The 71596-nt window shown below is 48.8% G+C and overlaps 1 protein-coding gene across 1 annotated transcript; it reads right to left on the bottom strand.

Moving 5' to 3' along the window:
* Positions 1 to 23684: 23684 nt before the first annotated feature.
* Positions 23685 to 41878, bottom strand: C20H16orf78 (chromosome 20 C16orf78 homolog). Its single transcript, XM_089903000.1, is given in 6 exon segments — positions 23685 to 24051; positions 26435 to 26687; positions 36481 to 36570; positions 36573 to 36609; positions 37127 to 37237; positions 41026 to 41878. Coding segments are annotated over 6 exon segments (924 nt in total). The 5' UTR covers positions 41311 to 41878; the 3' UTR covers positions 23685 to 23903.
* Positions 41879 to 71596: the final 29718 nt, after the last annotated feature.

Raw genomic sequence — 71596 nt, 5'->3', positions numbered from 1 at the left:
ATGAATATTTTATCTTCTCTCCATCTCGTCAAAACCCACAATATTGCTTTCCATAAATCATTTTCACTCTAGCACTGTGTTTGGGGGTGCACATGCCTTTATGTATTTAGTCTTTGCTTTGGTCTCTGGGCTGCCTTTATGAACGGTCTTGTGCTCAGAGACACTTCAGAGCAGTGACATGCTGATGGTAAGCAGGCGGCTGCCTAACTTGGGCGACTTCTCATCAACTTCATTGCTTTTAACATTAAAATAATCATTTCAGCTGGGGCGGTGGGGGCTGAAATTTAGCCGCTTAATTGCACCCACACTTTAGCTGTCTCCTCAAAGGTTGATTCTGGGGCTTTCTTAGCATAATATATGTCAGGGTCTGTAAAGGCGGAAAGCGGCGGCCCTCTTAACCAGAGCAGCAAAGACAACTGATGCGTTTCTCCTGTTAAATTTACTGGTCTTTGGGGAGTTGCTTGCTCATTAAATACACCAAATACAAAATCTCTTAATACAGTATTATCTAGGTAATATAGAAGACTTCCCCAGTGTGAGCCCAGAGAGACGGAATTGTCAAAGCTTTTCAGAGGCCACCTCGCAAAGCTAGCATTCCTCCCCTTAAGCATCCACTGTGCGCCTTTGAGATTCAGGGTGTCCTACTCTGTGTACTCTTGTCCACTCCATCAACCTCATTGCCTTGTCCCATCCCCATCACGGTCCAGGCCAAAGTGTGGCAAGAGCTATGGCAGCTCCCAGAATCGTAGAAAAGGTAACGTCAGATCTCCTCAATGACTTTAAAACTGAGGAGTAGGAAATGATTCAGAAACAGCCACCCTTTAGCCAGGTGTCGGCTCAGGCTTCAGGTAGCGACGAGAGGATTAATTGGTGCTGGGAGTGGGCTGGCTAGTCCCACCCCAGATGCTCTGGGACCCCAACCATAGGGAGAATGTGGGGCATGCTATCCTGAGTTAGACCCTGGCCGCAGCCACCTGAATTCTCCTTCCAGTGGGACGTGGTGGAGGTGCGACCAGGACCACTCCCCCGGGTGGACCACTGGGTCCGGAGAGTCCTGACTTGATGTGAGATCTTTACCAAGTCAATTCCCAAGTTCTGACTGTCAGTTTCTCTCTGAGTAAAATCAGGTTAAAAATGCCTTTCCCTCTTCACAAGTTTGGTTCAAAAAAAAAAGATTCCATCACTTTCCTAAAAGGATATGGGTCAGCTAACAGCACAGGAAGTCTCAGATAATTGTAACAGAACAGAGATAGAAGGGAAAGCCCAGAGTGTAGGGGAGGAAGGGGAGCCTGCACATGCTTAGTCAGGGGAGGGCAGGGGCGCTAAAGGCTATGTGAGCAGAGGACCGGCCAGTGCCGGCGGAGGGGATGTTACCACGTCTTCTTGGTACACGGCACACACATTTGCCTGCCTAACACTAACATCCCTGCCCGCCTCCCCCTTCCTTTCAGACTCCAGTTTTGCATCAGGCACTGTACTCACCGACTGGGGATGGGGATCTTAACCTCCATTGTGCCAGGGACCCCTTGGCAGTCTCGGAATAACGCTTTTAAATGCATAAAATAGAAGATACAGCCTTGCAAGGGCAGCCAATTATGTTAAAATCCAGTTATTAAAATATCTTAAACATTGTTATTTAGTGCTGTGCTTTGTTGGCGTATTATGTAATACTCACGGCAGGTCTAATGATGACTGCCTTTTGAAGCAGTGATAAGCAGAAACGCTATTTCGATGTATTTGCAGTAACTGTGACATGATTAGAAAAATGCCTTGCTTTCTTTTGGTGACAAAGTCACAGGGACTGATCACACTATTGTAATTTGTTGCCTACATTTGTAATTTAAGGGCTCGTAGGCTTTAGAGGTTAGTAAAAATAAAAATGCCATTTTTTTTCTATCCACGCTCGCAAACTCCAAGGAATCGAGCCTCAGTCCCCTCATATTGAAGTGTGGGTCATAGTACCAACCTCAAGGGCCGTTAGGAGATTTGAGAACAAACTAATTCCAGGTAGGAGCCCTGATCTGGAGGAACCCAGATGAGTCTAGTTCCTCGCCTCCCCTCTGAATCTTGTTTCTGCAAGTTGACCATCACCCCTGGGGCCTTCTGAGTCCCCGCACTCACTGCTCAACCACAGTGGGCACTGCCATCAACACCCTTCTAAACTGCTCACCTCTCCAGGTGTGCCAGGACCTATCAGAATGTTCAGCCGTTCTCAGGATACAGGCTTCCTGCCTTTGGTAAATCCATCTGGAGGGAGGAGCAGCTTCCTGGAATTTAAGGATGGATAGGAATGAACCCAGATGCACGTCTTCTCCTGTGACCAGATTAGGCTTTCCGGAAAGTGGAAGGGGTGCCCTTCTCATTTCAAAATCTTTCTGTGATTCCCGTCTCACTCAGCAATACACAGCAGCCTCTCTCCTCACTTATACTTTCCCTGCCGGCTTTCACAGTCATTTCAGCCACAGGGCCTTTGCACCTGCCATCCCTCTGCCTGGCACAGCATCCATGTGTGTGTCTCACGCCTTGTTCCTTCTTTAGTTTTCTTCCTGGTCCATGTTGCTATTTGAAATTACTGTGTTGACTGTTCCCTAGTGTGTGATCCACCTCCCCAACAGTGACGTGTGCCTCACGAGGGCCGGGACCCTGTCTCTTGCTTGCTGGCCTCTCAATGCCTGCCACTGAGCCTCGAGTGTAGTTGGTGCCTGAAAATATTTGTTGACTGTGAAAAGGCATTTTGGAGGAGAATTGAATAAGAACTGGGTATAAGACAATAGTAAGAAATTATTGTTAATTTGATTGAGTGTGGTAGTGGTATTGAGGTTAGGGTGAAAAAAAAAAAGAGGCTGAAGTATTTATGGGTAAAGTGGCATCTTGGGATTTACTTTAAAATATTCCAGTTTAAGGAAAAAGTGGGAGTTGATGAAGCAAAATGGCCAAATGTTGATAACTGTTAAAATTAGAAAATGAGTACATTTGGGTTAATTACATCTTTCTTTCTTTTGGGTGGGTTTGAACATCTCCATAATGAAGAGCTAAACATTATTTGTTGACCTCATGGGTGAGTGAACAAATAGTGTATAAAATGTACTTAGTCCAGAGCCTAGCACATAACACATACTTACTAATATTAGCTTGTAAAATTATCCATAAAAATGATGAGGGAACAGATAAGAAAGTGCACTGGAGACTGGAACACAGTGAACTCGGAGCGGGGATTACAGATACTGTTGTTGCTGGTGTTTTTGAAAAGCAGCCCTCTGACGGCCGCACCCACACCATGGCCTGGGCGGGTGGTGCTAAGTGCATCTTGCGCCTGCAGCCATTTCACCCTCCACGGCCCCCGAGGGAATGTGTTGCTGCTGGGCTGAGCCCCGGGCCAGGCTGAGCAGACTTTGAGGGTCCCTGCCCACCCAGGGAGTCAGGCACCCTGGGGGGAATGGCATGTCGTGCTTGTGGTCAGATGGGCAGAGGGACCCCCAGTGGCTCTCAGTGGGGGCAGGGATGCCAGCAAGACAGGGCTGGATCTATCGCCTGGAGTTTCCTGCAGGTTGGAGCTGCAGGGGCAGGATTTGTGCTCCAGGAGGTGGGCAGAGGGCAGGGGGCTGGCTGCACAGCCCATCTGGCTCAGGGCCCCCTCCTCTTTGTGGATGTCCTGCCCAGCAGCAGAGCACCGATGGTTACGAGCCCAGGTTTTGAGACCAACAGCGCTGGGTGGGGATGTCAGCTCTGCCTCCTCTTAGCTCTGCAAACTTGGGCAAGCCACTTGCCTTCTCTGAGCCTGTTTCCTAGTCTAGAAAATGGGGCTGATGGTCCCCACTTGATCGGGCATTGTGCTTAAGTGAGGTAATGTGTGTGCCATGCCGGGTGTAGTACCTGGCCCATCCTAGGAGTCAATAGACAGTAGCTATTCATTATTGCTGGCTTGGGGTGGGGGGTGGACCTTCACAGCTATTCCTCAAATGATCAAATTTGGCCTGTAGTCCACTGTCTCCCTAGAGTGGCAGAGGGTTGGTTTTTACTGATAAAATTGGGGAGCAGTTACCAGGAGAAGGTTGAAGGATGCGAGGGCCCAGCTCCCCAGCTGGCTCATCCTCCAGCCCCTTCTGGCCAACTCTCCCTTGTCGTAATGGACAGCTTTGGCCCTGTGAGATGCACAGCAGAGACATCCTTCTGCATGAGTACTATTTTTTTTAAAAAATTAATTAATTAATCTTTTTGGCTGCGTTGGGTCTTCGTTGCTGCGCGCGGGCTTTCTCTAGTTGCAGCAAGCAGGGGGCTACTCTTTGTTGTGGTGTGCGGGCTCCTCATGGAGGTGGCTTCTCTTGTTGCAGAGCATGGGCTCTAGGCATGCGGGCTCTAGAGTGCAGGCTCAGTAGTTTTGGTGCACGGGCTTAGTTGCCCCGCGGCATGTGGGATCTTCCCGGACCAGGGCTCGAACCCGTGTCCCCTGCATTGGCGGGCGGATTCTTAACCACTGCGCCACCAGGGAAGCCCCACGAGTACTACTTTTTGAGTGCTTAATCCACACTGGCATTGGGCTAGGTGCTCCATATGTGTGATCTTATTGAATTCTCCTGACGACTTAGATATTTGTATTATCCCCATTTTAGAAAGGAAGAAACTGAGGCTGCTGGAGGTGAAATACCTTTTCCTGGTAGAACCAAGACTTGACCGTAGATAAATCAACTATATCTCAATATAAAATAAAAATTACATGAAAAGCTTTTTTAAAAAAGAGACTTGACCATAGAGCCTGAGCGATCAACCACTTGTTCTCTTTCCTCTGGGCTAACTTACAGGGGAGACTCTGTGCCTGGGGTCGGCGGGGGTCCACACTACAGGGTCTTGGATAGGTGAAAGCATGAACATAGCCTCACCTTGGAACCTTTTCCTTGGAGGGGAAAGAGGACTGGTCCAGACAAACAAAAGAACTCCTGCCTCACCCCATGGAAAATAATGTTATCCTAAGGTACAGTAGCCCTGGCTAAAAGCATAAACTGGTTTGTGAGTAAACATCAGACGATGGGGTTCAGGTAAGAGCAGGTAGGATGGTTAGGGCCGGGGATGTCCCAGGACAAGCATTAGCCTCGTAGTTCCAAGCTCAGCTTCCAGTTCTGACTATTAGAGCCTCCATTGCCCTGGCCGACATGATCAGTTCAGAGTGTCGTTGTCATCCAAGCCAAGGTCTCAGAGACAATCAAGGGGTGTCTGCTTGAGTTTGACCTGGAAGTGGCACTGGGTCTCCCTCCTGCTGGGCTCAAAGACAGGAGGGGTACATTTAAAGCAGCTACAGCTCCCTTGCCATCTGACAGGAGAACCTGCCAGAGAACAAAGCCCACAAAGGCAGGAGAGCTGAGAGGTGGGAAAAGATCACCCAGGTCCTGATAACACTGTTAAGCTCCTGGATCAAGCTGTATCTGAAGGCAAACCGGCCTTGGACTTGTCAGTTAATAAGAGTTGGTGCATTACTCATTTAGCTTAGCCACTTTGGGTTCTGGTTTTTGTCACTTGCAACCAAAGGATTCCTAACTTCTCCAACATATGCCATAGAAGTTTGAAAACCCATCTCTGGGGGCCATGGGGAGCCACTGCATGTTTTTGAGCTGAAGATGGCAAGCCCTGAGCCTCACTTTAGACAATGTCTAGAGGTGCTTCTAGGACGAGGAGAGAGCAAGCTGTCTGCACCCACCCTGGCCATGCTCTGCATCCGTCTCTGCCTGTTGCCTCCATCGGCCAAGGAGAGTGATGCTCTGAGCATTTATCTGCCGTGGTGCTGGCTTCACTCACAAGCATCTTCTCTTGAGAAAATGAGCTTCGCATCAAAGTGGCATGGCTGCTTTCCTTAAACAAAACAACCCTTCCCCTCCCCACTGCCTTGCAGAGGCAAGAAAACTCATTTAACCACCTGCAAGTTTCCATTCATGGTCCTGTGTCATTACGGGAACGCTTTGATGGGGCCGGGGTGGGGGAATGGGGGAGATGCCATCCACCTTTACAATTAACTCGTTAGGGACAATGACACCCAGCCAGGGCCCTGCCTCCTTGGGGTGTCGGGTGGATGTGATGAAAGCCTGGGCCCACAGTGGGAGTCTGCAGAATTGCCTGGCCCTGGCGTCTCAGGGGGAGACCATCGAGCAGGGGTCCAGCTCCTCACTGGCTCTGTGAACGCACCCATCGCTGCCTTAGTGCAAACGGCCGGCCCTGCTGTACCACGCGTGCCACCAGGCACAAAACGCTGTCCTTTGTGGCTTAACCAGGAGGCTAAAAGCCTAGCATTTGGCATCAGAGAGCTTCACCGCTGGGCTGCCGTTAACTCACACCACTTTCCTGAACCTGGTCCTTATCTGTAAACTGGGGTTGAGGATGCCTGTAAAGGGGGTAGCAAGCAGCATCTGTGGCCTCTGTGTTGGTCACTGCTCTCTTTATTAAAGGGGAGCTGCTTCTACCCAGGAGTCCTGGGAGAGCAACGTGGCAAATATCGCCACCAAAATCTTGATGAAAAAGCTCAGGGTCCTAGGGCCTGGGCTTGGGCTCCTTCCCTTAGCAGAGCTGTCCCCATTGCTGGGGAGGGGGGGTGATCATAGAGCATCCCGCAACCCCTTCCCGGCCCTTTGACTCACAGACTCAGGGACATCCTGGGACTTAAGGCATGGGAGGGTCCTTGGGGTCCTCGAGGTCTATCCTCATCACTCCCAGCCAATGCTGACTCCTGGAATCACTCAACCCTGCCTTGAAATACACAGGTTTGGGTCCCATAGAAAGTCCAGTCCCTGTGATTCCTAAACATCCAGAGTCCGGGGGGTTGGTTATCATCTTTGCATCACTCCGGGAGAGTCTTACCATGACTCTCTCCTCTTCACCATCAGTGCCTCCAGGCAGGCACCTGAAAGTAAAGTTAAGCCCACCCTCTCCATAGACTGGGCTCTCTGCCCTCTTTCTGCCAGCCCTAAGGCTCGGTGTCTGAGCAGACATGGGTTTTAGAGGAACGTGGGTCCTCCATCCTTGCACGTGTGGACAGTTCTCTTGGCACCTCGTAGAGAGCTGGGGGGATTGGCAGGGAGGGAGCTGAGTGTTCACGCATCTCTGGCCTTAGCAGCACCAGAGCAGCACGGGTCACTTGCTCTCTCCCTTTCCTCGGCCACCACCTGCGGCCACTCTCGCGAGAACCTCCTGCTCTACTCCCCGGTCCCTGCCCATCTCTCTCCACAAGGCTGGCTCCCGCCTGGGTCTCCCCCTCATGCCTGACAACATCGCCCCTCTAGCCCCATTTCTCTGGTCCCTCACCAGGGCCTTTGCACACACTGTTCCCTCCACCTGGAGCACGCTGCCCCTCACTCTCTCTCCGGAGGCCTTTCCTGGCTTCCTCGCCCCCAGTTTGAAGCAGGGGACTCTCCCACCCACCCTCAGCATGCCCTGAGCTACTCCTTCCCGTGTGTTATCTCTTGTTATTTCTCCCCTGCATCCTCCCAGCCCCCAAGAGGCCTCAGAAGGGCAGGGGCTCTGCTTTGCTCCTACTTGTATCCCCCGCTTCTAGGGAGGCCCCTGCCTGGCCTGCACTGCCAGGTAACCGGGGAGACCCCTAGTGAAGGCCCAGCATCTGGGTGAACCGTATTAGCTTCACTGTAGCGCACAGTGGCACCTAATAATTAACTCTCCAATTAGGCCCACAATAAAGGCTTAATCTGTGGCTCATTGGTGATGAGGCTATTCACAGCCGGCCTTTCATCCTGGGCCCAGGCCCCTGCTCTACAGCTCCCGCCTTGGCTGTGCGTCAGAGCCACCCTCTTGTTAACCGGGCCTCGGCCCTCTCCCCACCCTGTGCCTCGGAGCCCGGAGCCCGGGGCTGTGCATCTCGCAGGGAAGCCCCCGGCCTGGCTGCTTCTTGGCGAGGTGGGGACCAGCTGCTGGGAAAGCACGCCTGGTGAGCAGAAGGCCCCCCTCATTACGGAGGAGCACCAATTGGCTCAGCCCACGAAAGCCTTCAGGTTTGCGAATGTTAAGACTTAATTGGCTCATGGACACTGAAAGAATGGAGGGGCTCCTCCAGGGAGCGGTCCTCCCCTCGCTCCTCTTTCCCCTGCTGGATAATGACAGAACCTGGGAATGATTAGAGAGGGGGGATGAGCTCCCCTCTCGGGGGCCCGTGATGGGTTCCACCTCCATTTAGAGCCCGTGCCCTACCCGGTGCCTTGCTTCCTGCCTGACTTTTCAGAGGTGATTTTTAATTGCGTTTTCCCAGGTAGAGTCAGAGCATTGAGATGGGGATGCAAGTGGGCCAGTCCCAGCCACTTTCCCAGCATCCCTTTTTAGTGGGGCGCACTTACCTTGTGGGGCTTGAGTTCTTAGTAAATCTGTGGACGGGGTCAGCATGAAGAGGAAACAGTAGCACAAAGCTTCCCTGGCTTGGCCTTGGCCTCCAGGCTCAGCGAGTGTGTGCCTGCCTCTGTGGACCTCACCTCGGCCCACTCCCTGCCCACTCGCCCCAGCCTCGCCCCCCACGCTGACCTCGCTCCCCTCCAAGCTTGCCCAGATCATCCATGTCAGGTCTTCACTCTTGGCAGTTCCCCTCCCTGCAAAACACAACCCCTAGATCTTTGCACTGCTCATCCCTTCTTGTCATTTGGATGTAGCTACCAGTGACTCAGACCACCCACCCCGTACAATGTCAAGTACACCCTCCAGAGGCACGCCCCACCCCCCAGTTCACCCTCATGCTCTCAACATATCTTATTAACATGTGTATTCATCAAGCATCTATCTCTCCTCACTGAGATGTGATTGAGGACCCGTATGTCTGTTCACTGTTCACTGTCTAGCACCGTGCCTAGTACCTAAATATTTGTGGAAAGACAGAACAGAACTTCTCCTTATCGACCTGCGAATGTTCTCTTGGCCCTGCAGGTCCGGTGGAAAGCCTCGCCTTGCCTCGTCGGGAACAGACCCCTCCGAGGACTTTGCCGTTGACAGTGGTGGCTTCTTGAAGTCACCTCCATTTCCAAGCTGGCCCAGTGGGGCCAGGATAACGAAGCTGTTTTAACATAAATAATTTGCTTCCGAGGTGTAAGAAATGGGGAATATTTTTAGAAGGCCTGCCCTCCTAGGGGAAGTAAATGACTTATGAAAACGGGATTTTTCAAAGTGGCCTTCAAGAGAAAAGGGAGCCATGTGTGATGGCCAAAATGGAATTCTATGAATTAGTGCGACTCATTATTCTGGCCGTGCGCACACAGACACACACACACACGCACAGGCACACACGCTCGCTCGCTCGCTCACTCACTTTTCCCCTGCCTTCCATTTCATGGTCTTGGCTCGAATCTGAGATAAAACCCGCTGCAGCCCCCTCCCCTGGCCCTCAGCGGCGGCCTGTCTGATTGGATGCCTCCCACAGCCCTGAAGACCAGAGCTTCAAGGAGGAAGCTGTCGGGGACACGCTGAGCCCTCGCCTCTTAAAGTGCGCGCCGTAAGTTACCTTGAAATGTTATTTAAAAAAAAAAAAAAAGTATTTTAGGCTCAACAGACACTTGGGTTCCTGTTAACAACTCATTTAAGGAGAAAGTGGGGGGAAGGCATTCAGATCAAGGCTTCTTTGACAACATGAACCTCCTTACTTTGAATTCTTACAGTGTGGATGGGATGAAAGATTTCGTGGAGGCGCAGACGGGCAAGTGCACGGGTGAGAAAGGACAGATGACAGCTGTAACGGAGACGCGGGCATCTTGGGATGGGTTTTGTCTGTCCAATAATGGAGAGCAGATTTTGGAGGGAGGGGGGAGTGGGAGGCCCAGAAAACCAAGACACAAAAACCACTTTTGTGGCCATTGTGTTTCCACTGGAGTCTTGATCTACGGAAGACGTGCTGTTTGGGGAACTAATAAGGCAACCAGCTCCTCTGATGAGGCCCGTTCTGAAAACCAAGGTCTAGAGGAGTCATCCATTGCTAACTCCCTGGGGCGTTTCTCCCCTTGTGTACAAAGTCTGGCTTCCAAGGGGGCATGGATCTGTCTTCTGCCCATTGCCCCTGAAACCCCAGACAACCAGCTCTGGGCTCCTTGTCTAGAAGGTCATGGTGGCTTTCCATTGTCCATAGGCTCAACTTCCAAATCCCAGGCTAGCAACCAAGGTCCACCATAGGTTAACTCCACTTTGCCTTTCTTCCCAGTCCACACACCTACCTAAGACTCCTCCCACCATGCCCACGTCCTTCTTTATCCCACGTCATTCTTCCCTCTCCCATGGAAGACTCCCTTCTCTGAGTAGTCTCTTCCCCGCTTGTCCATCCAAGGTCTATGCATCCTAGCAGACCTGACTCCCAGGAGGCTTCTGAGGCTAGCCCAACCTCATGAAACTCCTTGGTGAGTTCCCACCCACTGATTCTATATGCATTCGACCCATTTCATTGATTGTCAGTCTAGTCTACTCTCCCCAATGGACTGTCAGCTTCCTAGGGGCAAGGATTCCACCTCGTAGGCAGCAGCACATAGCACAGGACCCACAGAGTGGGCACAAGAAGCTTTGGCCTCTTCTAAACTCTGACCCAAGAAGCTTTGGTTGCTTCTAAACTGTGCGAAGTGGCCAGGCTGTGGGCTGGAGAATGCAGAGGATATGGGCTCACCACCTCCTCCTGGGGATCTTCCATGCCTGAGGCTGGCAAGCAGGACTCAAGAGGAGCTGCCACCATATTGCTATCACCCTCTGCTAACCAGTCTCGAGGGCCAGTGGTCCCTGGGGCAAGGCCAAAACTTTCAGCTTCTCAACATTGTCTCAACTCTTTCTGTTCTGTAACAGTTCACTCACTCAATAAAGAATTGTTAAGTGGCCCGCTATGGGCCAGGCACTGGGGATTCAGTGGCGGATATGCCAAGATGTCGTCCCCATTCTCTTAGGACTTACAGGCCATGAGTCAAGAGCCACAGAAAGGCTTGATTACAATTGTGATAAATACAGTGAAGGGTAGGTGCAGGCTGCTCTAGGAGTGCTTAGATGGACCCAACAATTGCTTCTCAAGGACGTTGTTTTACATCTGGTGGGGTCTAAGCTGACCGACAGCTGTGGTAGCAGTGGAGAGCCCTGAGTTGTCTTGATGGACCACTTGATGGGATTCTGAGCGTACGGAGGCTGATGGAAGAAGGTCGGTTCTCACTGAGGGTCTGTGGTGAGACTCTGAGCACATGTGGAGAAGTATCTTCAAGCAGGGATTGTTATGAATGTGGAGGTGTAATCAGAGCAGGAATTAACTGTCCTTCCAGCCAAGGCCAGAGAAGTTCTGACACTCTTTGATGCTAAGTACCTTCTTCTCTTTAAAATGAGGGCCTTCTTTTCAACAAGCGCCCAAGTGCCATGTCCTTCAAAGCCTCGCTAACATCACCCTAGTGGCAATCGATCACTCCCTCACTGCTTCTATTTCACTTCCTTGATTTTTCTACTAATGAAACTAGTGAGCTGCCTTGTATCATGGCTTCTGCAAATGTTTATCCACTCTATCTCACAGTGAATTCCAGGAGAATTAGAATTACATCTAGTTCTACTTTGGGTAGCAAGGATCCTAGGTGAGGGCATAAAACAGGTGAAACAAGTATCTGGCATGCATGCCACCACCTGCTAATTCAGTGGCCATGGCAGACATTATTAATCGATCCTGACTAATTTCATTTAATCTCATTTCTGCTGTACTTAAGCAGGATTTAAAAGTACCTCCTCAGAAGCATCTTCCCTGGTCACCCTCTGAAGAAGGTCACCCCTTCCCCAATTGTTTTCTATGAATAAACCCATTCTTTTCTTTACCAAGCTTATCACACTTAGCAATTATGTATTTTTGAACTTATTTAAGGCCTGTTTCCCCAACTAAACTGCAAGCTCCATGTAGTGGAATTATGTCTGGTTTTGCTCACCACAGAATCTCACAGCTGAGCAGTCTTTGTCGTCACATAGGAAGAGCTCAGTAAATGTTTGCTGCAAGTTGACTGAATGCTTTAGGCCACGAATGATTTAAAGAGAGAACGAGGCTTCCTCGACAAAATACATGGGATGAGTCTTGACTCTGCAACTTCTTAACTGGGTGTGTTTGGCAAGCCCTGCCCTTCTCTGTGCCAGTGCCCAGAGTTGTTTAAGTGTTTAAGTTGTTTAAGGCCTTACCCTCCACCTCAGAGGTTTCTGCAGGTCTGGGACAAATCCTGTCCCTCCAAGCTTTGTGGCCACGAGAATTTTTCCTGAATCTGAGAGTTGGTTAATACTTTGGAGCTAGTGGGCTGGTGTTCAGTGTGGGCCCAGGAGACATGTGCCGGGAGTGGGCAGAGCTGCAGCCCGTACCCTCCTGCCTGGGTCCCTGGTGGCAGCCCCTGCAGCTCCCGGGACCCTGTGGGGAGGGGCCCTCAGCTCCCAGGTGCTGGGCTCTGCCGGCAGGAAGCATGGACTTGACTCTGGCCCTTGACTATTTAGGATGCGGTAGTGCCATCGCCGCCTGCATCTTAATTTCCTCTCCTCCTCTTCCTCCTCATTTACCTCCCTTCTGCCATGGAGGGGGGTGGCGAGAAGGCCACTGTGTACCCCCCTTTCGTTGCTTCTACAGCTGGGGCCAAATGGCCCCCTCCCCTCTGGAGATGTGAGGCCCCACTGAGCCTGTTTCTCTGCAGACTCGCCCTGCTCTGACCAGCGAAGCCTGCCTAATGTGTCCTGGGGGAGGCGGATGCCTTAGGAAAAGCGGCTCCCCTGGCCCTGCTGAAGCTATATCCCGCTGGCCTGGAGCCAGTGGGAATTTGTGTGTGTGTTTGGGGGATGCCGTGGGGGAATCAGGGATGGCCCAGTGGGTTGGTAGGGCCCTGACTGGCTGCCCACAGCCCCACCCACCCAGTTCTCAGTTGGGGCGGAGGGAAGTGCCCATTAAGAGTCCAGCCTTTCTTTTGGAATGGCAGGCTTGTGATCTCTCCCCGAGGGGCCAGTTAGCTGGGGAAAGTGAGTACTTCCAGCAGAGAATCCAAGCAGAAAGCCAAGGCAGGCCTGGGAGCAGGTCTCCCACAGGTAGGCAGCCCTTGGGTCGTTTCAAAGGCTTTCTCTTCAGCAGAATTGACTCCACTCACTTCCCACCTCCTGTCTGCCTGGACTGCCCTTCCTCCCATCTCTGCCTGGTGAGCTTCTATTTCTGCTCAAGGTCCAACTCAAATGTCATCTTGACTCCTCCAGCCAAGGCTACTTGCTGCCTCTTTGGGTTCCTACCCTCCTCTTTGTTCCTTTTTCCATTATGGGGGGGTGTCCTCAGCTGAGCGGTTACGCACTGGCTCTGCCATCTTACCTTCTTCCTCTAGATGGTGAGCTCCAAGGGCATCATCCTTGTGTGAACATCTGTTATGTCTGCTTGTCTTACCTCCTTGAGTAGCACCTGTGGCAGCTGGTCCCCACAATGGCCCCCATGATTCTCGACTCCCTACCTTGTGTCGTCCCCTCCCACGATGAATAAAGCAGAGCTGTGTGACTGAGGGACATTAGACAGACCAGACGTGACGGTGTGTGTGACTTTGGAGGCGGAAGCATCAAGGACGGGAGGCCCCTGGCTTGCTCAGCGGAAGCCGGTGCCACGTCATCAGGACACCGAGCGGCCCTGTGGAGAGATGTGCGTGGAGAGCAACTGAGGCTTCCTCTCCGCCACCAGCACCGAGCAGCCACCCACGCGAGTGAGCCACCTTGGCGGTGGGTCCTCAGCCCTGGCCATGCCTTTGGATGACCACAGTTGATAGACAGCTTGACTGTAACCTCAGGAGCCGTCCCAGCCAAGCTGCTTCCTGCTTCCTGACCCACAGCAACGGTGAGAAAATCAGTCTTTGTCGTTGTTTGAGAGAAACTCTCCCCCAGCAATAGATAACCGATAAGTACCCCAGATCCCTTGGGGGAACTACCTTCTTCCCCTGCGTGTGGACTTGGTGAAACAGTCTGTAAGGATGCTCTGTCTTCCCTGGGCCAAGGGGTGGGGCCCTGACCTTGGAGAAGACGATCAGACCCTCTCGCTGGAATTTGTGTCTCAGGCATAGATACCAGATCTGGAAGTGGTTAGGCTGATTCTACAATCTACTTGATGCCATACACACACACATGCATTATATACATACATGTATACCTACCATACAAGCATGCATATTCACACATGTACACACACACACACACACACCACGTGTGTGTGTGTGTGCCAGAGTCAGTTATTGTTGGCAATCAGATAATCTGGACTGGCACAGCCACCTTGCAGTCATCCTCTTCACAGCCCCGCCCACCATCACACCACTCACTGAAGGCCCCCCTCCAAGTGCCTAGATCACCCACCATTCAGTAAGTGCTCAACCATTGTGTGTTGGATAAACACCTAGAAATATGAAGGACGTCAGGGCTATCTATGGTGATTTTAATTTGTGTTGTTTGTGCTCTTGGAGAAGAAGTTAAAAGCTGAGAATTCTTTGTGCCTGGCTCTCTGCATCTCTCCCCGCCCTCACCCCTCCCCCGACGCCTTTCCGGAGGAGACCAGCTCCTGGTCACCTGTGGCCAGGCCAGGAGCAGCAGGTATCTGCAGCAAGCCAGCCAGCCTGCCTTGGCCTGGAAGCCTGGGCTCTTTGAGGTGAGCATGGGGTGAGAAGAAAGCATAGGCGGGGGAAAGAGTGCCAGCACAGCCGCGATGCACAGGTACCTTTGTTGTTGGTAGTGCCTTGGAGGTACTGGGCCCTTCCTGGGAGAGATGGCAGTGCGACCCATCTCAGGAGGCAGGATTGTAGCCATGGGGCCTCCCAGCAGAAACCCTTGAACCAGCTTGGTGCAGAGCCAGTGGAGCTGACTGTTAGTTAGGCTTTTGTGGGCTGTGACCCATAGTGATTCAGCAGTGACCAGTGTAGACTGACACCAGATGCCGGGAATCCTGCACACCCCATGTACTGCTCTGGGTAATGTCCTGGGCCCCTGCAGGTGTGAGGGAGGGAATCCCACAGACGACTGAAATGGAATCTCCCACCAGACCAGCATGAGAGGGGCACAAAATTCAATCCACAAAAAGGGTTCATAGTAATTTAATTTAGGAAAATGTGCCATTTCTTTTACACCCAAGTTTGTGGAATAAGACTCAAAGGTACTAGAATGTCAGCTCCAGGGTGGCGGGAATTTTTTTTTTCTTTATTCGTTATTGTATTACAGAGCCTAGTACCTTGCCTGACACACAGTGGGCACTCAATAAATATTAATGTATAAAGGCACTAGTAGAAAATAATTAATGGGTCGCCCACTAAGTGCTAGAAACGTATAGAAACTTCCCTGAGATTCTTTTCACAACACCCTAGAAACTTGGTATTCTCAGCCACGTTTTCTTTTCCTTCCCTCCTTCCCTCCCTCCTCCCTTCCTTCCTAATCCCATTCCAGCTGCCCTAATGCATTTATACATGTTCTTATAAGCAATGCACTGTTTATACATACATATTTTTAGTTTGTATGAAGGTTATTGTGTCACATCTCATCCCGTTTCCACCTTTTCCACCCACCACGTTTTGCCATCCACCTTCCCACGCATGGACGGCCACCAGCACTCATCTACCTCTGTCAACACTGAGTGAACATCCTCAAATGTGTCTCCTGTGACAGAACTTCTTTGGAATATACACCCAGGAGTAGAATTGCCGGTCACTGCAATGTCTGTGTGTAACTTCACCAAGAAAGGCCGCAATGACCTACACTACCTACAGCAAGGTTTGAAGCTTCCTTCATTTCCATATCTGGGCCAACTTTGGCATTCCCCAGCTAACTAGTATTTTCCTGTCTCATTAGATATAAAGTAATACCTCATTGTTGTTTTAAATTGCATTTCTTGCCTTCATCTGTGGGGAAGAATGGAAGCTTCAGAGAAGTGATGTGCCCAGGGGCCCTCAGCTGGTGTGTGAGCAGCTGGGCTTCACCCACCCACTCTGGGCTCAAGCTGGTGCCAGGGTCCAACTGCCCCTCGTGGGCTGAGGGTTCTACCAGCTGCCGGGTCAGACTTGTGCAGGTGCAGGTCTTCCGCTGTGATCGAGCCCCACCTGGTGGTGCGGAGAGGGAACTGCCGCTGTGGAGGGGACGGGAGAGGACAGGAGGGGAGGGAACCTGAACCGCCTCACTTTTGAGGCTCTCCTTGATTTCTATTTTTCAAATTTTTTAAATTGAGATATAACTGACACACATTATACTAGTTTCAGGTGTACAATGTAATTTTTTCTTGTGATGACAGTCTTCAAAATCAACTCTCTTAGCAACCCCCAAATATACAGCACCCCATCATCAACTGTAGTCACCATGCTATACACAAATCCCCAGGACTTATTTATCTTATGACTGAAAGTTTGAACCCCCGTCACCTTCACCTTGCAGGTGCAGGGGACCTGAACCGTCTCCATTTTGAGGCTCTTATTGCTTTTAGCAAACAAAACCAGAACTCTCTTACAAAAACATCTAGTGTACAGTTTCTTAAACGGACTTTAATTAAAGTACAATATACCTGCATGAAAGACACAAATCCCAAGTGTACAGCTCAGTGAATTTTCAGCAGTGAACATCTGTGTAACCAGCACTCCAGGTGCCCCCTCCAGCCCCTCCTGCCACTGTCCTGACTCCTAAGGCCAGAGATTCCTTTGCTGGGTTGACCTGCTGTATACATGGAACTGTATACAGCTGTTGCCTTGTCTATCTTGCTATTTTTGCACAATATCGTTTGTGTGGTTCACACATCCATATCTGTTCATTCTCTCTTTTATACAGTATTCTGTTATATGAATACACTGCAAGTTATCCTTTCCACTGCTGATGGAATTCGTGCTGATTCCAGAACTTGGCTATATTGAATAAAGCCTCTATGAACATTCTCGTACAGAGTTTTGGTGCACATATGTATACAGTTCTGTTAAGTACGTGTCTAGGAATGAAAATACTGGACCATGGGTAGGGTGTATATTCGACTTTTGTAGATATTGCCAGTTTTCCAAAGTGGTTGTGCTAAGTTACCATCCCAGTGGCAGTGTGAGTGCTGGTTGGTCTGCATTCTCACCTACCCTTGGTACTGTCACCAAGGGTATTAGTGGTACTGCATAGTATCTTTCTTTAGTGGGTCTTAGTGGTACTGGTGGGTATTAGTGGTACTGCATAGTCTTTTTAATTTGCAATCCTGATGACTAATGAAATTTCTTACGTTTACTGGTCACTTGGCTAATTTCTGTGAATTGTCTACGTAAGACTTTTGGCCATTCTTCTGTTGAGTTGCCTACTTCTTTCTTCTTGGTTCATAGGAGTTAAAAAGTATGTCATCTGGATATGAGCACTTTCTCAGAAATATTTTCTCCCACTTGGGTCACTTGCCTTTTCAGTCTCTTAGTGATGTCTTTTAATGAGCAGAAGTCTCTGCTTTTACTATAATATAATTTATTAATATTTTCTCTTATTATTTTGTGTGCTATTGAAAATTTTTTCGCCTATGCCAAGATCATGAGGATTGCCTTCTTTTCTTCTAAAAGCTTTCACAGTCTGCACCCCTCTGGAACTGACTTTTGCGTCTGGTGGGGGGCAGAGGATCAATGTTTTTTTCCATATGGATATTTAATTGGCCAGCCTGATTTATGGAAAAGGTCATCTTTTCCCACTGCACTGCTGTGTCATCTTTGTCATAAACCAGGGGATGGTACCCGTGTGAATCTGTTCCTGGTATATATGTCTGTTTCTTTCAGAAAATGCGATGTAATGGTGCCATGCACGAGGTCATTTCAGAGTTTATAAACTCCTAGAGTACAGCGTGCAGCAGGTGGGGCTGTCTGCCAGTGGACCCTGGCTTGAGCTTGCTGACAAGCATCTCCCTCTCTTCATTATCTTGAGGCTCACCATGAGCTCACTTGTCCACAAATTCAGGAAGCTGACTTGGATGCTCCCAGTTCCTGTGAGGTCTCTGGACCCCCAGAGGGCACCCATGTGGCCCCAGCAGCTGGGGTGGGGCAAAGTCTCTTCCCAGCATTCATTTTCCCTCCCTTTTCCCAACTGTGCTGGGCCATAGGGAAGACTGCACCTGGCTCTGCAGGAGCATCTGGGGTCTGAGAGGTGGGGTTCTTACAGCAATTCACTGCTCGAGGGTCTGGGAGCCCCAAGCAGTCCCTTGAGGATGTGGCATTCAGCACAGCAGGGGCTGGGACTGACCTGCTAAGATGACTTCACTTTGTGTAGAGGGTTGCATGTTGATAAGCAAGTCCAGGGTCTGGGGGCACGGGGACAATCTCTTGGCTCTCTGAGTGTCCCAACAGAGTGACAGCTCTGCTCCTGGGGCCACCAGCCTGGGACCCAAACTCTGGATCGTCCACTGGGAAGAGATGGGCAGTGTGGGCAGCAGGGCGTGGTGGGAGAGCCAGGTCAGGGAGTGGGTCAGGAGCATGGGTTCCAGAGCCAACTCTGGCATGAGCTCAAGGGTCTCCTGGGAAACTCTCCGCCCCTCTCTGGGCCTCCAACTCCTCAGTTTTGGTCTCTCTGTGTTATGGGTTGCATTGTGTCCCCAAAAGGATGTGTTGAAGTCCTAACCCCCTGGAACCTTGGAATGGGACCTCATTTGGAAATAGGGTCTTTGCAGATATAATCAGGCTAAGATGAGGTTGTAGCATGGGCCCTAATTTAATCTGATTGGTGTCCTTACAGGAAGAACAGAGACACACAGAGAAGGCAAGCATGTGAAGATGAGGGCAGAGATTGGAGTGATGCTTCCACGTGCCCAGGAACACCTGGGGCACCAGAAGCTGGACGAGGAGGGGGAAAGGGTCCTTCTCTAGAGGCGTCAGAAGGAACATGGCCCTACCAACACCTTGATTTGGGACTTCTGCCCTCGAAAACTGTGAGAAAATCAAGGTCTGTTGTTCTCAGCCAGTCAGTATGTGGTACTTTTTTTTTTTTTGCGGTACACGGGCCTTTCACCGTCGTGGCCGCTCCTGTTGCGGAGCACAGGCTCCGGATGCGCAGGCTCAGCGGCCATGGCCCACGGGCCCAGCTGCTCCACGGCATGTGGGATCTTCCCAGACCGGGGCACGAACCCGTGTCCCCTGCATCGGCAGGCAGACTCTCAACCACTGCGCCACCAGGGAAGCCCCGAGTATGTGGTACTTTTTACAGCAGCCCTAGGAAACAAATACAGCCTGCGTCTGGGCTTGCCCCTCCCATCTGTCCTTCGTCACATCACTCTCCTGTGATCACCTGTCAGTAGTGGCCCATAGCGACCACTGGAGAAGCATCACGGATGCTGACCGCGTCTCCCACCCAACCAGCCCCAGATGAATCCCTGGCTCCTGCCTCCCTCCCCCCAGCACCCCACCAGCTCATTTTAGGCACACCCAACAGTCACTCTGGCCAAAGGATGACTCAAGTGTTATCCTTGACTCCTCTCCCTCATGCCTGCCTCCAATTCAGTGACAAATTCTATCAACTCTACCTCTAAAGCGTATTCTCAGTTCTTTGCTTCCACCATGATCATAGTATTTTAAGCCTCCAACTGCTCTTTCTTGAACTACATGACAGCCTCTTGTGGTAGGTTGATTGCAAAAGTGGCCATAATCCTTTATTTCCCCTTATGTCCAGCCCCTTGGCAGTTGGCTTTGCAGTGCCTTACTTCTATAGGCAGAGTCTACTTCTCCACTCTGGACTCTGAGCTGACCTTGGGACTTGCTTTGGCCATTGAGAACTGCATGCAGTGACGGTGTACCGGTTTTGAACTTAGATCTCAGGAGACCTCGTGCACTTCCCGGAATGCTGCCACCACTGTGAGCACCAGCCCAGGCTAGCAGGCTAGAGGATGACGTGCATGGAGCAGAGACTAGACATCTCGGTCAAGGCTGTTATAGACCAGCAAACCCTCAGTGAAGTCACTAGCTAACCCACCAACACATGAGCCCAGACTAGATTGGCTAAGCCTGGCCTGGATCAGAATGGTTTGATTGACCAGAGGTCTCATGAGGAATTATGTTCTTTAAACTACGTTTTGGAGTAATTTGTTACACAGCCATAGCTAATTGATACACCTCCTTAACTAGTCACCAGGTTGTCCCTTCCCCTCTCACAATATTTTCTCTTCTCAGAAGCCAGAGTGATCTCTCCTCTATTTGTCACCCTCCAATGGTCTCCTGTTGCAATTGAATGACTCCAAGCTCTGGACCATAGTCTTCAAGGCCTGACTGATTCCCTGCTTCCTCAGTCTGCTTCAGCCACAGTGACCATCCTCTCAGTCCCATGAATGTGCCTTTGCTCTTGCAGTCCCCTCTGCTGGAGCAGACCCTCCTATATCTGCACTTGGCTGCCTCCTCCTAAGCCACATATTAACTCAAATATTTCCTCAGGGAGGCCTGCCCTGACCACTCTAGCTAAAGACATCTTCCCCAGCCTCTGCCCAGTCCTTTCCTTTCATTGCATCCTGGTTTTACTTCCTCATCAGTTGATGAACGTATTGGCGTCGAGGAGCACAGCAACTCCTCTAACTAGAAATATAAGCTCCAGGAAAGCAGCAATCACGCGTTCTTCTGTTTTACTGCTCTACCCCCAGTATTTATAACAGTTCCTGGCATATAGTAAGTGCTCAATAAAGATTTGTTAAATGAATGAATAACAAGCCCAAGGGGGGGAAGAAAAAAACCCTTGTGGCATAGCTTACAAATCATTTGCAAGCATATGATTTCCTGACACCGTTCTCATCAATTCTCCACCCCACGCAGGTGGAACTACCTGCAGGTTCCCCATCATACTGCCCCGGCCTCTAAGCTTTTGCACACACTGTTCCTTTGGTCTGCTCTTCCTTCCCATACAAAAACGCTGGGGACTATTTATTCTCAAAAGTTTTATGTCAGAAGTTTCGTCCTTCAAGAGGCTTTCCTCAAAAATGTTGGGGTTAGCAGATGCAAACTATTATATATAGAGTGGATAAACAACAAGGTCCTACTTTATAGCGCAGGGAACTATGTTAAATATCCTGTGATAAACCATAATGGAGAAGAATATGAAAAAGAAACTATATACATGTATACATATATATCACTTTGCTGAATCATTTTGCTGTACAGCAGAAATTAACATAACATTGTGAATCAACTGTACTTCAACTGAAAAAGAAAAGAAGATTTTTTGTCTCCCCACTCCCAGCCCATGGTGCGGTCCTCCCCCAGGTCTCCCAGGCACTTCACATGCTCTCTGCACTTCACTGATTTTACTGTTTACTCCTCTGTCTTCAGGACCATATGGCCCAAGCCAGCAGGACCAGGCCTTCTTAACTACTGAGTCCCCGGCCCAGCCACAGGGCCTGGTGGGGCTCAGTAAATACGTGATATGATCAGAAGCAGATGAACTAGGTGAGCTGAAGATCTGCTCTTTCCTCAATCCAAACTTGTGAAGGTCAGAGAGAATGTGGGCCGTGATGGATTTAAGGAACTGGGTGGTGCAGTGGAGATAATTACTGGAGTGTTAGAATCACAAACGTCCTGCTCTGCATCACCTGACCACTCCACCTGGCGAGGAGAGCTCCAGATTAGAGGTTGGAAAGGTGGCACCTCTCCTGGCTCCTCTGTGACGTCAGAAGGGCTGGGCTTCCCTCTGCCTGAGCACCTCCCTGCCTCTGGGTCTCCTAGTGAGTTGTGGAGAAAAAGCTGATGTAAAACTCCAGCCCTGCAGAAAAGAACCCAGCGGTCTTGATGAACCATAAGGGGAATGCAGCAAGCCTGCCATACAGTATAATTGGTGGAGGGAGAGCAAACGAATGAATGAACGGAATTTATAGTCACCTTGGAGTCAATCCTTCTTACCAGAAAGAACTCAGTCTTTGGCACCTTATTAGAAAACTGGGCTAGATCCAGCCTTGATCAATGCATTTTAAGAGGGGTGTGGAAAGGACACTGGAGAAATAATCAAATGGAATTATGTGACAGAAAACTGAAAAAACAAGTATGAAGTTGGAAAGGCCAAATGGTCATTGTCATATCACACAGCGGCTCTCAGTGATGTATCTGACGTTTAACTTCTCAGGGCCATTTCATCTGTGCATTTTTTCCTCAGTACACATCCTCCCTGAATATGAATATTTATTAGACAAAGGAGACTGACTTCTCCTCCCTTTCCCCTGTGGCTCAAAGGAGAGAACATGGGCTCAAACGGCAGCAAGAGAGAGGCAGATTAGATAGGCAGAAGGACTTCCTGGAGGTGAGAGCACTCAGTGCAGGAAAGAGGTTGGCAGTGACTCATGCAGACCACTGAGTCAGTGGGACGAAGTGAATGCCTCTGAAGATGGTTTTAGGTTTTGATTTTGAATGTGACAATACCGACAAAGTGCCTGACACTTGGTGATGCTCAGGAAATACCTTTCTTTCCCCTTTTAGAAGAGCTGGTTCTCCCCAAGAACAGGTATTTGCTGGAGAAAGGGACTATCGTCTAATTGTTCACAGCTGGTTTCTTGAGATTCTAGCTGTGGGCTCTGTCCAAACATCGCCGGGCTGCCGTGCTCCGGGCACACGTCTCTGAGCTGCCCACAACCCTAAGGGGCTCTGCCTTCCCTTAGTGGTGACTTGAGTGGGTGCATGGGGGGATTGGAAACCTCCACACTTTTGCTCTGACTCCCAAGGGCAGTGACTCTCAGTGGAGAGAGCCACTCACCTCAGAGGGGTCACTTTGGAGCCTCGAGATAGGGCATGGAGATTTAAAAAGCATATGGGGTGGGGGGCAGTGGAATCCCTGCCCTTTTCGTATATGGAGGCAGAAAGTAAAACCTGGTTAGTGGGGCCCAGCTGGACCAGCGGCTATATCTGATCCCCTGGGGGTGTTCACTAGCCCTGGAGGGCTCAGGGGCCATTTAATTTTTGGACTTACCACGAAGGGCACGGGTTTGGAATCAGCAGCTTTTCAACAGGGTTTGACTCAACATCGATAGGCCCAGTTTTAAGGACCCCTCCTGGGGAAGCCGGGGCTGGGAAATCTGCTCCTCATTCACTGTAGAAACTAGGGAAACAGCTCACACGTTTATCGAGCTCTTGTGTGTCAATGTCTGTGCTTCATGCTTCACATGGAAGCTCTCGTTTCCTCTTCTCAGCATCCCTGCTCAGCAGGTTCCATCATTAGCCCCATTTTACAGATGAGGAAACAAAGGCACAGAGAAGGGTGGTAACTTGCCAAAAGTCACACAGCTAGTAAGTGGGGCAGTTGGGATTTGAACTTACTTGAATGCTTACAGGGACCTCCATTGGCCGTTGCTGCATGAGAGGAAGGCAGCATCTCCGAACTGTCGGGCAGGATTTGCCAGGAGCTCCGTCAGGCAAGAACGGGAGACTAAGGTGAGGACACTCTTCCCATCCCAGCCCTGCCGCTTCTCGCCTGTGTGACTCTGAGCCAGTTCCTTGCTCTCTGTGACTTCTCTGAGTAATCCTTGTTTACCTGAGTTGACAGAGTCCTCTCCCTCCTGCCCTCCCGATCAGCTTCCCACCCTACACACACGAGGGCCAGCTCCCCGCAGAGCCGTGTCCGCCACAGGAGGTAGTGGGGATGGCTGGGCAAGACCTGGGGTGTATGTGTCCCCAACAGCCCCTCAGTACTTTGTCTCTCCTGAAATCCCTCTGGAGGCTCTGGGCTCCCATTTCTCACTTCTTCTAAGACTTCCTTTCTAAGAAGGCTTTTTCAAGGAGTGTTCTTTGGGGGGTGGGGAGGAAACCTATAGTTTCTCCTGCGTTGGTTCTGACTTGGATGGCGAGGACAAAACACTACGTCAGTGCAATGATCCAAGCAGTCTAACCTTGTTTCCTGATCGCTACTGTCGTAAGGGGATGCCCCAGGTCTGAAGAGCCAGGTGTGGTGTGCCAGAGGGTGGCGTCTGATGGCCGAGGGTCCAACAGCGGAGGGGGCTTGAGGTGGCCGGGAAGAGGAGCTATTTAGAGGGCTACACTGATGTTTTGGTTGAACACCTTTTTAGCATCTCTCTCTTCTTCAACCACGTGGGGGTGGATGTCCTCGTTCATTCCTGCATCCTTGCACAGCTTGAGCAAAGTTCGAATATTGTTCTTGGACAACCTCAGGTATCTGTGCGAGACAAGGCCAAAGAGGTCAGTTGAGGGTGGAGTCACTGCAGGCGTAAACTTCATTGAAAAGAGCTTAGAGTTAAAGAGCGACAGTGTGGGACCTCTGTAAGGGACTGGCCCTCCAGACATTTCTGGAGCTGACAGAGGTCTCATAAAAGACTGGGACACCCCACAGACTTGGTGGGTGTTTTTATTGGTATAACTCTTTTGGAAATCAATTTGGCAACATATATGCCAAGCACCTCCTGCCCCACCCCCCAAAAAACCAGGTTTATTATTTTTGACTCAGTAATTCCCCTCAGGTCCTCAACTTATCCCAAGAAGAGAATTCAATGGAAGGAAAAGCTACATAAACAAAAGTGTTTATTTTGGGGTTATCAACAATAGGAAAATAGGAAATTCCATCAACAGAGGAATGGTCAAGCAAAAAATGGAATATCCATTTCAAGGACTCTTCTGCTAGTGTTAAAATGTTGTTAGGAAGAAGAAAATGCAATATGGCTGTGACGTTATTGCCAAATGGGGAGAAAAAACCAGGATGCAAATTGTTAGGTGTTTTCTCTCATCACTGCCACGTGTGTATAATCTGAGTGAGTCCAAGGACTGGGGGAATCCAGGACAGTGGAAATAAAGGCTGAGAAAACTGTAGGAATAGAGGTGAGTATTTTTAATAGTATTCAAACTATTACAATTTTCAATTAAAAAATTAAAATTAAAACACTGATTTAAAATATTAGCTAAAGCCCCACCATTCTGACTTGTACTGAGGAATAGGACTGATGCCATTTATGTGATTTAGACAGTATCTCTGCCATCATATTCCTTATTCCACCATCAACTTTGACCTTGCTCCCATCTTTAGTATAAGGAGGGAGGCCCCCGATTCAGGCTGCATTCCGGTTGGTTAATTTGCTACAGGTGGTGGGGGAGGAGTTGCATATTGATAGAACCTGGCTTTTCTACCCATTGGGAATGGTCTCCCTACTCTTTCCTTTTTTTCTTCTTTCTTTTTTTTTGGCCATACCTGTGGCCCGCAGGATCTTAGTTCCCCAACCAGGGGTTGAACCCAGGCCCTTGGCAGCGAAAGCCTGAAATCCTAACCAGTAGGCCACCAGGGAACTTCCCTTCTCTTTGAAGATCTGCCCAGAGCTTCCCTGTTCTTACAGGCAGCTCAGACCTCACTCACCAGCCCCTATACCTGTACTACCTTTCCCCGACACGGCTCAGGTCAGCCCCACCCTTCCCTGACCAGCCCAGCCCCAGGGGGCAATCTCACACATATCTACCTGTGGACGCTCACTAAGATTGCAAAGGACAATTTCATCCTTTTCTTGGGTGTTTTTCTAATGGCTTGTTAATTGCCATCTCTCCAAATATTCTCTCCCCCTACCCTGTCCAAGTCTCTTTTGTCCCCACCATGGAGCCCAGGTAGGCTGTCTTTGGCCAGAGTCAATTAAAACCACTTTATCAATTTGAAACCCATAGCCAAAGTCATCCAGCTGTGGAGGTGGCATGAGCCAGAACCCCCTCTAGTGGAAGAGACTGCCTGTCCATCTTTCAATCAGTTAGTCAGCCAGAAGAGCAGGACTGTGTGATGGCGCCCTCAGACGCCAGGCATCTGAGGCCGTCTGAAACCTACAGGCGAGTTCACTGCTGTGAACTCTACAAGGCTGACTACCTTAGTCTCTTGTCCTATTTCCTCCTTTGCCAAAGTTTCTGAGTGTTGTCAGTTACATCTTTACAGTAAAGAATAACATTGGGCTGGGGAGGGATGCTTGGATTTGGGGGCAAAAACCAAGCTGTTTGGTGTTGCTGAAAACCAGTGGGTCTTGAGAAGTATGACAAAGAACAAGGAAGAAGTGAGACCCCTTGGTAAGAGCAGTAAATACCAAATGGTTTCATACTTTGTTCATGGTCCCCTTGGAGTCTAAAACCCCAAACGTACAGCAGGTAGCCCTGGGAGTGGTGGCTACTGTCACCAGCAATTCAACACCATTAGTGTAAAGGATCTTGGGGGAGTTTCCTGTTAAAACAAGGCCACAAACAACTCATTCTTTCCTTTGTGGATAATATTCATGGTTTCTTTTGTGAAACAAAGAGAAATTTTAGAAAGGTCGTGTATGCGTCCAAAGGCGTGGCGTCAAAATGGCAGCACCTAAATGTCGTGTCCATTCAGGAGATGATCCTCTAGCGAGTGAGGCTGCTCAGAAACCCAACAGCTTCAGCCCTGGAGCAGCCCTCTGGGACTCAAAGACAGAGCCCGGACATGCGGCAGCCACCCTCCCTTGCTCTGGGCTCAGCCCAGGTGCATGAACCACAGACAGTCGTGAACAAAGCCTGGTCTTGCAGAATGCGCCCAGCCCCACCTGCACAGGGCTGCTCACCGGCAGCTCAGCACCTCTTCTGGCTTCAGCATCCTCACCGTCTCCATCTTGGGCTCGCTGCCCTTCTCCATGAGGCTCTTCAGCTTACGCTCGTAGGAGGCGTCGGGCGTCTTGCCAACCCAATCTCGCAAGAGGGTTGACTTCCGTGGGACAAAGATAGCATCCTGTAACATGGGTTCTATGATGCTTTGTTGATGGTATGGCGTTGAGCGCTGAGTGGACTCTTGGGTGATTTCATCCTTGATGTCTAAGTCTGAAATTGGACAGATGTCACCAGGGGGTTAGATCCTGGTAGAGGTGAGCAGTAGGGTGGACAGGAAGGAGATGAGACCTGGAAGGCTGCAAGGGCTTCAAACATTAGAGATATGAGGTCTTTTCAAGGCTTTGGCAGGTTCTCCTTAGCATTTGTTTAATCCCCATTCATCTTTTTCTCCCTCCTTTCCCCTCATCTCCTCAACTCATTCCCTTTCACTCCTTTCATTCATTTCCTTCTCTCAATCTTTTCTCCCTCCCCAGAGAAAATTCACCTAAAGTGAATGTTAGCCTAAAGGGGGGTTAGGGGAAGGTATCAGAGGAGATCAACTTTGAGCTGGATTTTTAAAGGACAAATAGTTTATCAGATGAAAAAGGGAGGAACAGCCTGGGCGGACAGGAGGAACAAAGACACACATATATGAAATGAAGTAGTGAGGGTCTGATGTTACCCATCAGACTAGATGGGACTAGAGCTTGGAGACCTTAATTATTTTCTTGTTAAACATACTCCTCTGTATTTTACAGATTTTTACTTGTGCGAGTGGAATATTTTCTTTTCATTTCTATTTCTAACTGGTGCGACCAGTATAGAGAAAACACTACTGTTTAAAATTTTGTTTTCTAGTACACCAACAACCATACCAGATTTTATTATTATTATTATTATTTTTGCTGTACATGGGCCTCTCACTGTTGTGACTTCTCCTGTTGCAGAGCACAGGCTCCGGACGCACAGGGTCAGCGGCCATGGCTCATGGGCCCAGCCGCTCCGCGGCATGTGGGATCTTCCCGGACCGGGGCACGAACCCGTGTCCCCTGCATCGGCAGGCGGACTCTCAACCACTGCGCCACCAGGGAAGCCCAGATTTTATTATTTTTTGACTAGAATTTCTTGAGTTTTGTAGAAAGGCAATCATATCAGGAGAAAAATGAAAATATATCCCTCTTAATATTTATAAAATTTATGTACTCCTCTTGACATGTTGCATTTGACAGACCCTCCAAAACTATGTCAATAATGATGATAGCAGTCATGCCTCATTTTGTTCCTGATTTTAATGAAAGTGATCCAGCATTTCATCATTTAGAATGATATTTGCCACTATTTTTGGAATATGTTTTATAATATTTAGCAGCTTTGGTCTTGGTTTACATAGAGTTTTTATTAGTAATAATTGCTTGATTCTATTTATTGCTTTTCTATCATCTACTGATCATATGGTTTTCTTTTAATTTCTTGATGTAATAAATTATGTTATTAGATATCTTGATATTGATTAACCGAACCATTCATAACCTGCTATAATAAATCCCACCTGGTCATGGTTTATTATTCATTTCATATGTGGATATATTTGCTATATTTTCATACATTAAGTCTATTTGCTACAATTTTTTAAATCATTTAAAAATCATCTATTATTGTGAGATTGGCCTGCTTTTTTGCCTAATCTTTTAAGTTTAAGGTTATGATGGCTTGTCAAATTAATGCACAAATGTCTGTATTTTATATGGCCTGCAATAGTTGAAGTGACATTGGGATTATTTGCTTTTTAAATGTTAGGTAGAACTTGGTGTGAAATCATTTGTCCTGGTGCCTTTTGTAGTGGGAAAATGTCTACCATCTTTCAATTTTTACCTCAGAAATTGCTCTATTCAACTTTTCTACTCTTTACAATGTCCATTTTGATAATTTATAGTCTGATAGGAAATTATTCATTTACGCTGGATTTTCAAATGTATTGTGTAGATGTGCATATAGTATTCTATTATAATTCATTTAATGTATTTTTTATCTTTGCTTATGCATCCTTTCTCATATAAAATCTTGTATATTTTTGACTCTTTTGACAAGGCTCACGATAACTTCATACTGTTTGTCACTTGGTTTTTGAAAAAGCTAGCTTTGGCTTTATCCTTTTAACTACTTTTAATCTTGTATTTCATTAATCTTAGCTGGTATTTAATGTATTAATTCTCTCTTTTTCATATTAATGATTTCTTCTATATCATTAAATTAATAAAAGTGTTAATTTTTTTGTTTGTTTTATACAGACAAGAACGATTACTTTTAGTTTTTGCTGTAAATTTTCTTCTGGGCATAGATTTCGCCTTCATCCCATGGATTTTGGTATGAAACAGACTTATTTTCAATGGTTTTTTTCTTTGAAATAATGGTATTTTAGGAGTGTTTCTTAACTTCTGTTGAGATCACCTTTTCATTTTAATTCTAATTATTGCGTTAGGACACCGTAGGCGGCCCTGAAATCTTTACTCCTGTGAAGGTTAATGATTTCTTTTCATGAATATACAGATGATGTTTAGAAATATTCTTTGGTCACAGAAAAATGCGTGTCCTCTGTTCAACTATAAAGTTATGGTTTGTTAATTACACGGTTAGATTCTTCTAGGCACTTACTGTAATTGCCTCTTTGATCTGTCTATTGGGTTCTGAAAGAGGTATTTTGCAGTCTCCTACTATAACTTTATTTTTGTCAGATTCTCTTTGCATTTCTAAATGTTTATTTAACTACTACTTTTTTGTTGTGTGTAGGTTTATTGTTATTATTTGTTCTCTTTAACATTTTAAAATATCCCTCTTTTACCCTGTTGTTTCTTTTAGCCTTAAACCCACCTCATATGTTTGCATTTCTTGTTATCTCTTTGCCTATCATTTTTTCATTCTTTCTATATCGCGTGATTTTAAGTGTGTATCTAGATTTTGATTTTTAAACCAATTATTTCCTACTTTGGTGCCTCTGCCCTCTTCTAGGGCATTTTCTATAGATGAATGGATAAATGGCTGAGAAAGTCCCTAAATATTTCTGAATTTGCAAATATCATTCATTCACCCTGACGGTAACTTATATACGGGCTGAGGATAGGATTATGAGATTATAAGTCTTTGCTCTCAGTAGTCTATAGGTGTTCATTTCACTTCTAGATTGATGCTAATTTGACTCTTTTTCCTTTGTAAGTAAGTTGTTCTTCCTGTAAGCTTGCAAGATTTCATAAATAAAATTCAGGAATTTTACCAGGATATGTCTGGGGGAGTCTAGACCTTCTACAATTACATAAATGGAGGGAAAGTGGCCTGGAGAGAAGCTTTGACTTGCCCATGGTCTCAGAATGAGTCAGTGGCTGAACTGGAATCTTTATGTCCAGAATGGCTCTCTAAACTGACAGCTGGCCCCGAACAGGGTGATAGGGTCAGGTGGTATTAGCAGTCTGTGCATGGTGGAAATTGGTCCTATGTTCCAGGAGAATCCTGAGCTACACATCTTCACTGACACGAATTGAAATCCCTTGGAGAACGGGCCATAGCCTTTCCTGAGACGTCTGATCCTCTTCTGGGTCAAGGTAGGTCTCACGTAGGAAAGAAGAGCAGTAATAGAAAGGGTGATGATAATTTTACATATTAGCTAACACTTATTGCATAACTTATGTGCCAGGCAGTGTTCTAAAGCCTTTCTAGGGAGGGGGGCAGCTACAGTCTCACAACCATGTCACATCCATTGAACAAATGGGAAAGTGGAGGATTGGAGAGATTAAGTCATGTGCCCAAGATGCCATAGACAGTGGTGGATCCAGGAAAATGTGAACCCAGGTTGTCAGTGCCTTTTTCTGGGAGATTATCCTGGCTACCCTCTTGGACAAAATGTCCCATGTTCCTGAGTCCATGGATGAACAGATAAGTTAAGATTTCTGGTGAGCTCTGTTTGGGACTCCAGGGACTGCTCTGTACTCATAGAGACAGAGTTGGTAACTGCCCTCCAACTCTCCACATTAGGAATGCACCCTTGCCTGGCAGGGGCAGAATGCTCTGAGCATAGTGGGCAAGGAGAGAAAGCCAAATGAGTTCCATTTTCTTAGTCTAGATGCTCAGACTTTGTCAAGGTTTACTTTGGAAATGTGTTCCCAGTGTTTTCCCAGCATCTTTTAGAGGCCCTTAGCCAGAATCACCTTTTAAAAATTCAAATCTAACTTGGCAGCTTCCTTCCTAAAACTTTTCAATGACTTCTCATTGCACTCAATCAGGTTTGTGCTTTGGAAAAGCCAATGTGAGACTTCTGCTTCCAGCCAAGATAGGGTAACAGGGACTGGATTTCTCCTTCCATCTTAAGCAGCTATAAAGTGGGGCCAGATACATGAAACAGGCTTTTTCAGACATTGGACAACAGGTAATTCAGGGCAGTGGCTCTTGAGAAAAGGAAGAGGTGAGTCCCATGGGAGCCCCAGCTGAGAGCTGGGAGATGCTTCCAGGTTGCAGCACAGGGAGGGGAAAACCTAGATAATATCTAGCAGTTTCCCTGAGTTGGGGAGAGAATAGACAATTTAAATGGGCCAAGGAAGCTAGAATTCACAGGGCAGAGTAACAGGAGAAAACTGCATGGAGAGCTGCAGAGATCTGCAGAAGCTTCTCTCAGCTGAATACTAGTTATGCAGGAGAGGAAACTACATAGATAGAACTGGTAGACAAGACCACTAAAACAGCTATTATAACTGTATAGCTCTGTATGTTCAACAAAACTTGAGCATGCTAAGGCAAGACACAGAAGGTTGAAAATAACCCAGATTGAAATTCTAGACATGAAAACTTCAATGTCTAGTATGAAAAATACATTGGGTGGGATTAATAGCAGATTAGGTATTGTAGAAGGAAAAATCAGTGAATTTGAAGACATAGCGACAGACACTATACAAAATGAAACACAGAGAGAAAAGACTGGGGAAAAATCCTACTGAGTTGCAGAACTTCAAATATGTGTAATTGTGGTGCCTGAAGGAGAGGAGGAGGGTGGAGGAGTGAAAATATATTTGAAGAAATAATGGTCCAAAATTTTCCAAATATGATGGAAACTATAAACCAAGAATCTCAACAAACCCCAGACACAAACACAAGAAACATGAAGCAAACGACATCAAGACACATCATAACCAAGATGCTTGAAAACTTCCAAAGAAGTCAGAGGAAAAAGATACGTTACAGGGAACACATACATAAAGATGACAGCCAACTTCTCGCTGGTGACAATGCAAGCTAGAAGGCAGAGCACAACTTTAAAGCATTGAAGAAAAAAGCTTGTCAGTCTAGAATTCTACACTCAGCAAAAGTACCTTTCAGAAACAAAAGTGAAATAAAGACCTTTTCAGATATATAAAAGCTGAAGGAATTTGTCACCAACAAGCCCACGCCATAAGAACTGTTGAAGGAAGATCTTTAGGCAGAAGGAAATGACTCCAGGCAGAAAGCTGGACCTGTGTAAAGCAATGAAGAGCACTAGAAATGTTAACTATGGATAAACACTGAAGTCTCTCTAAAAGATATTTGCTTAAAGCAAGAGTAATAACAGTGTATTGTGGGGTTTATAATAACTTATGGAGAAATACAGTGAATGGCAACAATATCCTGAGGGTTGGGAGAGGAGAAATGGAAGTATACTCTTGTAAGTTCCTTATGTTCTACGTGAGTGATACAGACTATGAGGTGAAGGGAGGCTGTGATATGTCAAAGATGAATCCTGTCAACCCTAAAGCAACTACTAAGATAGCACAACAAAGAGTTATAGTTCACAAGCCAACAAAGAAGATAAAATGGAATCACAAAAACTACTCAGCCCAAAAGAAGGCAGAAAAACAGGACGGGGAGGGCAAAGAATAGATGGAATAAGTTAGAAACAAATACCAACATGGTAGGTTTAAACTCAACCATATCAATGATTACATTCAGTGTAAATGGTCTAAATATCCCAACGGGAAGATTGAAATTGTCAGACTGGATTGAAAGTAATGCAAGGCCCAGTCATCGGCCGCCTCTAAGAAACTCCCTTTAAATATAAAGACCCGAATAAATTAGAAAGGCCAGTTTGGTAGCCGCAGAGGAGGAAAGCTATTGCAGGTTCTTAGGGTCGGGGTTCAACTTAAATAATAGTAGTTAAAGTGGAGAGGAAGTGAAAGGCACGAAAGGTATGAGGGAGGTACAATCTCCAGGACCCAGTAACGGGTCATAAAGGGTCGTGGAGGGAGACAACTTCTGACTTGGGCCACTGTGCTGGGCCAGTGCGACGGCCCCTGTGAAGGGGAGGCATGGGGGTTTGCGGAGCCTGAGGGACATCCAAGCTAACACTGGGAGCAGGCATGTAGATGGAACTCAGGAGAAAAGGCTGTCTGGAGATTTGGATTTGGAATTCACTAGACAGAGGTTAAAGCCACTCCTTTGGATAGAATCAGCCAGGAAACTTGTATAATGGGATGAGAATGGCAGTACTGATCAGTGGGGAATTCAGAGGGGAAATTGAGGTCTGGGAAGGGGGAAAGAAGGGAAGGTTGGTTAGTAGCAAGTTAGAAATATACGAGGTTAATAAATTTAAGTGGAGATTATGCGCGGGTCAGAGAAGCCTTAATGGAATCAGATGAAGCAGGGGAAAGAAGCCCACCAAATGGGGATATTTTGCATCCTTTATTCACAGAAGTGAGGTGACCCAAGACCGCAGCTTCAGCTTAGCCATATGGATCTCTTTTTTTTTTTTTTTTTTTTTGCAGTACGCGGGCCTCTCACTGTTGTGGCCTCTCCCGTTGCGGAGCACAGGCTCCGGACGCGTAGGCTCAGCGGCCATGGCCCACGGGCCCAGCCGCTCTGCAGCACGCGGGATCTTCCTGGACCGGGGCACGAACCCGCGTCCCCTGCACCGGCAGGCGGACTCTCAACCACTGCGCCACCAGGGAAGCCCCCATATGGATCTCTTGCTGCCTTGCGTCTGGGTTGGGCTGACCTAGAGGCTGTATTGGGAGGGGGGCAAGGAGTCAACATGTATGGGTGAGCCCTCAGAGGGGACCAGGACAGGGTGGTGAAAGAGGAAAGAAAGTAGAAGAAAGCGTGCTCAGGGAACTCAAGGGAGGAGAGGCAATGGAGCAGAAGGGAGTGGCAGCAGGCTGTGGCATCCTGAATGTGCCACATGGTAATCAGTGGAGGGACAGGGGCATTTCAGCAGTTTAAAGGGAGTGAGTGGGAGTTTTTGTGAAAATTAGGTGAGGTGACAAAGGCGAAACAGTCTTCTCTGAAAAGCAAAAGTATTCCACACGGGTGTTGTCACTGTTGTTCCTATTAGCTTCGGTGCTCTGGAGCCAGGGACAGTTAATATCATTCGTTCAGAGCACTCACAGTGTTTTGCAGATCCTGATTTTGTGGCCATCACAACACTGGAAACACAGAAGAGCAGGAGTGGTTGTGATTGCACAGGCTGAGTTGTCACATTCCAGTCCCGAAGGTGGTGGGGAATGTTTGATGGTCATGCCCACCAAGTCACACAGAACCATGACGTGGAGAGTGGAAAGAGCTTACTCTTCCAACAGGGAACTTGGGACACACAGGGGGTCTGGTTCTTGAAAATGACGCTAATGATCTGGTTGCTGAGTGGGGCTGAGGGAGGTTAGAAATAGATGTTCTGGTCTAGAATACTTTTCCTTGATCGACACTTATACCATCTTAGACTCCTGCTTTAGCCCTTAACTGCCTCTACGCCCTTCCTAGAGGCTGCACTCCCAAACCAGATCCTGCTCACTCATTTCAGGCTTCCTGACAGCCTTCACAGTAAGTTCCCCTTGCTATGCCCAGGCTCAGCCCTGACTCAGTCCTGGGTGCCACACCTGGATGCACAGGTGGTTCCTGGATGTCTCTGAACAGCTGCTGCACTTGAGGGACGTGAGCACCTGCCGACCCCCAGTGGCCATTGGTTGTATTACATTAGGAGAGGGAAGACTGCTCTCCGACAGGGTGGTTTTGTGCGAGACAGGGCTGGGCAGATGCAGGGGGAAATGCAGAAGACAAAATAGCTGGCGAGTCAGCCTGCCCTGCTGGCATCTTGTTCAGTGAAATGAAAAAAATGAATCGACTCGCATGAGAGTTTCTCTTAGGGAAGGAACTGCCTTTGTTTAGGAAAATATCTTGATAGATTACATTGAGTGTGGAATGAGACAGCGAAACAAAGGAAACAAGGTGATCCCTTGATGTAAGAAGCCAATGGGAATGTGCGGGGCAAGGAAGGCAGAGGATGGAATGGAGGGGAGAGGAAAGAGGGAAGAGGGAGAGCTGGGCAGAACCAGGACTAGAGTGAGACAAACGAGGTACCCAGGGGACAAAATTTAAGGAGGTGCTTGCTCTCAGGCTCATGAAAGTGCAGGGTTGACACCTGAGAGAGGGCACCTCCTTAAATCTTGTGACTTGGGTGCTTGGGGTTGAGGAAAACATCTGGAGGCCACCCCTGCAGGAAATGTAGCCAGAGAAATCTCCTGGTGGCAGGGGACAAGGATTTTGAAGAACAAGAGGGGATTGTAATCAACTTCTAATGCGTTTGCTGTGAAGTCTGTGATGTAATTATTTCCCTTTGCTGCCCGAAACCTTCAGTAAAGTCTGCTTATACATAAAGGCTTCATGTGAAAGGTTTGGGGAGAAGTGAAGGAAATGTGTTCTGTGTTTGGGTTGGCAGAGAGCAGGGAGAAGGGAACAGCCACTGGAAGTGAGACCTACAGATGCTCAGGGTCCCAGCAGGACCAGGACACTGAGAGTGATGGGAAACTTGGGGAAGGTGTGGGGCTTCCCATAGGACATAAGTCAATCTCTTTCTACTTTTTAAATAAACTTTTTATTTTGGAGTACTTTAAGATTTACAGAAGAGTTGTGAAGATGGTACAGAGAGTTCCTATACACCCTTCACTCAGTTTCCCCTAATGTTAACATCTTACATAAGCAGGGAACAAGCAATTAACATGGGCACATTACAGAGCTTTTCTGGGTCTACCAGTTTTTTCACTGAAGAGCCATTTTAGGATTCAGTCCAGGATCCTGCCTTGCATTTAGAGCCAATCATATTTAATTCCGACTGGCAAATAACTACAGTTTGGTTACAATGACTTTTTCAATGAAAAAGAAAAAAAGAGCTTTTCTTGGGCACAATGGGGGCAGTTTGTACAGGAGAATGAGCCCTTGCTTGGAGGCTGTTGCCCCTCTTTCTTTGGGCTAATTGGAATCCCTTCCAGATTTCTTTTTTACCATACGCCACCATCCCAAGGGGGCAGGCACAATAAATGCATCTGTTTTTCCAACACAGCCCACCAGAGAACGTTAGCAAAATGTTTACTTAGAAATAACCATTTGCTAACATTTATTGAGCACCTACTCTGTATCAGGCTAAGTATGTTCCGAGCCTCAACCCACAACTATACTGTGAGGCAGGTCATGTTATGTTTCATTCTATGGATGTGGAAACTAGACCCCAGAGTTGGAGTGGCCTGGGATTGTATAACATCTCATATACAAGTGTTGTCGATCGGTGGGGCTGGGATTTGAACTCAGGCAGTCTTGGCAATAGGTATCTGGCATAACCCAAGCCCACCTCTTCTTGGGTGCAAGCATCACCTGGCAGATTTCAAGCCAGCAGGTGTGGTACCTTCTGTAGCACCTTGACATTGTCACAGTATCTAAACTAGTTAGATCATTTGGACATGAGGTTGATGTCACCAAAATGGCTTCAGGAACCTGGGGGACGTTATACTGGCTTCCTGAGAAGGGAACACCCTGGTGCCAGCTGAGCCTTGACATCCGCTCGCCTCCTGTCCAGGTCACACCCTCTTGCGCTGTGATTCCCCAAACAGTCACGTGGGGCTCCTGCATACACAGAGGTTGGGTTGACATGGATGGTGCTGCCCTAAGGATGCTGTGAGCCTTTGGTCCCTCTGATAGGAGGCCAGTTATGAGGACAGTTCTGGCATCCGGACCAAGGCGCTTCCCTTACCAGATTTCCTAGGTGCATCCTTGGGGTAGTTGCCCGGGGTCATGCTGCTGAAGCGTTTTCCCTTTGCTTCCACTCTGTAGAGCCTTCCCCGTCCTCTCTGGAGCTTTGCCCTGAGGCCTGGGAGGGGAGCTGGAGAGACATTACAGGCTAGAGAACAGGGATCTGGCTCCGCCTCCTTCATTCCCGAAATGAACAAGTTCAAGGGCTTGCTGAAAGGCAGGCGAGGGGGCCTAAGGAGAGTCCTGCTCTGGGTGCTGGGATACTGGGACAGGGATGCACACTGGTGTTTGCTCACCAGCGCCTCCCTTCTGTCCCTATAGCTCAGAGGGAGGCCATGAGGGACCTTGGAAACCACAGCCTTCGCTGGCGGTCTCCTCTTTCCAGTGGCACTCCTGAGTGATTTAGGGGAGGGAGGTGGCGCCCGGGAAGAATGAACTCTACCACAGCGGTGCAAGTCTTCCCACCGGGGTGTGCAGAGTGTTGGGTGGGGGCTGGATGGGTGGAGGGGGCAGGTGATCCCTTTGGGTGCTAGTGTGGGGCAGGAGTGAATTTTAGAGCTTTAAATTTTAAAAAGAGTAGCCAATCCCCCGCGGGAGCAGAGTGGGTGCCCCTCCTTCACGTGGAGACAGTGGTGGGGCTGTGTCACCTGCTTAGAGAATGCCACCTGGTGGTTCCCTCCCTGCTGGTTCTGGACCTTTTGGGCTTTCTTTTCTTCCTTCACATGTGCTGCAGAGAGCGTCACCGCCTTGGGTTTGTTCTTCTGAAAGAACAGGGAGAAAAACCCAGTGGATGGCCCACTGGGCACAGACCAGCCCTGCACCCTGCAGCGTGGAAGGTGCCACACAGCTTTCGCACCCACTCTGGCGCTCCCTTTCCCCCTTGCAGCCCCTCTGCCTCCTGACGCACCCGGTGTCCATATCACACCACCCCCAGGATGGCCTTCCAACCCCAGGTCTGGCTGTCCCTCTCCACCTCAAAATCCATCACTATCGCCCTCCACGTGAGGGCCCCATGCCCCAGCCTGGTAGGTATTCCTTCTGGCCCTCAGATGGCCTCTCTCGCTGCCACTTCCCTACCACGACCTCCAGTCTTCAAGCCCAGCCAGGGCTGCTCCCTGTGCCCAGAACACCTCCTCTCCTTGTCCCACTCCCACCCCGTCTTGTCCTCCCAGAGCTGTGATCACAATGCCTCCTGCCTTTCTATTTCCCTGGGTGTTCCTCTCTGCCTGCTGGGAAAGGAAGGTCAGGCACATGCAAGTCCGTTCAGAGCACGTGTGCTCGGCCCGAAAGCTGCCGCCAGGAGCACCCAGGGAAAGAGTAAGGTTCATTAGGGAGCGGCAGGGCCCATCGGGGGAGGAGCCCACAGACGCACATCCAGACCCATGTCTAAGGGGTGGACATGGGGTGCTGGAGCATTGTGGGGAAGCTGAATCAACGAGGTCTCCTCTTCGGGTGTGCCGTAGGGTGTCGGGTTCATGGGGTGTTGGCTGAGACTGGTCTCCAGGGCTGACGGCCCGGCTTGCAATCCTGCTCTATGGCTGAGTGTCTGAGCAACCTTGGGCAAGGGACGGCTCTCTCTGAGGACGGGGACGACTGCAGAACCTACTTCATAGGGTCATAGTGGGAAATACACGAATCACTGCGCAGAAGTGCTAAGCCCTCCATGAATGTTAGCCACACTGTATGGGCAGAAGGAGGGTTTGGATAAGCCATCTGGATGTGTGGAAGGAAGCTGTCCAAGGTCCTGCTTGAGGCCATCAAAGGACGGGGTGCTACTCAACTTCAGGGCTTTGTTTGGCTTAGTGGGGGGAAGGGGCGCAAGCTGGGTCCAGGGCTGATGCTGCAGGGTGATTAGAGAGAGACTAAGGCCGGCTCCCCCGCGGGTGACCCACCTCCCACCTTCTCTTCTCAACCCTCAGCCTCTCCTCAAGAGTCACCTGAGTAGCTACCAGCCCCCATTTTTGGAGGAAGCTGAGTGGAATGGATGTGGTGATACCACAGACCCAAGGAAACTGCAATAGCCACGATTCAGTGGCCCCTGTGGCTGAGACTTTGAGACTTCAGGGGTCTTCATGGATTGCAAATGGATCACAAGGGGCACAGCCCTCTGGGTAGCTCCATAATCGTGCTGAAGTGGAGAAAAGCCTGGATTGCCAGGAGAAGGGAGAGGAGGCTGCGGACAGCACCCCTCCAACCATCTTCACTAAAGTGTCCCCCGCCACCTGCCATACGAGACCTGCCACGGAAGCATCACCCTCTCTCTCAGGAGCGTCTTTCGAAATACAAATGCTTCTGGTAAGGGTAATGATGCTTGAAGATTTAACTGTATTTTCAGATTAAATTGTTCCCTCCCTGGGTCCAAACTTATTTACAATAAAAGCCACATATAAGGTAAAGCTGTGAAAACATTATTAGAGTATAATCTTTTGAGACAAATATCATACGATATCGCCTATATGTGGAATCTAAAAAAATGGTACAAATGAACTTACTTACAAAACCGAAGTAGACTCACAGAGGTAGAAAACAAACTTATGGTTACCAGGGGGTAAGGGTGGGGGAGGGATAAATTGGGAGATTGGGATTGACATATACATGCTACTGTATATAAAATAGATTACTAATAAGAACCTGCTATATAGCACAGGGAACTCTAGTTAATACTCTGTAATGGCCAATATGGGAAAAGAATCTAAAAAAAAGAGTGGATATATGTATATGTATAACTGATTCACTTTGCTGTACTCCTGAAAATAATACAACATTGTAAATCAACTATACTCCAATAAAAATTTTTTAAAAAGGAATATAATCTTAGTACGAAGAGATGGGATCAAACATATTCATCATAGAACTGAATATGATTTCTGCGAATGAGTTCTGAGAGGCCCAGAAATGGGGGGAAGGGGGAGAGTAGGTAAATCACTAACGCCTCAGAGTAAAATATGTTTGTCAGATGTGTTTACACGTATCTGATGGAACTGGCACTCCAGATCTCTCTGACTATAATTGACAAGTAAGCACATAACCAGAACAGGAGCTCCCCTGAAAGGCAGGGGCCGCTGAACCGGGTGAAGCAGGAGAAGGGGAGGTGGTGATGGTGCGTGGGCCCGACAGCCCACGAGCTTGGAAACTGGATAAATCTGAGGTTGAGCCCTGGCTCGGCCCCTCACTAGCTCTGTGAGCTCAAGCAAATTATTCCTCTTCATCTCAGCTTCTTATCCTTCAGCTGGTGGTAAGAACGGTGCCTACCTTGTAACCTTGCTGGGAGCAGTTGACCAGACAGCTCATTGCAGTAAGCACAGGGCCTGGCACACAGGAAACGCTTAATAAAAGTTATCATTGTTCATAGTAATGCCGTTTTCACCCATTTTTCTCTGGGAGTCAAGATTAGGTGGCAGAGGCCACTTTCTGCAGAGGAGAGAGACCACTTTCCAAGGGCATGGCTTAATTTTCTGTAGACGATGGGCCCAGAGCGGAACTCTGGGGGAAACTGGGGCAAAATTGGTTGTCATAGTTCCTGGAGAAAGAGGAAAGGGTGGTGCTACAGACTGAATGTTTGTGTCCCCCTAAACTCCTATGCTGAAATCCTTATGTGATGGTGTCAGGAGGTGGGGACTTCAGGAGGTTGTTATATCATGAGGGTGGAGCCCTCATAAATGGGACTAGGGCCTTAAAAAAGGGCCCCTGAGAGCTCTCCTGACTCTTCCTCTTTATCAGGATATAGCAAGGAGGCAGCCATCTATGAACCATGAAGCAGGCCTTCATCAGACACCAAATCTGCTGGCACCTTGATCCGTAAGAAGGAAATTTCTGTTGTTTCTAAGCCACCTGGTCTATGGTATTTGGTTGTAGCAGCCCAAATGGACTAAGACAGGCGGTTACAACCAGTTCTAACGCAGGATAGAAAGGAAGAGGTATGTTAGCAGGAGTCCCAGTGGGGCTAGTGGAGGTGGAGAATGCCCTCTGACCCTGGGACCATCATGTGGATGGAAGTGCCTGGGGACAGTGGGAGGACCCATTCTGAGATCATCAAGACACTAGAAGCTATTGCCTCTCAGCCCTTCTCCAACACTGACCAAGATGGCTTTAAGGTCCCTTCACCTCCACTAAACTAGGTAGGTTTCTTCCTGACTCTAGGACCTTGACCTCCCTTTTCCTAGAACAATTCCTTTAGACAATTTACACCTGTAAATTCTTTCTCTGCCCCTTTGAGATGTAAATCTTCTCCCAGCCTCTTGCCCAGCTTTATAATCCAGGAATGTTTTTCTCCAGAGTTTGGGAGCCATCCCCTTGAAATGCAATCATCAGGAAAGATAGCATTCCCATCTCCCAGTCTCTGTGGGAGGGTAGGAGCCTAACTACATAGGGATAATTAGCCAACAAGGATGGCCTGATCACAGTGACAATCTCTCCCCATGTCCTCCGGTGCTCTTCTACTGGCTCACCCCAGTGCTGCAAACCCTCCCCTCACCCCATCACATCATACAGTAGTAGTCTCGAATGAAGCCTTCCTTGCAGGTTTTCTTTGACAGTAAATATACACCTGGAGAGCTTGCTTCTTCTTCCCCTGCCTCCGCTCCAGCCACTCCAACACCCACTTGAGGTCTGACATCCGCCTCTCCTCGGCCGTCCTCCACACATACTTCCTTTCTGTGGGCAGGGAATCCTTCAGGTCCTCTGAATACTCTGTCATCATGGAGCCTTGGTCATGCCTTGGGTGGAAAGGTGGCACACTCTTGCTTTGTTGAACCCTCTGCCTCTGGTTGCTGGCCTGGATGACTCAGATGGTAGGGTTTTGTCCCCTAGATGTGAACATAAATGTGAACATAAAGGGCAGCGTTAGGCCAGAGCCGGGATATTAACCTTCAAGGGTAGGAGATCCAGAGGGTGATTGTGAGGTCACTGTCAGGCTGTCCATGGGGGTCAGAGTGGAGCAAGACACTGGTTTCCCCTCTTGGCCACTGTCCCTCTTTAGGCACTGTCCATCACTTGGATTCTGCCACAGCCTCCTTTATGGGCTCTCCACTTCCATTTCTACAGAGATCTTATTAAAACAAAGCTCAGCTCACCTATCTCCTTTTCTCCAAAACCTTCAATGACTCCTTGTAGCTTATAAAAAAAAATCTAAACTTTCTTAGTCTGGTAGGCTTTCCACAGTGTGCTCTAATTAGACTGAAGATTTGTATAGCCTTAAGTACTTTTATAGTCATTGAACAGAGAGTTATCAGATGCCTACTACGTGCCAGACATGGTGCTGGAGATACAACACAGATGAAGACATAGTCAGACCTTCTAAAACTTATGGACTAGTGGAAAAGACAAAACAGCAGGCAAATAATTACCCTGTGAATCCATAATGACAAATGAAGATGCGTGCTCTGAAGGAGAGGACTATAATTCTAAGAACTAAACAAAACAAAAGAACTAGACTTGGATGGGTAATGAGTAGATCACACTTGGGGAGTGGCTGGAGTTAAAGGGTAAGCTGGTCTCAATGGGGCTCTGGGCCAGGGGGACAAGCGTGTGCAAAGGCCCTGTGGCAGGATTGAAGCAGGGAACACTTGAGGAATAGCAGAAGGCCAAGGTGGCTAGTGTACTAGGTAATGAGAAATGATGCTGGAGATGTGGGCAGAGGCCGGACCAGAGAGCACCTTGGAGGTCACAGGTTTGCTGAGACTGGGAAGGAAAGGGAAGCAAAGGGAAAACAATAAAGGGAATCAAACATAGGGGAGGGAGTGACATGATCAAGCTTCCTTTTTTGTTTTAGTAAACTTTTATTGATGGAAACTATATGCAGAAGTGTGCCAGAATCACAAGTAACTAATGCTCCAGAAATTCCCCCTCATGGCCCCTGCTAGTCACTACCTCCCTCCAAAGGTAAGCAGTGCTCTGACTTCTAATTTCATAGATTTCTTTTGTCTGTTGGAGTTTTATATAAATAGAATCATACACATGTAGTCTTTTGTATCTGGCTTCATTTGTTTTACAATATATTTGCAGGATTTTAGCAATGAATTCTTTAGTCTTTGTGTATGTAGAAATGCTTTTATTTTTGCCTTCATTTCTGAAGAAAAATTTGCTGGATAATAGAATTTTTGGTTAACCGTTTTTTTCAGCACTTTGATGTGTTATTTCATTCTCTTCTGCCTTTCGTTGTTTTATGTGGGAAGTCGGCTGTTAATCATATTGTTACTCTCCTGCATATATGTCATTTTTCTCTTGCAGATTTTTCTCTTTCAAATGTCTGCTATGATGAGTCTAGGTGTGAATCTCTTTGTATTTATCCCACTTGAGATTTGTTGAATTTTTTGGATATGTATTTAATGTCTTTAAATACATTAAATTCTGGAAGACGTTGGCCATTATTTTTTCCATTATTTTTTTCCTGCCCTTCTCTCTATTTCTGGACTCCCATTATACATCTGTTGGCAGGTTTAATGCTGTCCCTCTGGTCTCTAAAGCTTTGTTCATGTTTCTTCAATTATTCTCTTCTCTGTTCTTCAGACTGGATAATTTCTATCAGTCTATCTTCAGGTTCAATCTTCTTTCCTCTGCCATATATAATCTGATGTTGAGCCTTTCTAGTATAATTTTCATTTCAATTGTACTGTTCAAGCCCAGAATATCCCTTTTTAAAAAATAATTTCTTTCTCCTTATTCAGAATCTCTCTTTGTTGATTCATTGTTGTCATGCTTTCATTTAAAATTTAAAACATAGTTTACTTTAGTTCTTTGACCATATTTTAATAGGTATTTAAAGTCTTTCAATTCAACATCTGGGAACACTCAGACGGTTTCTATAGACAGCTGTTTTTCTGAGTATGTGTCATACTTTCCTGTTCCTTTGTATAACTTGTCATTTCTTTTTGTTGACAATTGGACATTAAAAAATATAGTAGTAACTTTGGATTCTGATTCACCCCTCTGCCCTCAAGGTTTATTGTTACTGTTTTTTCATTTGTTTATTTTTAAAGTAACTTCTTCAGGCTCTGTGAACCAGACAATCCCTGTCTGGGAATCTGGGAATCCTGTCTTCCCTATGGTATGAAGCTGCTGAAGTTCTGATTAAATTTTTTATATTCTTGTTTGTATATTTAAGTCTAGCTTCCTAAGCATTGTCTCTGTGTCTACACCTGCATATCAGATTGGACAGAGATTGTGCTCAAACACCTCAATTATCTGTCCTCTGCTGATCAGTCTGTGTGTGGGTAGGGGAGCCGTATCAGTTATCATGTTGCTACATGACAGATGATCCCGAAGTTTAGTGGCTTAAAACAAAAGCTTTTTCTACCACACAGTTTTTCTGGGTCAGGATTTTGAGTGTGCTTTAGCTGGGTCCTCTGACTCAAGCTAAAATCAAGCTGCTGGCCAGGTTGATTGGCCCAAAAGGCTTGACTGGGAAAAGATGTACTTCAAAGCTCCTCATCTGGTTGTTGGCAGGACTGGGTTCCTTGCAGTCCATTGAACTGAGTTCTTTCTTTGCTGGCTGTTGGCAGAAGGCCACCCTCAGTTCTCTGTGACATGTGCCTCTCCACAGGGAAGCTTACAACATGGCAGCTTGCTTCATCAGAACAGCAAGGGAGAAGAACTAAAGAGTGGTTGAGAGCAAGAAAGAAGTCAGTCCTTTATAACCTAAACTTGGAAGTGACATCTATCACTTCTGCCATGTTCTGTTTATTAGAAGCAAGTCACTATGTCCAGACAACACCCAAAGGAAGGATTACACAGGGCAGTAATCCTAGAGGTGAGGATCATTGGGAACCATTTTAGAAGCTGCCTATCCCAGCAGTACATTCAAAATTCAGGCCATTTTCACACGGTCCATATCATTTACTTTCTACTGGGCTCTTTCTTGTCTCCTTTACACACATTCACAGCCTCAGGGCTGGCCAGGAGCCTGTGGCTTGATTGAGCCCTTTCTAGTTTCTGTGGTGCATGCATGCAGCTTTAGCCAAAAATATATATGCCCAAACACAACGGCAACATTTGTCCAGTGGAGTTGTTGGCCTACCTGCTTTTCTGACTTGGAGATTTTCACTTAAACCAACAAGGCTGCCAAGAGTGGGTGCTGCTCTCTGATCCAAATCCAGTGAGCCCCCTTTAACCAAACCGGAGAGACTGCCCCACCTTGGTGGACCCTCCCTTCGGACTGAACTGGGAGGAGGGGAATGGGAGCCGCCTCCAGCTAGAATGCCATAGATTCTCACTGTTATTGCCCAAATTTCCAGTTTCCAAGCACAAATGCTGTTCCAATGGTTGTTGATGTCCAGAGTGCTGCATGGTTGTTTTGATCAATTTTGCCCAGCTTTATAATTGCGTTTTGGGGAGAGGATTTACGATATTCTCACTCAGCCGGAGGCAGAAGTCCCCTGCCAATGCACACTTTACGTAACACATTTTGGAAGACCCCCTTTGCTATCTTGCAATAAAATACACATATTTTAAAAAATTACCATAATCCTCCAAACAACAACAAAAAAAGAGGAATTAGAAAAATATAGTCTTCCTTTGGGCGTGTGTCAATATTTTAATGTGTGGTCTCAACTAAAATAGAAGACGTATCTCCCCAATTTTCCAAACTCCTCTGAGGGAATGGTACAACTCCACTGAAAACCAATGAAATAATCTATTGTAATCAATCAAGAATGGTTAGGATGGGTGGAAGCAGGCAGGGTACAGTCACACGGTCTATCCCCATTCAGCAGGGGCTGTGGGCTGGGGAGGCAATGATAAGTAGGCATCAGTACAGTGAGCAGGTGAGTGAATGGACAATACCTGGCGCCTAATCTCAGGCTTCTTCATCCTAGGTTTCTCTTCCCCGAATCTTCAGTAGAGGTCACATGTTTCTAGAAGCCCTATTCTGAGGTTGAAACTGGGGTAGCCGAACTCTACTCTTGTGAACATAAGTATTAGTGCTCTAGGTCATCTGACAGCCATCACTGTCATTTTGAGAGACCAGAGGCCAGGCCACCCAGGTCCCAGAGGATCATCTCACGGGACAGGAGGGTGTTCAAATCAAGGAACGTTTACACATGTGTCTCTGGTGCCAAGCACCGTGCTGGGCACTGAGGAAGGAGGACCCAGAGATTAATCAGAGTCAGTCCCTGCCCTCATGGAGCTTGTTGTTTCCTTAGGGAGACATTTACAAAGCCTGGTGGGCACTGTTGTGTCTCCCCATTCTCCCTCCACTGCTGCCCCTTGTAGTTTGGGTGAGTAAACACTGCACCAATTTGAGGGAAGGGACCAGATTGGTCTGAGCCAATCAACATGCGGCCTTCCCCAGGTTACCGTGATTGACACAGTAGGGGCCCAATCAGCATGGAATGGGGAGCTTTTGCTAGAGATGTGAGGAAACAGACTCTCTGTGAATGGTGGGGCATTTGGATGTAAAGCCTGGAATGGTGGTGGTCATTTTGTTCTGATGAGGGAGGGAAGATACCACGAGGATGAACCCCATTCAAAGAGCAGGGCAGAGCCATGAGGCTCACTGAAAAATTGAACCAGTGTCTGAGCTTTTCAGACTTTTAATGTGTAACTCAGCCTGAGTTGTGTTTCCTGTTACTTGCAATCAAAATCTTTTGTGTGATACGAACAGCTAATACAGGGGAGATGGTGCAGTAGTGACATTACAAAATGCGTTGTGAGAGCACAAGGGAGGGCATGGTAAAGTCTGCTTCGGGGGCTGAGAGAAAACTCCACCGAGGAAGTATTAGAGCTAGGTAGGTCTTAAAGGATTTTGCAGAGTATTTTTTTTTTTTTTTTTTTTTTTTTGCGGTACGCGGGCCTCTCACTGTTGTGGCCTCTCCTGTTGCGGAGCACAGGCTCCGGACGCGCAGGCTCAGCGGCCATGGCTCACGGGCCCAGCCGCTCTGCGGCATGTGGGATCTTCCCGGACCGGGGCACAAACCCATGTCCCCTGCATCGGCAGGCGGACTCTCAACCACTGCGCCACCAGGGAAGCCCTTGCAGAGGATTTTGACAATAGGAAAATTACATTCCAGATGGAGGGAACTGCATCGACCAGAGCACGGAGTTGTATGGGGAGGTAATACTCTGTGTCTAAAGAGTGGAGACCTGGGGACAGGGAGTGGGGAGCTAGTCTGGAACCAGCGAATGAAGGTACAGGGATGTTTTGTTGCTTTAGAAAGCTCATTCATTCAACAATCAGCTCTTGAATGCTTCTGATGGGCCAGGTACCTCTAAGTGATGTGTGCAGAAATAGGGGCAGGTGGGGAGGAGAGTGGACAGGCTGAGCTGGAGAAAGTCAGGAAGACACCTGCATATATAGAAACAACATCAAATAGAGCACTGTTGCCAGCAAGCCTGGATCCCAAGTCCAGATTGGACCTGGGATTGAGTTGAGGGTTGGGTGAAAGAAATGAAGCTTGGGAATTTGGCGGTGGAGTGGAGAACAATGCCCTCCCCCCTTCCCCCCACCAAATAGTACTTATTGAAACAAATTGCAAGGCAATTTATTGACATGATGTTCATTAAGGTTTTAATAAAAAGCCATTAGGAGCAATGGTGCAAAAGAAATAGAAAGTCTTTAATCCATTTTGAGTTGATTTTTGTGTATGGTGTTGGGGAGTGTTCTAATTTCATTCTTTTACATGTAGCTGTCCAGTTTTCCCAGCACCACTTATTGAAGAGGCTGTCTTTGTATATTCTTGCCTCCTTTGTCAAAGATAAGGTGACCATATGTGTGTGGGTTTATCTCTGGGACCTAGAGTCTGTCATACGGAATGAAGTAAGTCAGAAAGAAAAACAAATACCGTATGCTAACACATATATGTGGAATCTAAAAAAAAAATGGTTCTGAAGAACCTAGGGGCAGGACAGGAATAAAGACACAGACATAGAGAATGGACTTGAGGACATGGGGAGGGGGAAGGGGAAGCTGGGACGAAGTGAGAGAGTGGCATGGACATATATACACTACCAAACGTAAGGTAGATAGCTAGTGGGAAGCAGCCGCATAGCACAGGGAGATCAGCTCCGTGTTTTGTGTCCACCTAGAGGGGTGGGATAGGGAGGGTGGGAGGGAGACGCAAGAGGGAGGGCATATGGGGATATATGTATACATATAGCTGACTCACTTTGTTATACAGCAGAAACTAGCACACCATTGTAAAACAGTTATACTCCAATAAAGGTGTTAAAAAAGAAAGAAGAAATGGAAAGTGTGGTTGGGGGAAGATGGTGTTTTTCCATGCTTTCTGTCATCAGAACCAACATGCAGTCCTGCCCCCAGCTGGCCCATCCCTAGGCTCACTCTTCCTGGCTTTAGAGCCTGGCTCTGTCTTGGGGACAGAGGGTGGGGGGTGGGTTAAGAGAGATGGAAACTCAGTGGGCTGTACCCAGGGAGCCTTGACAAGCTTCCCTCCCTCTCTGCCTCCCTCCCTTTAACAGATATTCTGGCAGAACCTAGGTAATCAAGAGGCTCTTGGACTGCAATTGAAGAGCCGAGATTGCAAGACCGGACCCCTGAGACATTCCGAGGGTCAGAGCTGGAAATGCTCTTGGACCCCTGTAGTACTCGCTCTCATTTCACAGATGAGGTGGAGCCCAGAGCCCAGAGAGCCCAAAAGACCTGCCCAAGGTCAAAGCCAAATAGTGAGACCTGGGAATTCCATTAATAATAACAAAGCCCAGAATCTGTAGACTTCCTCCAAAGAATTTTCATATCTATTGCATTAAATTGGGGGTCTCAAATTCAAGTGTGAAGTAGGTAACATAAAGGAGTGAAGCTGGCTGAGTATAGGCAGTAGGGAGTGAGTGGTGAGGGGGAAACGGGCAAGCTGTCCCTCAGCTATGGCCCATTGTGGCCATGTGGGAATGTCAGCCCCGTGGGGTCAGATCTTGTGATTTTTAAAGAGAAGGCAAAAATCCAACTGTTTATGTGAAATTAGTTGGAAACAAACTTAAAAAGAAATGCTGATTGGGCAAAACCCATGTGGCCTTTCTCAGGCCTGGGGTTGCCCGTTTGTAGCCTCTGCCAGAGCCTCTGCCAGAGGCTACAGCTGTCAGTTTGTAGCCTCTGCCAGAGCTGTCAGCGCAGAGGACAGAGGAGGAAATTGAGACAGAGAGAAGGGGAGGTGACTTACTCAAGTCCACTCAGCCAGGAATAAGTACATCCAGGACTAGGACCTGGTTCTCTTGACCCCCAGCCGTGGGGTTCCAAGAGAAAGGAGTCTGAGAAACAGGGTTCAAGCATCAGCCCCCCTCAAGAGTCAAGGAGGCCTCAAGTGTTGCGATGGGTTTGAACACACCTCCATCCTTCCGGGCTCAGGCTAGGGGATGCCTGGGGGCGAAATCCACAGGGGGTTTTCAGCCTGGTTCTGCATGGTTCCTGTAGAGATGGGCTGTCTTTTTTACTTGGTTTTCTTTTCCGGCATTTTAATACTCAGTATCCTTGCAGTAAACAAGGACCACTTAAAAAATATATAATCTTATTAGTGAGAACCGGCTTCCCTGTGGCTGGTCCAAGTTCCAGAGAGCAGCCATCGGTCCCCGGTGTTGGCAGGGCAGCTGCAGTGGGTGGCTCTCTCAGAGTGCCACATCTACCCTAGTTTCTGAGGACACTCCAAACAGATGTCTCAGTTAGGCCTCAGGATGGCTGTGCTGTGATCTACATACTCAGAGCCCTGCAGTCTCCTTTGTCCTGGGAATGTCCTTCCTTTGCTCTGCAGGGCTCCAAGGAGGCCACTGCTTCCCAGGGGCGCAGACCTTGGGCTGGATGCCTCTGAAGGTGCTTAAAACGCCGAGCAGCATGGAGCTGGGGAGACTGGGCTGATCAGGGAGCCAGAGGCCTCAGCCGAGACTCGCCTGGCTCTGCCTCGTTTGCTGTGTGACCTTGGGCTTGCTGTTTGGCCTCTTTGCTTTTCTAGCAACTAGGACTCCATCAGGAGTTGCAAATCAGTGCATGGGGTATTTGGTCCACTGGTGTATCTTATTCAGCCTGCAAAGTGTTTTAGAAATCAGGGCATTTCATTAAAAAAATTCAGATTTCTGATCTGTTTAATAAATGGTGATCTGGTATGACTGGGCCGGCACCTTCCCCCTTGAGATGGGGCACACGCCTTCTGTTGCTACAGTCCCTACCTGGCCAGCTTCATCCACCTACATGACCCGCTTGTCCCCTAAAGACACATGAGTTTGTGACCCCAGACTAGGTAGTAATTCTAAACACTTTACAAAGTTACAAAGACAAAATTATCTCCTCCTATCCTTGATCTGGATAAGTAAGGATTCTTAACCCATTTTATAGGTTTGGAGCCCAAGATTCAAAGACATGAAGTTGCTGTGTGGTGCAGCTGGGCTCACACCTGTTTGACCCCCAAGCCCACCCTCCTTCCAGGCCTGCATTAAGCAATGGGTCGATCCCTGGGGTCTTCCTGGGCTCACTGAGGCTAGGGGTCCTGCCAGGCCTTATTGGAGGCCCTCACACTCCACCTCTCTGCCACTGGGAGGAGAGAGGGGAAGGGCTGAGGGGCTGGCAACACATGGAATGTTCTCTGACTCTCTGGTCTGGGGTTCCCGTAGAGGATTAGGAGGGATCAGGAGACTGCTGTGACCAGGGATTCCCAGAGAGGCTGGGCTGGGCAGCGGGCAGGGTGCAGGGCTGGGTGTCAGGGGATTGACTGGGTCCATTCCCTTCCCTGAGGCTTCCTGATTACATGACCACAGGGAGGCTGATTCTCCATAGACCTTGGTTTCCCCATCTCCAAAATGGCGCTAACCTCAGCCTTGCTTCGCTCATGGGGATGTTGGGAGGAGCTCACGAGACAAGGGTTTTGCAAAGTTGCAGAAACTCAGGGCAGAAGTTAGTGTCATGGTTATAGTATCATGATTAAGAGTATAGGCTCTGGAGGGGAATCTACCATGTGAAAGCTGTGTGTCCTTGGGCGGCTCACTTAACCTCTCTGGTCTAAAGTTTTCTCTTCTGTAAAATAAAGCCGATCATAGTTCCTACTCAAGCAATTGTGAGCATTCGATGAACCATCTGAATAAAGTGCTAGCGCTGTGCCAGGCATATAGTAGGTGCTTAATAAATGGTAGCCATGAATATACAACACGGACAGATAAATGGGCGTATGATGGCCAAAGATGGGAGTGGTATAGGAATGCTGATTCCCACAGAACAATGACCCTGGCTGGTCCAGGGGCCCAATGCAGGGGGAATAGCGTAGAAATGACTTCAGCCAAGTCCAGGCCATGGCCTGCCCCTCTTTCTCCTCCGTGGCAGCACGGAAGCAAGAGTCACAAGGAAGACCTGGGGCTTTGGCTTGGGCTCTGGGAGGGCTTGTCCTGCTCCCCAGAAGGTCAGCTCAGAGCTCATTCCTCTCTACTCCCCGCCTCTCGCGGAAAGTCAGCCTGGAGGCCTGGCCCAGTGGGTGGGCAGGAGGTGGTTGACCCCAGATGCTGGGCAACTTGGTCTAGTGGGGGCAGTTTCAGCCTGACCATGATAAGAGCCTGAGGTTAATGGAGGGACCCAGCAGTCCCCCTGTCGGGTGCTGGAGGGACAAGATTTTAAACAAGCCCTCAGCCTTGGAATCCACTGCCCTTTCCAGATAGCTGGGCTGGGGAGGTTCTCAGGGTGCTAACACTGGCCCCTCTCTGAAGAGCTTCCCGCAAGTACTTTCTCCATTTCATGATCCCAGAGGCATCTCCTCCATGGCAGCCCCGCAAAGGCTGAGGACAGCCTGGGCTGCTCTGCCCTCTGGCAGGGCCAGTGGAGCATTCCAGGCAGGAGAGTGGACTCGGGCCAGACCAGTGGGATCTGAATCCCGGCTCTGCCACCTGGCATCTTTGACAAGTAAAAAAGCCACCACCACCACAAAACCCTCTAGTGCCTCTCTTTCCTCATCTGTGAAGTGAGGTAAAACTATGTGATGTATCTCATAGATTCCTGTGAGGAATTATTGAATCAGGCCTTACAACTGCCTGGCACAGAGAAGGGCCAGCTGCTAGTATTTTGGTGCACGTAAGTGGCTGTGTTGGGGGAGGGGGTGAACACTGGGCCCCTCCCTCTCTGGGTCTGAGTTTCCTTGCCTCTGCCTCACTTTCTTAGCACCCACTCGCTTCCAGTTCCGAGTCTGGGGTTTTGGTGTGCCAGCGGGGTCCCTCAGCAACCTGGCACAGACATTCAGCCCTTGCCTGCAGTGGTGCCTACACCGACACAGGAGTCCCCTCCATCAGGTGTGGAGCCCGTGTCAGTTCTTCCCTGCATTCTCACTTCCTTCCTCCCCCGGACCCTTGCTTCTGCTCTCAAAGCATTGCTGGAACCCCACGAGGTCTCAGGGCCTGCACCGGGGGTGATGACGCTTGTGCCACAACGTCTATCCCAGGGGCTCTCATGGGGGCGGCTCCTGCCCCTGCAGCAGACGTTCAGCCATGCCTGGAGACATTTTTGGTTGTGACAACTTGGGGGGAAGGGGTGCTCCTGGCATCTAGTGGGTGGAGGTCAGAAATGCTGCTGCTAAACATGCTACAATGCACAGGTCAGTCCCGACAACAAAGGGTTCTCTGCCCCAAATGCCAATAGCGCTGAAGTTGGGAAATCTTGGTCTCTTGGACAACACAGACATGTGGCCAAATGGTTAAAATAAAATGTGATAAGGCTATAATAGAAGTTGGGTCACAGTTATTTGGAGGTCCAGAGATGGGAAGAAATAACTGAATTAGAGAGAAGCAAGGGAAGTCCTTATTGGGACAAGGGACAACATCATAATCTCTTCTATGCCTCATATGAGCTCCCTGTGCTCAACTGACTCATCCAAGATGCAAGCACTGCTCTTCTGATGCTTCAGGCCCCATCTGCTCTGGTAATTTCACTTGTATCCCTGGATCCAGCCATGCCTGAAGTATGACTGGTTATGTGGCACCTATAGATTTCCTTCTTCCTTACATTTGTTTGAGTTGAATTACTTCTGATATATAGATAAACATCCCAGCCACATCTGCACACTCACAGATCTTGTGCAGACTTGCCCCTCAGCCTTACACACCCAATTGTCCCCCAACTGAAAGCTGTCTTTTTTTTTCCTTCCTGTGGCTGGCTGCTTCCATCAGGGCTGCAGTACTGGCAGCTGCCATCCCTGCAGCATCAAAATACCCAAGCATCAATTGTGTGATTGAAGTGTTCCATTAGCCCGGAACGGGGGAGCCATGATCAGATGTGGTTTGTGGAACAGCTGCCCGTGCAGGGCTGGCAGGTAATTAAAAGCCCCATGCACTTAGTGATTAACTAATCACAGCATGGTGGCAGCCGGCAATGATGCGGTGACTTTTCTGTGGGAGTCAGCTGAAGCTCCAAATGTCTGCCCTGGGGCGGCGGTGGCAGCGGGAGGCTTGGATGGCCCCGGTGTAGACGTAGATGTCCCAAGCAGTTTGCAAAGCAGATTCCCAGGTGTCTCTCCTGCTTAAAGCTCCCAGGAGAAAGAGTGAAAGGGAACCTGGGTGGGGAGGGTGAAGATGGGGACATCACTGCAAAGGATGGGGTGGGGCTGGAGAGGAGGGGAGTGAGGGCTGTCAGGATTTGGGAAGCACCGAGGCGGGAGTCCCGGTGGGATGTCGGGAAGGCAGGGAGGGGATTGGCCGCAGGGGCTGTGCAGAATCCTGGGCCAGCTCAGGGGAGGGAGAGATGATACACCCCTGTCCATTTCAGGGCAGTGTGGCACAATGGTTCAGTTATGGCTCTGCCACTTACTGCTTGTGTGACTGTGGACATGGGTTTCAACCTCTCTGCCTCAGTTTCCCTACCTGTAAAGCCTGAGATTAATAACCATACCTGTTTCCAGGAGTTGTGGTGAGGATTAATCTGTGTGAAAGATTTCTAACCCAATAAGCACGTGAAAAATATTACTGAGCGCTATTAGAAGCAGAAGGCTACTTCCTCACAGTAAGGAGATGAAGGGCCATGAGAGTGAAAAGTGACCTTGGCTCCAATGTACCAGGCTCTACCCCTCCCCCAGCTCCCCTAGGAGAAGGCTGGGAACTTCAAAAGCCCTGAGGCCTTGAGGCTGGTAGGGCTGGGGCGGTGCTAAAAGACAGGTTGCGGTCTGAGCAAGCGGCTGCTCCAGAAGCTGTGTTTCCCTGGAGTACCCCAGGCTGTTACCCCTGGGGCTGTACTTCAGCACCTCGGGCATGCTCCTGGACCAAGCGCCCTGGTTCCTGATTCTGACCCTGCCCATCGGGGTGACCCCACACGACTGCAAGTAGCTGTGACTTTGATGTCTTTAATCTTGGCCCCCAGACTCCCTCTGACTCAACAGGAAAAGCTCATACTTCCTCACCTCATACTTCCATGCGTCCCTGATCTACTCCAGCCTATGTTTCCAGTTCTATCTCTCATGACCTCCATGCTGCCTGCAGACCCCGAAGCTGCCATGCTCTTGGCTGATAAATGCTTTCTCTACCCTCTTCCCATTTCACTTCTGGAAGTCTGAATCCTCCCCTTCCTTCAAGACCAAGTTCGAGAGTGTTTTCTGCAGGGATGCTCTGCTATCTCTCTCGTTGCGTTGCTTTCAGCTTGCCTGGGGGTGGCTTGGTAGAGTTCCATCTCGAGGTGGTCCTGGAGGGCCTCCCTGAGAGGGCATTGCTGGAGCTGAGCCTTGTGTGAACCTGGAAAGAGGTCCTATGATGGGAAGGGGCTGGGGGAGCCCGTGGAGCTGACTAAGGTCTAGGAGGCTGGAGTGGGGAGGAAAGTGATAAGAGGGTGGGAAGAGGACGAAGGGCAGCAATGGCTCACAGCAGGTGCCATCATCCCTCACTGGTGTGAGGTGGGAGACCTCACCTGCGTGTGCTGCAGCCTGGCTGGACATCACATGGCCTGTGAAAGTCCAAGTGGGGAGATTGGGTTCCCAGAAATCGACTGTGCATCTGGGACTTGTGTGAAAGTGATAGGGACAATCTGACTGGCTGAGCCTCTCTCACATGATCACCCCTCTGCCAGATGGGACCCTTGGCTAAGCACTCCGAATGTATCCTGTGGGGAGGGATGGTTCTCAAAGGCAATATTGGGGTGCTAGTATCACAGAGGCCAAAACCAACAGATATGTCCCCTTCACTGAGCCAGGTACAGTTTCTAGGAGGGACATGTGTTATCCACGTCTGTGAGGGGGCGCCTCCAACATCTGTCCAGGCCCTTCCCTGAGGGGCCAGGCCATCGCTGGGAAATGGTCAGCAGGTGAGTGTCCCTTCACTGTTGCCTCCAGGTCTACCGCTGAGGGTGCAAGTGTCTAGGATGTTCTCCAAATTCTGAGGAATGTTTAAGGTGGGTCAATGCGCTATCTCTGGCTGCCATGTGACTGTGGTGACATCTCTGCCTTCTCTGAACCTTTATGTCCTTGCTGGGAATAAGAGACATAGTGCATGAGAAAGTGCTTTGGAAACTGTGAAGTGCTCAGTCACACCACCCATGACTGCTTTTATCTCTGCTCATGGTTTAGGAGGGAGCGGCCTGTTTCTATCCTTTGGTGTTGGCCCTGCTCCCCTTTAGTCCCCATCCCTCCCTCTGGTATCCTCTCCCACCCCCTGCCTCCCCTTGGGGCTGGGACATGTGCCTGCATTCCTGCTGAAGGTGTTGCTGTGGGAGCCTGTTCCCAAGGCTCTGTCACTTCTTAGCCTAGAGGAGACATGGCTGTGAACGGGGTGGGTGTGGGGTACCTGGGAGGCTGAAGGCCAAAGTGGTCCCAGGGTGGGGGTGGGGGGATCTGGGGAGCAGCAGTGATGTGAAAATGGTGTGGAGGGTAGGGGCATGGTCCCCACAGCCTTGCTCTGAATAGAGGACATTCAGGTCACATTCCCTATGGCAAAATCAGAGGGACCCAATTTCTTGGCCAGAATTGCTGGAAATAAACATCTCGAGCTTGGGGGCCGTCATTGATTTGGGGGAGCTCTTGGTTTTCATGGGATTGGTCAGTCACCAGATAATTCGGTAAGTACCTTGTCAGCTCGGCTGCTATAACAAAAATACCACAGACCGCATGGCTTAAAGAACAGAGATTTAGTTCTCACAGTTCTGGGGGCTGGGAAGTCTGAGATCAGGGGCCCAGCATGGTCAGGTTCTGGTGAGGGCTGTCTTCCTGGTTTGCAGATGGCTGTCTTCTTGCTGTGTCCTCACATGGAAGAGAGCAGAGACAGGAGCAAACTCTCTGGTGTTCTTCTGACAAGGACACCAATCCCACGATGATCTAATTCCCTCCTCAAAGGCCCTACATCCTAATACCATCACAGTGGGGATTAGGATCTCAGCATATGGATTTGGTGGGGTGGGGGTCGGGGACGCAGACATTCGGTCCACAACATACCTCTTTCAAGTTCACCAAATTCATTCATGTCTATTTCCTCATTGGGCTGTATCTGCATTACACAGGGGGCAAACCTAAGCCAGAGGGGCCAAGAGATTTTCCCAAGTTCACACAGAAGTGGCTTAAGCTTGACAGAAGTTTCTCTCTCACTTGAAGTATGTGGTGAATGGTTCAGAATGACCCTCGGGACCAGCTGTACTACAGCCTACCTGGACACCATACAGGCTATGAAAGACCAAATGGGGAGGGAAGGAAGTCCTAGGTTGGGTTTCCAGAAACAGACCCTGCACCCAAGACTCCTGTGAAAGTAATTTATTAGGAAATGTTCCAGAAATGACCAGGAGGGGCTGGGAAGTGATCTACATAGAGTCCTTGCCCTGTGGAGAGGGAGGCTGGGTCAGCTCGTCTGCTGCAGGGCTTGTGACTTGTGACTTTTGGGGAACTGAACCTCTCACAGAAGTGTGCAGGTGGGTTGGCAAGGGCTGCCCTGGCCCTGACCATGTCAGGGATCCAGTCCCCTTCTATCCTGTGCTCCTCCATCCTCCAATATGGCAGCATAGGCTCCAGCCATCATGCCTACCTTTCCAGCCAACAGAAAGGAGGAAAAGGGAAGAAAGGGGGTGCTGCTCTCTATAAGGACACATCTTCGAACCTGTACATGGTGCTTCAGTTTCCATGTCTGGGGCCAGATCTAAGGCTTGTGGGTACTCCCAGCTAGCAAGGGAAGCTAAGAAATGAAGCCTTTATTCAAGGCAACTTGTGCCAGCTAAATTTGGGTTCTGTCACTGAAGAAGGAGAGGGGATAGATGTTGGGGAAAAGTAGCAGCCATTGTTATAGTTACGGAGTGTGAAAATGGACTTGACCACGGTCCTAGAGATTTCTTTGCAAGGGAGCAGAGCTGTAGCTGTTGGGAATGGGGTCTTTACAAGAGGAGGAGTGGGCAGGGGCTGAGCTGCAGGATCTCTGGGTCCGCTGAGGTCCTTATTTGTGGGATAAGACTCCACCCAAGGAATAGCTGACTCCAGAAGGATGGTGGTGCACACAGAGCTCCCTGGAAGTGTCTTGGGGGTGGGCAGGCAGGGGAGCTGTATCGGACTTAATCCTTAGCTGGGAGCTGGGCGCTTCGCTTTGGAGTTCCTGGCTTACCTGGAAACTTCTAGGTCACCTTCGGCAGGCCTATAACATGCCTCAGGCTCTGTTCCACCATCTGTAAGATGGGGACAATGTGAGGAATTCAGGGTCAGACAAGGCTGAGGTAAGAGGTACTTAATTCTGACATAACATTTAAGAGGGCGCCAAAAATCTCAGCAATTAAGATCAATATTTTAATGCAGTATTTTTTTATTGTGGTAAAATATATATAACATAGAATTTACCAGTTTAACCGTTTTAAGTGTTCAGTTCAGTGGCATTAAGTATATTCACATTGTTGTGCCAACGTCATCATTCATCTTCAGAGCTTCTTCATCTTCCCCAAGTGAAATTCTGTATCCATTAAACACTAATCCCCTATTCCCTGCTTCCTCCAGCCCCCAGGATAACTCTACTTTCTGTCTCTCTGAATTTGACTAAGTAGTTCATATTAGTGGAGTCATGCAGCATTTGTCTTTTTGTGACTGCCTTATTTCACTTAGCATAATGTCCTTGGGTTTCTACCATGCTGTAGCATGTGTCAAAATTCCCTTCCTTTTTTTTTTTAAATTAATTTTTATTGGAGTATAGTTGCCCCTTCCTTTTTAAGGCTGAATAAAATTCCACTGTGGATATACCACATTTTGTTTATCCACTCATCCATCGATGGACACCTGGGTTGCTTTCTATCCTTTGGCTATTGTGAATAGTGCTGCCATGAACATGGGTGTGCAGATATCTAAGTCCTGCTTTCATTAACGCAATATTTTAAAAAAATCAAAATTCATGCAAAAAAGTCCATTATGAATAGACTATCAAAAAGAGAAAGACGAGATCAGTAACAGCACAGTGCTGAGCCACAGGAGAGCAAAGGGAAGGATGGGTGATACTCACCTTGCACGATCCTGTTTGTGGCACCGCCTTAAATCTTGCGCCCCAGGCCAGCTCCTCACTCTCCTCGCCCTTGTCCTGGCCTGATGAGGACGAAAGGACCCTGGCTGAGCACGCTGGGCCAGGAGCCTCCTCTTCCTCTAACACCCTGGACTGATTTAGGAACTGGAGTGATAGAGCAGCCTCTAGGTTAGAAAGCTGAAGCTGGGGTTTCTTCTCCCTTTGGATAGATTCATCTTAATTAGCCCCCTCAGATAACGGTTCCTTCCCAGGCTGAGACAGCTGAATTATAGAGACAGTCACTATATCTTCCTTCCCCTTGAGTTGTTTTGCCAAGTGACAAACCAAGAGATGCATGTCCCCTGCTCCAGGTTGCCTTGCAGAGCTGGCTGTGAGGTCACCTAATGAGGCAGGAGACGGGGCTCCCAATCCGTCACCTTGTAGCCCGGGCAGGTGGTGCCTGGCGCTGTGTGCAGGGTGTGACTGTGGGTACTACCTGTGTGAGTGAGCGTGTAGGGGTCCCACCAGGACGAAGAGACATTCTCCCTCCTGAGCTCAGAGCCCCCAAAGAGAAGAACTTGTGAAATTCCCAAAAGGAAGCGTCTTCCCTTAGTCATTCAAGGAACATTTAGTGAGCACCTACTGTGTGCCAGGCAATGAGTGAGTAGGTGGGCGTGAGGGTCGGTAAAGGGATGGGTCAGTTGTAGCCCTGAGCTTATAACAAAAAATAAATGTTTGTTCATGTGTCAGGAACTGAGGTGCGCCCGGTTTTTGGGTGTGAGGGAGGGCAAATGACGGGGTGGTGAGAGTCCGTCCAGCTCCCATCCTTGGCTAGGGAGTGTGTGTGTGTGTGTGTGTGTGTGTGTGTGTGTGTGTGTGTGAGAGAGAGAGAGAGAGAGAGGAAGGGGCTGCCCTGGACCTTGCCTGCTAACCTGAGACTGACCAGCAGATGGCGAGAGTGCTACGGGAAAGTCAGGGACGGCTGGGGAGGGAGGGAGGAAAGAGAGAGGGAGACAGAGAGACAGACACAGACAGACGCAGAAACACAGAGTCAGAGACAGACAGAGACAAAGACAGAGGCAGAGAGAGAAAGAGAGAGACAGAGAGACACAGAGAGAGAGAGACAGAGACAGAGACAGAGAGAGACAGTATATTAGTCTGTTTGGGCTGCCATAACAAAACACCATAGACTGGGTGGCTTGACAACAGAAATTTCTTTCTCACAGTGCTGGAGGCTGGCAAGTCCAAGGTCAAGGTGCCAGCAAGGCAGGTTTCATTCTGAGCCCTCTTCTCTTGGGTTGTAGGCTGCCGCCATCTAACTATGTGCTCACAAGGCCTTCCTTAGTGTATGCTCGTGGAGGGAGGGAGGGAGGGAGGGAGGGAGGGAGAGAGAGAGAGAGAGCTCTTCCTGTTCATATAAAGCAGGCAGTTCTATCAGATTAGGGCCCCACCCTTGTGACCTCATTTAACCTTAATTAGCTCCTAAAGACCCTCTCTCCAAATACAGTCGCATTGGAGGTTAGGGTTTTAACATATGAATTTTAGGAGGCACAATTTAGTCTACTGCAGAGAGAGAGAGAGACAGACAGGGAGAGAGGGAAAGAGAGGAAGAGAGACAGAGACAGAGATGGGGGTGGGGTCGGTGGGGGGAGGAGGGAAGAGCCCACGGCACTGGGTTGGGATCAGAATTCCTGGTTCTGGGCCAGCTTTGCCATTCACTTGCCATTCACAGACGCTGTGACCCCAAGCAGACACTTCTCCCTTGGAGCATCCACATCTTCACCTCCAAAGGAGGTAGATGTGCACCCCTACCATACCTGCTGAAGTAGCTACACACTTATAGAGAGCAGCTCTTAAGAGCCTCCCCCCTATTTTCTCACTCAGAGGCACAGCAACCCTGTGAGATGGGCATTAGCGTTGCCTCCATCTTTCAGATGAGGAGACTGAGGGTCAGGGAAGCTAAGTGGCCTGCCCGAGGCCACACAGCTCGGACTCAGACCCAGGCCTTCTGACTCTGTTGTCTAACTAGTGAGCGCTCTGAGAGGGTAGAAGATACAACACAGATATGAAGGAAACTCAGAACTTCTTCACACAGCTAAGGTTGACCAGTTGATCTCGCACTGGGGGTCTCTGCTGGGACTTCCACAAAACTCTGGAGAAAGGGCAAATTTGGTGCAGGGAACATAGGCCCCCAAGCTAATGGCCGGGAAGCTGGCCCAGAGACCTGGGAACCCAGAAAAACACTTCCTGGACACAAGGTTACCAAATAAAACTGTCCAAGACGGTGGCTTCTGTCCTGCCTTGGTTCGCTGGATGGTGAAGCACATCTCGCCCTTGGCTTCCACTGTGTGGCATGTACAGGGCCGTATGCAGAGGAGAATCTACTCCTTTTCTCTCCGAGACACACGAGGGACGCCTAAATCTAATAAGTTAATTTAGACTCCTAGAAACAAGATTAAATTTTCAAATGAAGGCAGGCTCTGACAGCTAAGGCATAAATCTTTTATTTAAAATAGAGACTAAACCCATTCAAATGCAATCAGCAATGACAGATGCAGATAGAAACACGCTCTGATAGAATAGACGCGGGGTGGATTTGTTCGCTCTTGGTGACATATCACAAAGGGTGACCTCAAGTTCAGTCTGAGTGTCAGCCAACAGTGAGGACTCTGCATCCACTTCCATGTGGCTTGTTGACCCAAGGTGGAGCCAGGGGAGATGCCAAGGCAGGTGGGAGGGAGCCAGCCTTGGAGGGCATCGTCCCATTGCTACCCCCTCAGCTGCCACAAGAGGGCAGGAAAGAGGGCCAGCAGTGTTTGGCGGTCCCCAGAGTGGCAGCAAAGGAGCCTGAGGGGGAGAGAAAGGGGAGCTGTAGAGAGCAGGCAGGAGACAGTCGAGGTAAGAGGAGAAGGTAGGTAAGGACAAGTGGGGCATTTCCTGGAGCTGCCAGAGCAAAGGAAGCTCTGCAGGCCCCAGACCTCCAAACAGTCTTCTGCTTCAGCTGCCTGTGGGTGGGCATTCCTGAGTGCCAGACACCGTGCGTTCCCTACACGATCTCACTGTATCCTCACATCAAACCCTCTTACAGATCACAGGCTGAGGTTCAGAGGGGTCAAGTCCACGCCTGAACTGCGCAACCAGTTAGTGCCAGAGTCACGAGCCCTCCCAGGGCGTGCTGACTCCAGTCCCTCACTCTTCCCATCTGCCCCTCCACAGCTCACAGACATCCAGAGATGCCGGGGGGTCTAGCAAACATACTGGCACCTTGTTTGTTCTAACTCAGGCAAGGAACAGAGAATGATTTCTTCTAAGTATCACCCCCTTTTTGAAGTTTTCAGATGCTTGCTGCTGCCAGACCTCTTTACAGCAGCACAAACTCAAAGTCACCTCCACAAACATATATCCCTGAGGACCGGGGGTTCCCAGATGGATAACCCATGAGTTCATGTTCAGCATTTTCCCAACTTATTTGAACATGAAATGTTTGTGTTCCTTTCATTAGACATTAAATCACATCAATCCATCTTCCAAGGAACCCATTTTGGGAAACATTGATCTAAGAATGTTTCAAGTTGGCCTGTGGCTCCCTGCTTCTCCAGAATGCGTATTATGGTACATGAAACTTCGCCGTTAAATACCTGAAGCAGATGCCCAGAGAAGCCATCGTTGACACTGGTGGTTTTCAGTCTTTTTAGGATGTCTCCTTGGGTAACTTGATGAAAGTTGTGGGTTTTTTTTTTCCCCCAGGTGGAGAGAAGCATGCACATACATTATGTACATACACTCGAGTGTTGACTTCAGATTGAGGGGTTTGTGGGTTCTTTGTTGCCCAGAGGCCTCAGGTCATAAACCTCTGCTTAAACTCACCATCAGCTGAAGTCCTTGGTGCCACTGGCAACCGACCACTCGGCCTTGGGAAGATGGCCAAGCCTGTTGGGGTTAGGGCTGCTGAGAGGGTCTGGGTGAAGGGGTCTGGTACACTCCTGTCCTGTGACAAAGGAAGCCTGGAGGGTCATGCCAGTTTCATGTGTTCAATGTAGAGAGTGCTCAACAGGGTTCCAGAGTAGGAACGGAAGGCATCAGGCAGCTTGGTGAGCAGAGACCTCTCTGCAGGTCTGAGGGACCTGCCCACAGCCCTGTGGGGAGTATGAAGGTCAGGGCTCCCACATCTCTCAAAGCCCCCCATAGCCTAGTGCATGAGAATCTCTGTTGCTGATGCTTGCCCAGCACCCATTCCCAGTCCCCCCTTCTTCTGGGGATAACACCCTGGTTGTCCCTGGGGAACCACCCCCACCTCAAACTAGTCCATGTGTGTGGTATGGCTCGGACCTCACCCCCAGATTCAGGGCGGGCTCATGACACAGGTTTATGACCTGGACAGTCAGAGGATCCATTTTTCAGGTCACGGTGACTGGCTTAGGGATAGGCATGTGATCCAAGCCGGAACAACTAGTTCCAAAGGGATAACTTATGGAACTTTTCCTGAGAAAGAGCAGTATTCTCTTGGGACTGTGGATAAAAAAGTATGCCTGGAGCTGCTGGTAGCCACCTCGACCCATGAAGAGAGATTGCCTGAAAATGGATCCTCTACTGAAGAGATCAGGTAAGAGATGGAGAGCTGGGGTGTCCCAACGAGACCATTTGAAACTATATCCAGCCATGACCCAAATTAATCCTATCCCTGGCACAATTACATGAACCAGTGCATTTCCTGTCTTGCTTAAGAGCATGTGTGTTGGATTTCTGCCACTTGCAACTGAAAGAGTCCTGAAAAATCCCCTGTGGTTAAAAACACATCCCAGGTCCATGCCAGGTAGCTGAATTAGAATCTCCAGGAATGTAGATCTATCTATCTATCATCATCTATGTATCTATCGTCTCTCTACCTACCTATCTATACAGATATACATACCTTCCTGGGGGATCTAATGATCTAACAGCTCTAGCTTGTAATAATTTCCCCCGCTTTTGTACCATGGAGGTCACAAGATGCCCAGCTAGGGAATCCAAGATTATCCACATGCGGAATTCATCCAGTAGAAGCCCAGAAGTCAAGATATTTAACATGGTTTGTCCTTAGTTTATTCCCACTTTCAAGCTCTCAAATGGGGCTAAGAATCATGTGATTGTGACAACTTAGCTTTGCACAGGAGCGAGAAGCTGCTCTGTGTCCATCTAAACTCATCTCGTCTCCCTGTACCCACAGCTAGACCACACCTCCTATCCCCTCTTGTAGGTAGGTGTGGCCATGAGCTGGGTTCTAATCAATAAAATGTGAGAAGTGATGTATGCCATTTCCAGACTCAGCTTATAAAAATCTCCCTGGATATTCTTCATGATTTTTCCTTTTAGCTCGATAAACACAGGAACCTAAACACAGGAAGCCATGTTGGAAGGTGTCAGAGCCACAAGGAGGAAGGACCCCAGGGGTACCCGGTACCAGAATCCCTCTTGGAGGCAAGCTTCATGGCTATCAGGGATCCCTGTTTGGGGCTTTACCCAAGCCAGATATAAATGTCTATTGTGTTAAGTCACTGGGATTGGGGGAATCCCAATCCTACAGGTGTTTCCTTAACAGTGAATGTTTATGAATTTCAGATAACTTTTCCATCCATTGATTCATCTGTGTTTTATAAGAACTCTGGGTGGCAGTCTGGGAATGGCATTGTACAGATGACAATGCTTGTTCTAGCTTAAGTAGTTGGTAGGAGGACAGAAAATGCTTCTCAAAAGAGGAGTTTGATGCAGATGTGAAGAGACTATGATGATAATAGCTCTTTCCTTGGCCCTGGCCCCTTCCTATTTGTTCAGGCATTTCTGTAGTTAGAGTTCTTCCCTGGGACTCAGCACCCAACTTCCCACCCTCTCCGCCCCCAGTCCTTTCCCAGTGAAGACTCTGGGGGGGTCTGCCTCTGTTCATGGTGCTGAACCCAGTGGCGTTTATAGAGCCTTGTTATGGAATGAACTTGGACTTAAACATTAGAACTGCGCTTTACTTCTAAACATTTGTCCCCTTGGAAAGTCTTTTAACCTCTCCAAATGTTAATCTTCTTATCTGTGAAATGGAAAATTATACTTTCTTCATGAGATTGCTGTGAAGATTAAATAATATGGAGAAACTACTGGTGTAGTAGGAGTGTCATTTTACACCCTTCTCCCCCACTTAAAAATTATTGAACCACTTCCTTCCCTCCCTCCCCTCCCACCAAGAATAGCAGGTGAAATGGGGATGAGTCTTATTTATGTGTAATATTGACTTCAAGGGTCAGATCTATCATCCACTGAGGTTTGAGTGAATTCAGAAAAAGGAAACAGACTCTAGAGAGACTATCCCTCATGATTCTAGCTGCTATAGGCTATAAAGGGTTACAGAATATTCTAAGAGTTTAAGGGAGATGGAAATTTGAAACTTGAGGAAAAGTATGTTTTTGTGTCCCCTTTCTTCACTTGTAAAATGGTGAGGGGGGGCGGGTGGCAGCTCAGTTTTTCTGACCCCATAGAACAAGGACAGCTTTTAGTATTCTCGCTGCTCGTGGATCCTCTTCTTTGTAAAGATTTTGTCAACTAAACACTCTGCACTTATTAAGGAATAACTAATTCACTTCCCCAATTTTATTAATAAAAGACATTTAGGAGCGATTGTGCGATAGAAACAGTATTAAGCTTCCCAGTTTAATGGAGTGGCTGATGCTGTAGTTAGTCTGTGTGGTCTCATTACCGACTAACGTGTGGATTCCCTTAGGTTTTCTGAATTTTTGCCAAGAATTCACAGGACCCAATGCTACTTCTGTGAACCTCAGTGCAGGAGTCATTGCTTTCAGTGGGCTCTCAGAATCCTTCAAGCTCTGACCTGACCCTGTTGAGCTCTGATATACCAGGAGGGGTGGAGCACAGTGGGCACAGGAGAAGAGGAGGAGAGGGGGTTGTGGGAAAGCAATATGTACCTTGGGGGTCGGAACAGTAGGGACATCCCCTAGTGTTTGGCTTAATGCTCGTCTGGGAGATGGGGAGAGAGAGAGAGAGAGAGAGAGAGAGAGAGAGAGAGAGAGAGAGAGAGAGAGGCTGGGAAGTTGGTTTATTAATGAAAACATGCCCACCAAGAGAAATAGTCAGTTGGCCCTCTTTCTGTCAACACAGTCTCTCTCGCACATAGCATAGGAAGCTAATTTGAAATAAGAAGGATGCTTGGTGGGCATAGAACTAGAGTTAGGGAGTTCATAGTTTTAATGACATTGTCTTCAAACTATGATGGCTATTGGGATAAAACTTCCTAGAAAGGGCTATTCAGGCCCTTTCAGGAGTGGAAACCCCTCTCAGTCCCAGATAATGCTGGCAGAAATCCACTAACACTTTACCTTTGGGCTCTGCCCCCCACTCGTGCCTGCTACCAGGGAACCCACCTGAGACATTCAAGCTGCTGCACTTCTTACCTGCTCTGCGGTTCAGTGAAGCTTCTCTTAGTATGGTGAAGGAACGGCCTCCTTATCGCTGCTGGCCTCCTTTTGTAATATCTTATTGGTTGGTTTCAGCCTCAACGGTGTCACCCTCAAGTTAGGATGACAGCCATTCTGGATTTGAACTGATGGCATTCTGAGTCCAGAGCCCATTCTCTTGACCACAACCCTAACCTGCCTCTCTAAGGCACCTGGCCCTTGAACCCTAGAGGCACATCTCCTCCTTGCCCACCCTGTTCAGAAAGCTCAGCCAGAGGGCCTGGTGAGCTAGAACAGGAGGAGGTATCCCCCAGGATGCACCGACCCTGACTCCCACTCTGCAGCCTCGGCACAGCGGAGGGTTTACTCTCCTCCCAAAGGCTCAGGGCCTTGGTCTCTCCCCGGGTTTATGAGCTGAGTAGGTGAAGGGCATGTTTGACCTTTCCAGTCGCTTCTCCCTGCTTCATCACTGTAGCTGCTACAGAAAAATGAACTTTTTTTTTTTTTTGGCGGTACGCGGGCCTCTCACCGTCGTGGCCTCTCCCGCTGCGGAGCACAGGCTCCGGACGCGCAGGCTCAGCGGCCATGGCTCACGGGCCCAGCCGCTCCGCGGCATGTGGGATCTTCCCGGACCGGGGCACGAACCCGTGTACCCTGCATCAGCAGGCGGACTCTCAACCACTGCGCCACCAGGGAAGCCCCAGAAAAATGAACTTCTTTCATGCGTTTCCAACTGCCAAAAACACAGCAGCCACGGCCAAGGACTAGATGTGTGATTTGCTGTAAGCCTGTGACCTCATCCTTCCTGTAGCCTGACGCTGCCACAGCCCAGATGCGAAGCAGAGGCCTGGTGAGGTCTGCCCTGGGCCCAGGACTGAAGCCCCCCCAAGAAGGACAGAAGCTTAGAGGGCTACGCAAGGTCTACGGCAGCCATTTAACTTTAAATCTGCTCCCAGCACCCGGCTTTCCTCCCTCACTCTCAACCCCAACGTTTACCCTGATCCTCCTGGCCAGCTCGCTGCACCCCCGTCCCATGCTGCTGCCTCCAGAGCGGGTACATCTCTCTCCACTCTGGGGGGTCAACGTCCCCACGTCCTTCAGGACCCACCCACTCCTTCCCAAGTCCCTCGCCTGGGATGAACTGCTCCTGCCTTGGTCTTGCTGTTCACTTTGTGACGTGCGTTGTGTGGTTCCCTCCTCTATTGTGGCCCCTTTACTTTCAGTCTTGGGTTCTGTTTATTTGCAGGCTTTCTTCTCTTTAAAACAAAACAAACACAAGGTGCCATTGTCTGGATCTTGAGAAACTGCAGAACCCTCCTCTTTTTGCATTGCTGGGTACATTTCTTGTTTCTACCCGAATGATCGGCCAAGGCGAGAATGTTAATTTATCTGAGTGGGAGTATGCCAACATCACCCTGAAATAAAGGTGTCGGCACTTAGGATAAAACCCGAACCCCTCATGATCTGGCCCCACTCACCCTGACCTCATCTCCCATCTCTCCTCGTCACTGGCTAAGCTCTGGCCACACAGCCTTGAGTCTGGTCCTCAGGTGTGCCAAGCCTGCTTCTGCTCAGGCCTTTGCACCCATCATTCCCTCTGCCTACAGCACTCCCCTTGCATCTCTGCAGGCTGGCTCCTTCCCAGCACGTGGGCTCAGCTCAGCCTTCCCGGACCTCTCCATCTTGCCCCATACTCCCCGGTATCTCTCTATTGGAATATATTTTCCTGATATATTTTCCTCTCTGCACTTAACAATTTCAGAAGTCATCCTTTCTTTAAAAGATTAGTTTCACTTTGTTATCGTCATGCTCCACTAGGACATAAAGTCCACATGAACTGGGATCTTGCCCATTTGCTTTTGCTGCATCCTCAATGCCTAAGAGCGCTGGGTGCACAGGAAGTACCGACTTCAAGTTTGCTGAATGAATAATGGTGGGGTGATCACATACCAGTATCACATGTGAATGTCTGTCCTTCTCCTGTTTTGGGAGTTTCTACCCCAGCACCTAGTGTCTTGCCTTTAGCATGGAATAAATGTGAATGAAATGATTTAAAGGGCCCCTCACCCACTAGATTATCTTTTATGGGACAGGCCAAGTTGTGTGTTTCTGACTCTCCAGCATCTTGAAGAGCAGCCGTTCAAAGCACCTGTTGAATTGAATAGAATCCTTTGAAAGTATTATGTCAACTTTGGTAACTGAGGAAGGAGGGCCTGTCTGGCCCTTTGAATGTGACTTGTTGGACAAACTAACACCTTGAGTTCTCATTCTCAGGTGTGGGTTCTGGGTCATGTGAGTGCAAAGGCTGTGCCTCACACAGCAGATGTGTTGATGGAAACAGGGAGAAGCTGCCTAAGAGGCCGAGTGTCAGAGGAGCGGCACAGCATCCTTCTGACACTTGAAAATTGCAAATTTGAAAGACTCCTTCGCACTTGTCAGCTGTCCAGGCCTCCCCTGCACAGATGGCTTCCAGGCCTCGCCCTCCCAGGCTGGATTTCCCATTGTCCCACAGCCAGCGGCCGGTATCTTTGAGACCCACCATCGGCACAGCAACTCAAACGTCCTAGTTGCTTGGTTTCAGACTGTTTTCTCAGGTCTCTTTCAGTTACAAGTGACTTTAAAAAGGGAATATATTGGCTCAAGCACAGAAAAGATGTTGGGTAGAAGTTGCTTCAGGCGTGGCTGGATCCAGGGGGCTCTGTGTGACCCTGTTTATTCTTCATATGGGGTCTCCCATAGGGCAGCTGTTAGGGGCAAGGTGGCCCCTAGAAGCCTCAGCATCACCCATCTACTTCAATTGTCCAAACATTACTCACTCCATTCTAGGCACTCACTTTTTTCTGTTCCTTAAATAAACCAGGCATACTCTTGCCCTAGGATATCTGCACTATTCCAGGTGCATGGAAATCCCTAACCCCTCCCCTCCATTGCTGTGTATCTCATTTCCTTACCTCCTACAAAGCTTTGCTCAAAGCTACCTTCTGAAGCTGCACCTGACCACCCAATTTAAAATCAGAATCCATCTCCCCAGCATTCCCAGTCCTTACTTTGCACATCCTCTGCCCCCTCCATAGCAGTTACTGCCTTCTAACTTCCTGTATATTTATTATCTCTATTGTCCTCTAGCCCACTAGAATGTCTGTTTTGTTCGCCAATGTTTCTTCACCAGGAAAAATGTTTTGTTCACCAAGAACCCAGTAGAGTCATGTCATATAGTAGTTGCTCAATTTGTTGGATGAATGAATGAAGCAGAAAGAAATTAATTCAGCATCCAGACATAGGAAATACAGCAGTAAACAAACGGAAAGCTCTGCCTCTTGGGACCTTACTTCATGGGGGGGAAGGCAGAGAATAAATGAGATTTTTAGAGAGTACTAAATACATGGAGTTTCAGGTGACAGTAAGTGCTGTGCAGGCAGACACGGCAGATGCCCACAGTCAAGACGAGACCTAGTTCCTGGCGTATGCTGAGAACCTGACAAGGGTGGAGATGATTCTTGGTTCCTCTGCTGTTTAAATATTACTCTTTTTGAAAGCGAGACAGGATAAGCGCATTGCTAATGACAGTAATAAAGTGTCTCTCAGATTTGTTTACAGGCTGTTTGCTTTTATTTTCATTCCCTTCCCGATTCGGTTCAGGAGCGGGTGTGGGCAGCCCTCTGCCAGTCCACATTCCCTTGACATTTCCCACTCACGTGGTGTAATGAAGAAATATGCAAACTGGCTGGGAGCTACTGGTGTTTGGAAGCCCCTCTTGGAGCCAGCTGCTGCGGGGAGGAGAAGAGACCCAAACCAATAAGCAGGTATTGATTTGCATTGGCATTAATGTCTTTTTATATCAACACAAGTATTTTATCAAAACTTGCCTGGGGGGAACATCCATCTTCATATTGACAAGTGGAAGATATTACAGGGTGGGTGATCTATCTACATAGTATGGAGCTCTGCATACAAATGTAGATGCATAATCAATATTTCATCATAAAATTATGATCTGGTTTTGATGCTCTGCAAAAAGAATCTCAAGATGAATAACAAAGTACAATAATAATTTTGAAATGCAAAGATTTTTTTTTCCATTTTAATAAAAGTTGGGGGCTTCTGCTGGCCGTCCTGTGTGGGCAGCAGGAAAAGATCCGTCTGGCTGGAGGAGGGGTATGGTGGGAGCATTTGCAGACCAGAGGCTGCCTCGGTTTTGCTGTTTGAGAATCAATTGTGGACACACGCTAGGCCTATGCGTTCATCTACCTGTGGCCCCCATTGCTGGCCCACGTCCGGACCCTCTTTGGTCTCTTCATCACTTCTGTGCCAGCTTCACTGTACTTTTGGCTCCAGGGGGTGGCAGGTGCCACTCTTGTGCTCCGGGAACCACTTTAACTGCGAACGCTGAGAGCTGGAAGGGACCGGTAGTTTCTATCCCCCGGGGTGGCCCTCAGGCAGAGATTGACGAGTAGGATTAAGAGAGCCCAGCTCCCGGGCTTCCCTGGTGGCGCAGTGGTTGGGAGTCCGCCTGCCGATGCAGGGCACACGGGTTCGTGCCCCGGTCCGGGAAGATCCTACATGCCGCGGAGCGGCTGGACCCGTGAGCCATGGCCGCTGGGCCTGCGCGTCCGGAGCCTGTGCTCCGCAACGGGAGAGGCCACAACAGTGAGAGGCCCGCGTACCGCAAAAAAAAAAAAAAAGCCCAGCTCCCTAGGTCTAGTTCCCTGGGGGATCAGGTGGAAGCTGCCCTGGGGGCTTTGTTTGATCCTGTTCCTGTTCTCCCCCTGCCCCCACTTCCTGGCCTACTTCTGCTTCCCCCTCATGAGACCCCTACGAGCATTTCATAATATTACACCTGCACATGAAGCCTTGTCTACCAGTCTGCTTCTGGGAAATCTGACCTAACACATACCACCCATTCCAAAATGATTTGTTGAGCCGCTACTGTGTTCCAGGCACTGTGGCAGGAGTTAGGGATAGAACTACGAGGGAAGCAGATACAGCCCGCATCTCTGTATCAATTTTGGTGCTTTAGGTGGGCTATAAAAAAAGGAAATCTCACAAGGATGGGAAATCAGAGGGCTCCAGCACCCTCACGATACAGCAGCACCACGCACCTGGTTCTTCCACCTCTCTGCTCAGCCGGGCGCAGGGCTGGCTTCACCCTCAGGCTGGGAGCACAAGGCTGCAGCACTTCTAGCCGTCACAGCCAGACATAACAGCATCCAGAGGAAGATGAACGACCATCTCTTCTTGTGGCTTTCTCCTTAAAGCAAGGACGCTTTCCTAGGTCCCTGTCTCCCCTAGCAGAACTACCTTTGTCTCATTGGCCTGATACGGGTCACATGCTCCCTCTCGGAGCCTGTCCCTGGCAAGGGGTAGAATTACCCTTGGGCCAGTCAGGTTCACCCTGGGGCCTGGGGGTTAGGATGGTTTCTCCCGGCTTGGGGACGTTTGAGGCCATGGACAGCTGAATGCAACAGCGGGGGTTCTGTTAGGAGGGAGAGAGGGTTGATGTTGGGTGGGGACCACTGCTCCTCTGTCACTCTGCCCTCTGGGTTCCTTCCTGGCACCTCCCTCTGGCCACCATTCAACACTCACTGTCTGTTTATGCGATTTGGTCTGTCTTCCTTCTACATAGTGACTCTCTGAAGGCAGCAACCTGTTTTGCTCACTGCTCACCTATGAATAGCATAATGTCACACATATAATTTGCTCAATAAATATTTGGTGAATAAGTGAACGGTAATAGTGACCAAATGAGTGTATAAACGATCATCTATGGTTTGAAAGGCAGGTGTGAAGTGATGGTGAGGGGGTTTCCCACCCCCCTCCGGTGGGGCATGCCCCGTGATGATGGCAGAGCAAGGGGGCCACCGCTCCCGGATGAAGGAGACAGGATAAAGCAGGAAGGGAGGGAGCGAGGGCTGAGGCTTTGGGTGAGAAAGGCCTGGGCTCACCTGGGCTCTGACACCAACTTTAGGTGTTACCCCTCCTCTCTGGGCCTCACTACTTTCTCTAGAGGAGTTGGGAGGATTCGATCATTGACCAATTTGCTGAGCACTTCTTATGTGAAGACGCTGGGATGCATGCAGGAAAAGCACAGGGTGTGATTCAGGCGTTTGGGGGATCCAGCTGTGGGGCTCAGGGCTGGATCCTTAAGTTGAGGTTTGAAGGATGCATATTCGGGCAGCTGGGGGTGGAAATGGGGACGCACCGCAGGCAGAGAGAAAAAAGCAGGTAGAGAGATGCTGGGGTGGGACCTGGGCTTGTTTGAGGAGAACAAGGCTGGCCTGGCATGAACTTGGGGTGGGCAGGGGCGCGTGGTAGGAGATGAGGCAGCGAGGTCAGTGGGAGCTGCAGCCA

This window comes from Delphinapterus leucas, chromosome 20 (genome assembly GCF_059928025.1).
Source record: "Delphinapterus leucas isolate spDelLeu-1000000601 "Yukka" chromosome 20, BTC_Dleu_Yukka2, whole genome shotgun sequence".
NCBI lineage: Eukaryota > Metazoa > Chordata > Mammalia > Artiodactyla > Monodontidae > Delphinapterus > Delphinapterus leucas.
The sequence above is the reverse complement of the archived record's forward strand: the minus strand, read 5'-3'. Positions and strand labels throughout refer to the sequence as shown.